The following is a 72,089-nucleotide window of genomic DNA, read 5'->3' as shown; positions in this document are numbered from 1 at the left end:
GAGGAACGGAGGTGTGAAGCGGTGCACACGACGATCCTTTGACGAGGCAGTTTCCAGCGTTCCGGTCAACAGGCAGGATCATCAGGCGCCCACCGGGGGCCGTGTAAAACTTGCTCCCATCCACAGCGTGAGTTTTTGGAGGTTTTCGAAGTTTTCTGTGTGGTTGTGTGCTGGTGCAACCATCATTCGCTGTTTGCTTGAGATTTGTTCGGTGAATTCGCATTTTCCACCGTTCGTTTTGAGCTTTGTTCGGTGAAGTGAGGTTTTCTGCTGTTTACGCGTGATTTGTTCGGTGAAGTTTGAGTTCTTTCGCCCGTTTGGTTGTCCGTGGGGAAGCGGTGGTTTCTGGTGAAGTTGTGGTTTTCTTTGAAGGTTTACGGTGTTCTTGAGTTTTCTTGCGCAGTTTCGCACAGTTTTTTCCGATTGATCGCTGAATCGATCGTGGTTGAAGTGTCGTTCGCTGCACTCTGTGATTCGCTGAGTTTCATGAGAAAAATGAGAAGCAATCGCTCAAGTCCAGTTGCGCCCGTCGCTGCTGAAGGCACCGCTGCCATGACCATGGCATAGATGGCAGAGATGATGCGTTCGTTGCAGGCAACTGTGGAAGCCTCATGCATAGAGCAGGCGAGAATGCATGAGGACCTGGTCGTCTCTCGCGCCAGGAATGAGGAGCTCAGCAAGGTGACTGAGGAGCTGCGTCAAGCTCTTCAGGAGCAGCAAGGGCGTTCTTCTGCTGAAGAGGTGGCGCCGTCATCGCCACCTCGCGTTTTCCCTATGCCTTTTGTTCAGGCGATTACTGACACGCCTATTCCTACAAGCGTGGTCCCTGTCAAGGCTGTCTTTACCGGCGTGGAGGATCCAGAGGCTCATCTAACCACGTTCCATACACAGATGATGCTGTCGGGAGGGTCAGACGCCGTGTATTGCAAGATGTTTGTGAGCACGCTCCAGGGAACGGCGTTGGAGTGGTTTGTGAGCCTACCTAACGGTCACATAACCAATTTTCAGCAGTTCTCGAAGGTTTTCGTCGAGCAATACATCGTGAACAAGGCACCGCCCAGGGTGTCTTATGATCTGTTTGATATAAGGCAGTACCAGGGAGAGTCCCTCAGAGACTACCTGAATCGCTTTGGAGCGCAGATGGTCAGATCGCCGGCCAAAGACGAAGAAATGCTGGTCTATGCATTCAAGAAGGGCGTGCTGCCAGGACCATTCTGCGAGGCCTTGATCAGGGCTCACCCTGCAACGTTTGCTGAGGTCAGGCGACTTGCGGTGGCTCACATCGCCGACGAAAGTGAGGTCGCTGAGAAGAGAGGGAGCGTGGCTCCCGCCAGGCCACGCGCCCAGACCAGAATCCAGCCGCAAAGGGTGCTGGAAACAGTGGCGGCGGCCAGGAAGGACCAGAGGACTCGCCATCCTTACGATAGGAGGAACAAGGGGAGGAACCAGGGACGCCAGCAACCAGCACGCCGGGAATACAATCGTCCGCCTAAGCACAAGTTTGTTATGGGATTGGCGGACCTGATCGCCATTCCCAATATATCTGCCAGGTTGAAAGCGCCCGAGAAGGTGGGCGACAAGGTGCTGGGACCAAAGCCAGACGCCTGGTGTGAGTTTCACCAGGGCTTTGGCCACACTTTGGACTCGTGTTTGTCCTTAGGGTATCAGCTCGATGATCTGGTTAAGAGCGGGTTCCTAAATGACTATCTGCTGGACAGAAGAACGGGGGGAGCGTCGAGTTCCCAGCCAGCAGGTGGAGAAGCCCAGCAACACGAGATGCCTATCCACGGGGAAATCCACACCATTGCAGGAGGCTTCTCAGGTGGTGGATGCACCGCATCGCAGAGGAAGAAGTACGCGCGGTCGGTGATGACAGTGGATATGTTTGAAGATCACTCGCCGGAGGTGGACATTACGTTCACCAAGCAGGATCTTCGGGACGTTGTGCCCCATGACAACGATCCCATAGTCATTTCGTTGATTACGGCGGGAAGGAAGGTCCACAGAGTTCTGGTGGACCAGGGAAGCTCGGCAGACGTGATGTTCTGGCCGACTTTCACGCAGCTGGAATTGCCCCTTGACCAGCTAAGGCCCTATGGAGGGTGCCTGTATGGGTTCGCTGGTGACCAGGTGGAGGTCAGAGGGTATATTGAGTTGAGAACCACGTTTACAGATGAGGCTGGTTCGAGGACGGAGAAAATCAAGTACCTTATCGTAAACGCTCCTTCAGCATACAACATCCTGTTGGGAAGGCCCACGCTTAATAGGATAGGCGCTATACCGTCGACCCGGCACATGAAGGTAAAGTTGCCGTCTATGGAAGGGGTGGTGATCACGATCAAGTCTGATCAGAAAGAAGCCAAAAAGTGCTATGAGAATAGCCTGAAAAACAAGAGATCAGTGAGCTATGTAACAACCACCCCACCTCCTGGTGTGAAGCCCAGATCGACGGTAACAGAGGAGACCGCCGGAAGGGACGTGGAGATGCTGGACGCTGAGCTGAAGGAGGGAAACGCTGGTCTGGAGGAGGAAGAGGCGCGAAATCACCCTGAGGAAGCGAGAGAGCAGGGAATCGCCAGGGCGGTGATCGCCCGAGAATCCAGGCCAAAACCCGTCGAGCAGTGGCTCGAGAAAGAGATCGGGGGAAAAATCTTCAAGCTGGGAAGATCTCTGGAGGTCGAGCTCCAGGACCAGATCGCCAAGGTGATTGAGCGGCATCTGGACGCGTTTGCATGGTCCGCTTCGAACATGCCCGGAATTGATCCCGACTTCCTGTGCCATCATCTGGCGATGGACAGCTTGGTGAGACCAGTGCGACAAAGAAGAAGAAAGTTCAACGAAGAAAGGAGGCAGGCGATTAGAGATGAGACGCAGAAACTCCTTGCTGCAGGTCACATCAGGGAAGTCCAGTACCCTGAGTGGCTGGCGAATGTCGTGCTGGTGAAGAAGAGTAACGGGAAATGGCGCATGTGCGTCGATTTCACCGACCTGAACAAAGCTTGCCCAAAGGATTCGTATCCTTTACCAAGCATAGACGCCCTGGTGGATAGTGCTGCGGGGTGTAAGCTGTTGAGCTCCCTGGATGCCTTCTTGGGGTACAATCAGATTAAGATGCATCCCATGGACGAAGAGAAAACAGCCTTCATGACGGAGAGGTCGTGCTATTGCTACAAGGTGATGCCGTTTGGGCTGAAGAACGCGGGGGCCACGTACCAGAGGCTGATGGATCGAGTACTGGCACCGATGCTGGGAAGGAACGTGCAAGCGTACGTCGATGACATGGTCGTGACCTCGCCGGAAAAGAGCAAGCACGTTGCTGACTTGGAGGAATTGTTCACGATGATCGCCAAGTTCAGATTGAAGCTGAATCCAGAGAAATGTATTTTCGGCGTGGAGGCTGGAAAGTTTTTGGGTTTTCTCTTAACTGAAAGAGGCATAGAGGCCAACCCTGATAAGTGTGCCGCCATCCTGGCGATGAGGAGCCCAGCTACGGTGAAGGAGGTTCAACATCTAACAGGTCGGATGGCAGCCCTGTCCCGCTTCGTGTCCGCTAGCGGGGAGAAGGGCCATCCCTATTTTCAGTGCCTGAGGCGCAACAATAAGTTTGTTTGGACGAAAGAGTGCGAGGAAGCTTTCGTCAAGCTGAAGGAGTATCTGGCGAGCCCGCCGGTTCTGTGCAAACCGATGGTGGGAACCCCTCTCAGGTTGTATTTTGCTGTAACTGAGAGGGCGGTGAGTGCGGTGCTCGCCCAGGATCAAGGTCAGGCTCAGAAGCCTATTTATTTTGTGAGCAAGGTGTTGCAGGGCCCCGAAACGAGATATCAGGCCCTGGAGAAGGCTGCGCTGGCTGTGGTATTTTCGGCGAGGAGATTGCGCCACTACTTCCATAGCTTCACAATACTGGTGATGACTGACCTGCCCATCCAGAAGGTCTTGAAGAAGCCTGACGTTGCAGGAAGGATGGTGAAGTGGGCAGTGGAATTGTCAGAGTTTGATATCAAATATGAGCCCCGAGGCCCGATTAAGGGGCAAATTTTTGCAGATTTCATGGTCGAGCTCTCGTCTGAGGCAGCGCGAGTTGAAGGGGACGATTTCCGTTGGGTACTTTTGGTGGATGGATCGTCAAACCACCAGCAGGGCAGCGGTGCTGGAGTCATATTGGAAGGACCCAACGACGTGCTGATCGAACAATCTCTGAGGTTTGCCTTCAAAGCCAGTAACAATCAAGCAGAGTATGAGGCGCTGATTGCCGGAATTTTGCTGGCCAAGGAGATGGGAGCTAGGGTGCTGATGGCTAAGAGCGACTCGCTGCTAGTCACTGGGCAAGTAACAGGCGAGTTCCAGGCTAAAGATCCACAAATGGCGGCCTATCTGGAATATGTGCAGGAATTGAAGAGTTCTTTTGCCTCCTTTGAAGTAGTGCATGTGCCCAGAGAGCAGAATGCCCGAGCTGACTTGCTAGCCAAGCTCGCCAGTTCAGGCAAGGGGGGTAGGCAGAGGACGGTGATTCAAGAAACTCTGAAGACGCGAAGTCGCCAGATGTAGACCCAGGCGACCAAACAGTCGGAGATCGCCAGAGCAAGCACATCGCCGAAGATGAAGGAGAAGCAGATTATGAAGGCGGCCGGCGAGACCACAGGGAAGGTGTATGAAGGCTCCTAACTCGCCAGTTCCAGTAGAGATCGCACTCCTAAGTTAGCTATGCACTGGGCAGTACCATGCATAAGTAACTTAGCCAAAATGAGAGTAGAAGCGGCGCCAAGTCAGGGAGCCTCCAGATGATGGCACGTGTACAGTTGGATGCGAGCCACGTGTCCAAGTCTGTAACTGCCAGGAGAGAGAAAGCCACCAGGTATATAAGAGTTCTTAACAAACTTTCTGAGGTACGCACGTTCAGTTCATACACTTTACGCTTGCGAGTTAGAGCTGACTGTGAGAGAGGATTTGCACGGTTCTAGTTCTCTTAGTTTTTGGTGATACCGTCACTGACTTGAGCGTTGGAGTGTGATCGGCCGCAGCGGCGCCGCGTTGTTTCTTTGCAGGTTCTTGAGATAGATCCCGAAGAGGAACGGAGGTGAGAAGCGGTGCGCACGTCGATCCTTTGACGAGGCAATTTCCAGCGTTCCGGTCAACAGGCAGGATCAAAGGCTGAAGCTGTGAAGAGAAGGATTGAACGAAGATACAACTCGAGGGTGATGCCAAGGCAGTTTAGAGAAGGCGATCTGGTGATGAGGAAATCCCACCAGTACGAGATGGAGAATAAACTATCGCCTAAGTGGACGGGACCGTTCAGAATAACCGAGGCGCTCGGGAACGGCGCCTACCGCTTAGAGACATTGGAAGGAGGGGCGATTCCTCGCACTTGGAACGCCACGCACCTGAAGTTGTATTACAGTTAAGAAGCTTTGTAAGTAAAGACAAACACAAAGTTACATTACAATGTCTTTGTTAAAACAGTTTGTAGGGGGCACTCTTTTTTCCCTAAGGAGGGTTTTTAATGAGGCTACCCAATAAAGAGGAGTTTTCGAAGTTCGAAGGTGTTTTAGATTGCATGATTGTTGTTTTCAGAAAGTTTTGAAGAAAGACCTTATCACTTATACGTGATTTAAGGCAAGTAAAGATATATTACATGCTTTCTAAATAAAGTTTTAAAGTCCTCATCGTTTTTCGGCGATTGGAGGCACCAGTTAAAGTTTTAAAGTCCTCATCGTTTTTCGGCGATTGGAGGCACCAGTTGAAGTTTTAAAGTCCTCATCGTTTTTCGGCGATTGGAGGCACCAGATAAAAGACCTCAACGCCCTCGCGCGTTCTGAGGCGAGATATAGACCTCCTCGCCGTCGAGCGAGCGCAGGCGAGGAAGAGTAAAAGCCCTCGGTGTTTCTGGGGGCGAGAAGATGTAACCCCTAGGGCAATGTAGAGGCACCAGTAAAAAGTCCTCAGTGTTTCTGGGGGCGAGAAGATGTAACCCCTGGGGCAATGTAGAGGCACCAGTAAAAAGTCCTCAGTGTTTCTGGGGGCGAGAAGATGTAACCCCTGGGGCAATGTAGAGGCACCAGTAAAAAGTCCTCCGTGTTTCTGGGGGCGAGAAGATGTAACCCCTGGGGCAATGTAGAGGCAAGTTAAAGACCTTCTCGCCGATGAGCGAGTTCAGGCGAGTTAAAGACCTTCTCGCCGATGAGCGAGTTCAGGCGAGTTCAAAGACCTTCTCGCCTATGTGCGAGCTTAGGCAAGATAAAATCCTTCTCGTCTCGAACGAGTTCAGGTATGGTGTAGAGGGTGGAAGAAGTTTGGAAGGTGGCTAAGGTAGGTTCGAAGAGAACGCCTAGTCACCCGGTCTTTCGTTCTGAAGTTCAGGGAGGTAAAGAAGGATCCGAAAGACGTTTCTACCCCCAGATAAAGGAACGATGGCCAAAGCATGAGGCTAGAGAGAAGCTGATATCGCCAAGAGTCTTTGGCGAGCAGGAAAAGTTCAAACAGTGGCGAGAAGGTTAAAAGACCCGTTTGATGAAGCAGGTCGAGTGGAGCAGTGTTTAAGCCAGTAGCTGAGTTACAGTTCGTTGCATGAAGGATATTTTTACGATAAGGTTAATTGCCTTAAGATTACAAGTTGATTAAAGTGATTGTTGCTTAAGGTTGAAGTGGTTCGAAGCAGTTAAGTCAAAAGTCGTGTTTACAAAACCGTTAAGTTAAATCCGTTGAAGTTAAACACGCAAAGAAGGTTAAAGCAGTTAAAGAAGCCATGAGAGGGAATACCCAGACTTTGTCATTAAGATAAGTATCAGTCAAAGGTACATATACATGAGTTTATTACAAAATGGTATACAAGGGAAAGCACGAAGGTAGCAGATGAAGAAGAGTTGATTAGTCTTCAGCAGGAACGACTTTTCCATCCACTACCTCATTATCCAGAGACACCATGCTGAGATCCAAATCAGGGAACAAGCAGGCGAACTGTTCCCGCGCAGCTTCGAATCCAGCAGCCAGAATTTGAGCGGAGTTCAGCTTGAGTTCTTCAATTTGCTTCTGAAGTTCCTCAATCCGCTTCTTGAGATCTTCAGTTTGTTCTTTCAGCTCTTTATTCTGCTGCTCCAGCTCTTCGATTTGCTTCTTGAGTTGTTCATTGGTCTCTTGAGCCTGGAGAAGGTCTTCAGCAACCTTCTTGGATTCTGCTTGCGCTTGGCCCAGCTCGGCAGCGAGCTTCCCTTTTTCCTTGTTGGTTTCGGTGAGCTCAGCCATGGCGTCATCCCTCGCCTTTTCCACTTGCCCAAGGAGTTTCTCTCGGTCGGCTGACCTTTGCTCCAATTTCTGCACCTTAGCGGCGTCAGTTTTTATGAGAGCCTCCAGATCAGCCACCCGGACGCGATAAGGCACGATCTTGCTCTCCAGTTCGACCTTTTCTTAAGCAAGTTGATGCACCTTATGGCGGAGATCAGTGGCCTCCTTGCGCGCCAATCTAAGCTCGGTGCTCATTGCGTCCTCCACTCGGGAGTGTTCAATTTCCGCGAGCGTCAGGTTGAAGGACAACTTCTCCACCTCGACCCTCATGGTGCTGTTTTCAGTTTTGAGGTTGAAGAGGTCGTCCTGGAGTTTCCTGGTGGAGCCCTCCACGGCTCTGGTTATGACGACGGGGATGTCATCTGCTATTGTCTTCAGCTTAGCAGATAGAGGCTCCCACATCCTTGTAACCTCGAGAGGAAGGTTTGCTGCTTGTAGAGGCACTGTGGGAGCCTGTTGTTGGTTCTCGTCGCCACCTTCCTTAGCAGGTTCTTCAGTAGGCGCTTGTTGGCGTGGTGACGGAATCGGGGATTCAGTGATCAGAATCGGAGAGGTATGAGCAACCTCATCCCCGATTGGAGCAACCTCCGCAGCTGAAACATTTGAAGGGGGACCCCCTCCAGCTGATACATATGGTGTGGAGGCACTCGGGGGGTCCTCCATGAAGTTTGGCTCTTGGGCCTCCACTGCAGGTGGCGCAGTGGCCAGTGGGATCGCTTGGACTGGTGAAACAGGAGCTTGTGGGGGTGGCGATGATGGAGGAGGAGCAGGCGTCGATGGAGGTGTTGAGGTTGGAAGAGGGGGTGGAGCAGGTGGTGAAGAAGGTGCCACCCTCTTCCTCTTTGTGACCAGGCCGTCTTCGGTGACCTCGTCGTCCTCTTCCTCATCCTCGTGGATCACTTGAGGAGCTTTCCTCTTAGCCCTCTTGAGGACAAGTTTCTTCCGCTGGGCGGCGGGTTGGACGTTGGAGGGTGCTGGGCCCTTAGATGGCGATCGGCCCTGAGTGGCGGCGATCTCCACCATAGAATTTGGCACTGTTTGAGAGCCCGTCGCCAGCCCGTGGGTTCGGGAGAGCGCCCTCAATTCAGCGAGCATACCCTTGCCCAACATGTTATCTGCATGGAACGAAAATGCATGGGTTAACTCAGGGAGAAAATAAGTGCATAAGGCAGTATGCAGCAAAACAGGTGATCGGTGTAGGAAAAATAAAACCAAAGTCTTGCGCATAACGCACAAGACGCCCAGAAACAGTCAAATAGAAGCAGTATTAAAACAACAGTTTAAATGTTCTAACCTATTCGAATTTCGAGTTGGTCCTCGTAGAATTCGAAGCAGATCAGGGTGGTGGTAAGGAAAGTGATGTTGGCATCCGCGACCCTTTTCCAGAAAAGGCAGAGGTCTCGGTCCAACGCTCCCATGCTGTCAGGACTTCTGGGTCTCCTGAAGCAGCTTTTGGACTCTTTCTTCCCCTTGTCCACCCAGTACAAGGGGAAGCCGTCGAGTAGGGAGGCGTCCTTGTCGTTAGGGCGCACTTGGACGAACTTCCCTTTCCAGTCCTTATAGGATTGCTGGAAGATGGAGAAGATTGACCTCCCAGCAATCGCATTCAAGCTAACCCACAGGCGGTCTCCTGGGTGCTTGGCTTCAAAGAGGAATAGAAACACCTCTACGGATGCGGGCAGCCCCAGGTGGTCGCACATCACTTGGAATGCTCGTACGAACGCCCAGCTGTTGGGGTGAAGCTGGGCGGCGGCAATGTTGAGCTCGGTGAGGAGCTCCCTTTCGAAACGGGTGAAAGGGAACTTCAGTTTCACCTTATTGAATAGTGTTGTGTAGACGAAGCAGAAGGGCCCGTCGGCACTCACCTTGTCATCAGCACAAACGGGCAGATCGGGGGAGCAAGGTAGCACTATCATTTTCTCATCGTGCTCCTTATGAAACGTTTGGTTGGGCTCATCCCCCTTTGTTAGCCGCAAAACTGCTCCAGCAGTGTTCACACAAGATGTCTCCCTCAGAAGGGTCGAGTTGGCCCAGGGATACAGGGTTTTGAAGTCTGGCGAGGGAACGGGGGCTCCTCCGGCGATAGGTGGAGTCGCCTGGGCCAGGTTAGGGCGGGAAGACGCAGGCCTCTCAGCCTGGGAAGATGAAGCGCCACAGACTCGTGGTGGGTCGTGTGCTTGTGAAGAAGGGTTTCGTGATGAAGGAGGAGGATTCAGGGTGATCTTTGTGCGAGTCATTGTTGCAGCTGCAAAGGAAGAAGAAAAGGAAAAATGATCAGGGGTTACAGAGGCTGACTCGATCATGGAAGGAAGGTGAAAAACGAACGAACGTAGGTTCGTTGCGATGATTGACGAAGCCCTAAGTTACGTAGAAGGAGAAATGGAAAAAGCAACCCACAGCGTATGCACCAGGCAGTTACAGGATGATGCGAATCGGTTAAAATGCAAAGAAAACCAGCAGAAGAAGGAAAGTAGGTACCTTTCGATGATCAGGAAGACGATGAAGGTTGATGATGGTTCAGGATGTTGAAGAGCGCTGAGAGAGAGTTTTTGCAGGAGAAGGTGAGAGCGTTTGAGAACACGAAGAAGAGTGATGGAACAGTAGAGTGAAAATGGGTTTAAGAGTTTTTTCGAAAATGGGTTTGGGAAGCGCACACGTAAACTGAAGGTAACCGTTGATGAAGCCACGTGTCGTGTGATGGACGAGGGGTTTGGTGGAGCGTCAGAGCAGCAGAAAGTACAACCGCTTGGAATTCTGCGTTAGTGCCACGTAGACCGATGTTGACGTGACTCTTTCAGTCTTTTCGCTGGACAAGTCTTCGCTTAAGACTGGGGGGCTTGTGTACCGCCCTGGTAGTCGGAAGTAATGACGTGGCGTCAAGCTACAGTATAGGCGTGTTGACAAGGCGCTAAGTTGGCAGAAAGGAAGGAAGTCGGGGGGCTCGTGAAGTCGCCTGTTATTAAGTTGGCGTGTTCCGATCTCCAGCATACCAGAATCGGCGATCACCGGGTTAAAGATGAAGTCGCCAGATGTAGACTCAGGCGACCTGAGATTGGAGATCGCCAGGGAAAGCACATCGCCAGAGATGAAGGTGGTGCAGATTATGAAGGCGGCCGGCGAGACCACAGGGAAGGTGTATGAAGGCACCCTAACTCGCCAGTTCCAGTAGAGATCGCACTCCCAAGTTAGCTATGTACTGGGCAGTACCATGCATAGGTAACTTAGCCAAAAAAGAGAGTCAGAAGCAGCGCCCAAGTCAAGGAGGCTCCAGATGATGGCACGTGTACAGTTGGATGCGAGCCACGTGTCCAAGTCTGTAACTGCCAGGAGAGAGAAAGTAACCAGGTATATAAGAGTTCTTAACGAACTTTCTAAGGTACGCACGTTCAGATTATACTCTTTACGCTTGCGAGTTTTAGAGCACACTGTGAGAGAGGATTTGCACGGTTCTTGTTCTCTTAGTATTTGGTGATTCGGTTACTGACTTGGGCGTTGGAGTGCGATCGGCCGCAGCGGCGCCGCTCTGTTTCTTTGCAGGTTCTTGAGGTGGATCTCGAAGAGGAACGGAGGTGTGAAGCGGTGCACACGACGATCCTTTGACGAGGCAGTTTCCAGCGTTCCGGTCAACAGGCAGGATCAATTAATATTTTAATTATTTATAATTTTTCTAATTTTAAAAATTATTTTAACATTTTATATTTTAATTATATTTTTATTAATTTTTTTTAATATTTTAATTATAAATATTAATATTTTATAGTGAGTATAAAGTAGAGCTATGTTAAAATATCACCACTCCGCTGGAGTCCTTTCACTTTGAACATAGACAATGCTCCAAAGCCCATCCAATGCTGTGCAAACATACAAATTTTATTTAGAAGGGGTCATGGTCTTAGAGACTCTATACAATATCATGAATCATCTATCACAATAACTTAAAGATGTTAAGTACATGTACGTGAATGGTTCTGAGTCTAACATGGATTTCAAAAGCCCACAATTTAAACAGATGGTGTGGCTATAGAATATTCAGTTGCACTGCTGGAGAAACCATTGCAACTATGGGAGATTTTCCCTTTTTGGTCCATGTACCATACATTAAATTAAGATGGAAATCCAATAATGAAAAAGTTAGAAATAATTTGATTATTACCAATAAGCTTATCATAGAGTATAGTACACATTATTTCTCCAGAATTAAAGTTCACAAAAGCCAAAGTATCATACAATGGCATCCTATATTGTAAATCTGGGCATCTTCAGATTTGGCACGGTGAATGCAACAGTTGGCCCAGAGTATGGGTGACTCTATTTCATCGTTAGATTCGGACTACGCAGGAAATAATAACATCGTTAGATTTTAATTTCAAACTAATTTCCATATTTAATCTAAATATCTAAAACAATTTATCATAATAATGTCATGATATTGTTAGTGTGAGGTAATATTAGCGTGGGAATGTACAGAACGATAAAAATCCATACAGCAAGCTATATATATTTTTAGCTGGTCTTCGAAAGTTACCACAGGTGCAATCAGCAGAACTAAGCCTTGTTCTCTACTTAAGTCAGACAGTTCTAGTGCAAGTAATATAGAATATATCCAAATTTACTGTCCTTGGTTGGTAATTCCAAACAAAATATTATTCCCAAATCCATCAGCTCATCTTCCTGGAACACCACTTCCCAGTTTCCCACCCACGATCCACCACATCATAGGTAATCAAGGTAAAACGAAATTCCATCAATGCTGGAAAATGAGGGCAAAGGGAGAAAATTGTACACGAATCAATAAAGGTGTACAATGAATCCGAAGGGAATTAAGACCTAACCTAACCCTAATGCAAAATTAAAGAGGGATTTAGGGAAGAACCTGAAAGAGCTACGAAACGCTAGATGGAATTGGCGATTACGTTATGACGACTATATGGATGGTCGAAAGTTGATTTATGTAAAGCTCCAACACAACAATTGCAAGGATTTCTTTTTTTCATTATCTGTTGGAGTCATGGAGAGATATAAGTACATGGTCACCCTTCATCCTCTTTTCTTAGTTGTTTTTTATCATTAATCATAAAAATTACTTCTTATTATGATTTTTAGACCTACATTTTTTTTATATCCTATAAATTTTAATTTTATAAAAGATGGGATAAAATTAATTTGATTTGATTTGTTAAAAATTATATATATAGTTCTCATTTTTAAAAAAAATCTATTCACATTATTTTTTGAAAATGTTTTTAGTTGGTTTTCACCAAGAGGGTGTGGTCTACTTGGAGAAGACTCTGATGTTAAAGTGAATAGGAACACAAAGATGGTGATAAGTGTGCGCAATAGTCTTAGAAGTAAGAGTATAAAATATGATTTTTGTGGAGGTATTTTCCGTGGGGTATGGGGGAGTTTATTGGAGCTTTCTCTGACGTTCAAACTGCTTTGGTTGCTGAATTTTATGAAGATATATATGCTTTGGAGGAAACTCAAAAGTTGGAACTTACTAATGTCTGGCTGGAATGTGACTTTGCCTTGGTTTTTGCTGCGTTTACTGTTAGGACAAATGTTCCTTGGATGCTTCGTAATCGATGTAATACTTGTCTTAATTACTGTGAAAAAATCAGGTTTAGGGTTACTCATATTTTTCGTGAAGGGAATGCGTGTGCTAATAAATTGGTTAATTTATGATTTATTCATAGAGAATCCTTTCATTGGTATAATAGGCTTCCATCTAGTCTATTCTTAGAATTCTTTATTAATAGGTATAGTCTACCTATGTATCGTTTTTGTTAACCTATGGGTTTGTTGAAGATGGGAAGCTTTGATGTGCCAAATCCAAGTGAAGCCTGAAGCTGGGTGATGTTTTAGGTTTAGGTTTTGGTTTGGGGTTTAAAATCTTTGTAAGATCAGTTTTGAATCTCAGACAAAGCTCATTTCAATCAGTTTTAAAGATTAAAGTGTTTTTCCATGCAAAGGGAAAAAAACAATTAAAATGTCAAGATAATCGGTTGTTTGTAACTTAGATTTTCCTTGCAAAGTAAGGCTACTCTTGCTGGTAATACTGGGAACCATATCACTTTCAACCTTGGCTTGTATACAAGGGGAAGCGTTTCCTTCCGATCTTGGTCCTGCAATACAAAGGTAGGGGTGAACTTAACTGGTGAGCCATTTTGTTCGACCCTGGAGTTACTACGCAAAATGAAGGTTCCTTTAAGGAGCCATACTTCTCCCATCTTGGTGTTTCTAACTCGAGTGAACGACTCTTAGCGACCTCATCCTTGTTGTAAGAAGTCAAGGGACAGGTCTGAATAACTAACCGCGACCTTGCTATAAAAAGTCAAGGGGCAAGCCTTCAACGTTTGAACCATACTGTTCTCAGTCTTGGTAAACTTGCGCAAGGGGGAGGTTCATCATTGAACCATACTATTCCCGTCCTTGGCGTATTACTTCAAGGGAGAGGTTCATTAAGTGGGGAACCATATTATTCTTCGCCTTGGTGAACTTAAACAAGAGAGGCTTATTGGGGAAACCAAACTACCTCTACTCTCCGTATATCACTTCAAGGGAGAGGTTCATTAACTGCAATGCACACACATTTCTTAACTGAATAACTGGAATTTTATTCGGGTGACCTCGTTAAAAAACCCTTATGAGGGAAAAAGAGTGCCCCCTTAAAACGTGTACAATGCAAAATATTTTTAACTAAAATAAAACTTCAGATTGGTCGCGTTCCAAGTACGAGGGATCGCGCCACACTCTAACGTTTCGAGCATGTGTTCTCCATTCCCAAGGGCCTCCATTACTCTGAAAGGGCCAGTCCACTTGGGAGATAGCTTGTTTTCGAACTGGTACGGGTGGGCCTTCCGCATTACCAGGTCGGCGACCTGGAATTGTCGAGGTCTCAGCTTGGAGCTGTACTTGTACTCCACCCTCCTTTTCAAGGGTTCAACCTTAATCCTTGCTTCCTCCCTTACTTCGTCTAGTAGATCCAGGTTCACCTTTCTCTCTTCATTGGATTCTTCGACCACAAAGTTCTGGAAACGCAACGAGCTCTCCTGAATTTCTACTGGAATCATGGCGTCTGAACCATACACCAAACTGAAGGGCGTTTCCTTGGTTGTGGATTGGGTAGTAGTGTGGTAGGCCCACACAATTCTAGGAACTTCTTCCGCCCAGGTCCCTTTGGCTTTGTCTAGCCTTCTCTTTAGACCCTTGAGCAGAACTCGGTTGCCCGACTCGACCTGTCCGTTCGTCTAGGGGTGTTCTACTGACGCGAACACCTGTTTCACTCCTAGCTCTGTACATAACTTGCCCAATTGCTGGCTTGCAAACTGGGTACCGTTGTCAAATACCAACCTCTTCAGGATTCCAAAGCGGCACACTATGTTCTTCCACACGAAGTGCTGGACCATATGGGTTGTGATCTGTGCCACGGGCTCACCCTCGATCCACTTCGTGAAATATTCTATGGCAACCACGAGGTACTTCATCTGTCGTACTACCAAAGGGAAAGGCCCCAGAATATCGATCCCTAGGTATGAAATGGCCATGGGCTATAGATCGACCTCAACTCCTCTGGAGGTGCCTTGTGCCAATCAGCATGTTGTTGGCACTGTTTGCACCGCTGGGCGTACCTCATAGTTGGCCAGTGTACCGTCCCATCCCCGGGCGTAACCAAAGTCAAAGTCAAAGTCAACGATAAAGTCAAAGTCAATATATAATGGGACCACTCGAGGAGTCCAAGGAAGGAAATCAACAGACTGACCGCTTGAGGCGTCGCCAAGATGAGGTGTCGCCAAGATAAGGCGTTGCCAAGACGAGGCGTCGCCAAGATAAGGCGTCGCCAAGATGAGGCGTCGCCAAGATGAGGCGTCGCCAAGATAAGGCGTTGCCAAGATGAGGCGTCGCCAGGTTAAGACGTAGCCCAGAACAGTAACAAAGAGAAGAGAAAGGTGGCTCCAAAGCCATAGTTCTAGTATCAGTAGGGAGTATCCTGACTCGTGAAGTACCACGCTACCTCAGGGAGACCCCTGGGGTAGATACGGCCCAGGAGAGGGCCAAACCCAAGGGTGAACCAGGGGCGTGGTGCGAGAGTAAAGTAGGTGCGCTCCCAGGGGGACTGGATAGAGGCTGGGGCGCATGAGTTGGCACCCAGAAAGTCACCCCACGCGCCAGATGCACTTCGAGGAAAGAGGACTCACACAATGGAATAACCCTATGTTGGGTTACGGTACTGTGAGGCTCTCTGCGTAGAATAACGTTCAAGTCAGAAGAACACGTGGCAATAAGCACTAGAATATCAATATTTTCCTGAAAGTTTGCTAAGGTACGCGTTAATTTAGTTTACGTATCAAATGTTTCAAGGCACATTTTTATACACTTTCATGCGCTTTAACGCGCTTTAAAAGGGATCCGAGTTTTGACCTAATTCTCACAGTTTACACAGAGCCAAAAACCCTAGTTGTTTCACGGCGCACCCACTGTGCACACATGCAATTAGGGCACACAGTATTAGCCACTCAATATTATTCGACATCCTTCAGAGCATCCCTTCACGGTGTTCCGATACGGAGGTGTGTCACCTTTTGATGTTTCTCGCTAGCTGACTTGATCGTCAGAGTGCAAACGGCCGCGAGGGTGCCCCTTTGTTCACTTCTTTTTAGGTACTCACAGACAGAGCAGAACGAAGGTGCCCTAGCTCGCGAGGACAAGCCACGCATAAAGACGACCCTGGTCAACCTGCGGGAACAACCAGTAATGCCCTGAAGAGAAGAGTGGAGCGTCAGTACAACTCTAAGGTGAAGCTGCGACAATTCCAGGTTGGTAATCTGGTCATGAGGAAGGCTCATCCTTACAAATTGGAAAACAAGTTGTCTCCCAAATGGACTGGGCCGTTCAGAGTAATCAAAGCCAAGGGGAATTGTTCATATAAGTTAGAGACTCTAGAAGGAGACCCCATCCCACGTAGTTGGAATGCGACGAATTTAAAGTTTTATTTCAGTTACAATATTGTAAAGGGGACACTCTTTTTCCCTCCCGGGGGTTTTTTAATGAGGTCACCCAAATAAAAAAAAGAGAATTTTAAGATATTTCTGCTTTAGTTTTTCCCTCTCACTCGAATGTAAGATCAAAGATTAAAGAAACAAAGACAAAGACTCAAGGAGTCGCCAAGATGAGACGTCGCCAAGATGAGGTGTCACCAAGATGAGGTGTTGCCCAGATGAGGCGTCGCCAAGATGAGGCGTCGCCCAGATGAGGTGTCGCCAGAATGAAGCGTCGGCAAGATAAGGCGTTGCTAGGACAAGGCGCCGCTAGAAGTAGGCATCGCCAGATAAAGGAGCGGAGGTCAAATTCAGAGCAAGATAACAGGTATGTTCAGTATAAGTTAAAAATCCGGGTGCCTAGTCCTTGAGCAGGGGTTAAGGGATTCCTTCGGGACGCCCCCTCCTCAGGTATGAATAGCTAGCCCCGGTATCAAATGTTAGACATAAGTTAAGTTACCCTGGTGTTTTAGACACTCCATGGACGATACGGTGTTGTTGTATAGGCCTCTCCATGGGCGTGGGCACCAAAGCGCGATTTTTGTCCCAAGCGTCAAGATACGCTGAGGATACCCATAGCAGGTCCCTCCTCGAGCATGGACGCCCAGTACAGGTGGGATAAGTCCTCCACGCCCTCGAGTGACGTCGAGGCCACAGAAGAACCGATAAGCCCTCCTCGCCCTTGAGCGATGTCGAGGCCTGAAAGGAGATGAGACCCTTTTCATCTTAAGCGATGATAAGGCCAGCGATGCCTTTGGTAGTAAGCGCCTTGGGGCTCAAGACAAGTAAGTGAAGAGCAAGGAGAGGATGAAGCATGAAGACACGAGCTACCAAAGATAAGAAAAATACGCGAAGTTAAATCCTCCTTTCCCTTTGGGTAATGATGAGGCAGGCGACGCCTTCGTGAGAGAGATTCCTCACGGATACAAAGGCCTAGCAAGTTTCTAAGCGTAAAGACCAAGACAAGGGTGTGCCTCCAGACTTAGGAAGAAAGAGCAAGAGAGAAAGTCGCGTGCTACCTAAAGAGTTAAAAGCGGAAGCGGATAAAGTACAAAAGGAGTTGAAAGCGAATAACATTTAGACAGAAGCCAGTGTCAGAATTACAAATAAATTCAATTATATGTACAAAATTACAGGGAGAAGGTTCAAGACGTGCATCAGTAAGCGGAGTTCACTCCCCAAGGTCAAGGGGCACGACCTTCCCATCAACGATATGGTTGAAAGGGTTGCAGTTGGAGGTGTTAATCCCCGGGTTTTCATAGGCGGCTTGAGCTAGGGTCTCCTTGAATCCCTCTGCACAGGTGTCGGCCATATTGTCAATGAGCTTCTTTTTGGCCTCCTCCAGCTTCGGAAGCTTTCACCGCCGTTTCAAGATCGGCGATTTTAGATTGAAGAGACGCCACCTGACTGAGGAGCTCAGTGTTAGCTTGCCCTGCATCGTGTAGTCATTTGCAGTTTTCCTCATTGCATTCTTGGGCCCTCTTCAAAGAGGCCTTGTAAACCTCCTCTTAGCACGCCCAGCCACGGGACAGGCTCTCCTTCTCCTCTTTCAGGGTAGCCACTTCCTGTTGGAGAGTTTGGAGGGCATGTGCCCCGTTAGCATTGGACTTTGCTTGGGTGCGCCATTCAAGGGCGACAGCCAAGAAGGCCCCCAGGTAGTAGGGCATGCCCTCTGTCCGTTTCACTCTAGAGGGCTCACTCGGCGATAGCCTCTCGTTGAAACCCCTCATCAGCTGCTTGATGGGAGGGGGAATCTCCATGAGCTCTGGAGTGGGCGTTGGGGCGGCAGGTGTTGGTGTTGGTGCTGGTGGAGGCGCAGACTCTACCACCCTCTCCTCCTGGACTATTTGTGGTGTGGGAGATGTGGCGCTGGGAGGGTTGTTCAGTAAAGACCCCCCATGAGGAAGGTAAGGGGAGCGTGAGTAGACGATACGGTTGGTCCTCCTCCTCTAGTAGGCAGGCCTCACATCTGAGTCTTCATCCTCGGAAGAAATAGTGAGCACCCTTTTGCCTTTGTCAAGGGGGTTGTGGGAGGAGTGTTAGCTACAGTTGTTGAACCAAGTGGTGTTCAATGTTTTGAAGAATCCAAATCCTTTGAAGGATGTTGAAGCCTCTGCTTTGCTGTGTGTTGCTGTGCTGGTTTAAGCTTTGTTCTGGGGTAGTTTAATGTTGTAATCCACCCTTAGATTAAATCTCAAGCAATTAGCATCTCAATCTTTATCAAAGTAAAATGTTTTTCAAACTAAGTTGGAAAGGCTGGTTTAGGCTTCAATCCATAGAACAAGCAAGATAGGTTTTCAAAAAGTTTTCTAAGAAAATCATAAAAACAATCGATTGTTAAAACGAAACAACCGGTTGTTACATGCTTTTATTGTATGAAGAAAGGCTACTCTGTTAGATTCTGTAAAATTAGAAAATATTGTGTTCCTAAAGGTCTTATGAAATTGATTCCTAAGGGATGTGATGTTTCTAATAGCAAAGAAAATCCAAAAGGACCCAAATTTGTAAGGGGACCAAATCTTGCAACTTGAATTTGTTTATGCAGGAAAAATGAAGAGAAAAAGAAGAACTGAGCCATCTGATCAAGCTGTTGAAGAAAAAGGCAGTCATTGAAGCTGTATCAATGCTATGAAAAAGGTCAAAACAGTGAAAAGAAGTTTTCTTGATCAACAAGCAATTGACTCATTGAAAAAACAACACAAGGATAAGACCTTCCTTTATTTGTTCTCAATTTCTGTTTCAAAGTTCTTTCTTATGATTAATTTTCTTTTAATTAATGTCATGTGCTTTAATCTGTTTCTGTTTATGGTGAAAACTTTCAAAATCAAGTTTTTAACTGCTGCAGAAAAACAACCGATTGTTTCTTCGAAACAACCGATTGTTTTGAGTCTGACAGCATTGTGAAAAAATTGATTTAATTGCTTTTTGAAATTCTATCCGTTGCAGATCAATTTCAAAGGGAGAATCTTGGTCAAAGGATCTGTGTTGAAAGCTGAGCATGATCAGAAAGAAGTTACAACAGTCATAAAGGAATATATTCCAAAATCTTGGAAATTCAAAAGCCTTAATGACTAGTCAAAGATCACATGTGAAGACCATGTGATTTTCAGCTTTTTCTGACATTTTCAGTGCAGAACAGAGTCAAGTCCTCTCTCTGAAAAATCAGGTACCCATTGAATGAAATTAAATTCAAATTGATTCTCTTTCTGCTATAAAATCAGGTGCAGATTTCTTCCATCAAGAACAACCAATTGCAACATCTCTTGCAATATCTCTTGCCCCATCTCTTGCAAAAATTCTGTGAAGTGAGTTTTCGTCTCTGCTATCATGGAATCAGCCCCTCCCACCTCTAAAAGAGTCAAAACCAGAGCTGTAAGGTCTGGAGGAAGGCTTGAAAGCTGGTTTTCTAGTGACACCAATCTCATTGAGAAGTATAGGTATGAAACAAGTGTCAAGAAGATAAACAACCCCAAGGTTGTGTGCTTTGATTGGCTGAAAAGTCAAAAGCTTGACAAAGTGAGGAGGCTTCTCAAGGACCAATCACTCAGAAAATTTTTAGAGCTAAAAGGGAACATCTATCCAGATTTGGTGAGGGTATTCTACACCAACTTGAAGTTCGAAGGGAACAACCTAGTCTCTCATGTGAAAGGTGTGGAGATGGAGATAACTTATGAGGTTTGGGCTGCTGTTGCTGGGCTTAAGTTCTCTGGTCTGAGAATCAACAAGGGAAACCTTGGTGTGGTGGAAGATTTCAACAAAATCCAGTTCTACAAAAGTTGCTTGAAGAACAATCAATCTCAAGTTAACACATGCTCGGTTGGAGGTTTGAAGCTTGATGAGAGATTGCTTGCTCTCATTGTAACTTGGATTCTAACTCCAAGGGGGAGTAATCACTCTGTGTTGACTGAAGAAGATCTGGTTTACATCTTCTGCATCACCAAGAAAGTGAAGATCAATTGGATTCACATAATCAAAGAACATATGCAAAAAGCCATGAGGTTAGGCGATTACCATTATCCCTATGCTGTTTTAATATCTAAGTTTCTACTCTATTTTGAAGTTAATCTTGAAGATGAAACTTCTGATCTGGTCAAGTCAACTCAAGAGTTGAACAGTGGATCACTCAGCAAGATGGGCTTTACAAAAGTAGGTGGAAAGTGGATAAGTAAGGATGGTGATCATGTTGCCTCATCAAGTGGTGCTGCTCATCTCGAACAAGATGAACCTGCTGATATGGATGTTCAACATGAAGATCCAGCTGGAGTTTTTCAAGATGCAGGGCCTAGTGCTGCTGATGGATATCAAAGAAAAAGAATGTCAACCATGTCATCTTTTGAAAGACAAATGATGGATAGGCTAGATAGCTTTGCTGAAAATCAAAGAAGTCTTCATGATCTGTGTGTTAGTAACTTTCAGAGGATTGATACAAGGTTTGACAACATGGATACAAGGTTTATGACTCTGGACGAACAAATTGAAGCTGTCCAGAATCAAATATTTGATCTTCAGTTTGCTGATGAAGAAGAATGAAGGAAAAACAACCGATTGGTCAACAAAACAATCGATTGTTTTTTGGGCTGTTCTTTTCTGGTTTTAAAATTTCTTTCCTTCTGCTGTTGCTGGTTTATTCTGATGTAATGGAAACAATATCTTGTTTTACTTCTTATCTTTGTCTATTTGTGAAGACAAATAGGGGGAGATTTATGCTGTGTTTGTGTTTCCAATTTGTTTAAATATTTCTGTTTTTCATATTGTTAAAAACAGTTTGAGTAACATGTATTTTGTTTCTGATATTAACTGTTTTAAGCTTTAAATGTTTATCTGTATGCTAACAGAATATCAGAAGTTCAATATATTACTCAAAGTTCTATTTCAGGAACTGCTTCAGATTTAATCAGGTACAACACAAGCATCAGGGATTTGTCTTCATCAAATAGGGGGAGATTGTTGAACCAAGTGGTGTTCAATGTTTTGAAGAATCCAAATCCTTTGAAAGATGTTGAAGCCTCTGCTTTGCTGTGTGTTGTTGTGTTGGTTTATGCTTTGTTCTGGGGTAGTTTAATGTTGTAATCCACCCTTAGATTAAATCTCAAGCAATTAGCATCTCAATCTTTATCAAAGTAAAATGTTTTCCAAACTAAGTTGAAACAACCGATTGTTTTGTCGAAACAACCGATTGGCTATACTTAGGTGTTTTGAGAAAGTTTGAAAACTGTTTTTGAATGGTGAAAAGTTAAGTAACAAAACAACCGATTGATTCGAGGAAACAATCGATTGTTTGTTTTGAAACCATAACAGAAAAACTGTTTTCTTTGACTGAGCTTTAAATGCTTTAACTGAATACGCTCCAGTCATTAAATGCTTTGACCAATCTATTTTAAATGCAATTAAGAGTTTGTTAAGATTTGATAACAAAATATATTCTTGAATATATTATGAAAAACTGTTTTTAAGGATTAAGAATCTTGAGACAAAGTTTTTAACAAAGAGTTTTTCAAAAAGTTATGAGATTGCTTAGGAGTTGAGAGATTGATCAAAGGTGCTGGAATAGGATTCTCCTTGTATTGATTTCAGATATTCATCTGTAACAAGTGTAATCTTTGTAACTGTTGAACAATTTCGTTTGTGTGTTTTGCTGAGATTGGCTGTCTGTTCTTGAGGTGTTCAAGATCAGCAATCTTAGTGTTGACCAAGGAGAGTGTGTTTCTTGAGGTTTTCAAGGTCATTCTCTTGGTTATTGTGTAAGTGATCAAGGTGTGGTTGCTTAGTGGATATCCTCAAGGTTTCTGAGAAGACTGGATGTAGCTCTGGTTTGGAGTGAACCAGTATAAACAACTGTGTACAATCTCTCTATCCCTAACTCTTTATTTTCAGTTTGTTTGTTGTTTGCTGGTATAAACAACCGATTGTTTCGAAGAAACAACTGATTGTTTTTTCTAGTATTACAGTTTTTGCTTGTTGTTTTGGCTAACTGAATTGCTGAATCAATTGGTTTCTGAAATAAATTCATTATAGCTTTGAAAATTTTGTGAAAACCCCTTTAAACAATTCACCCCCTCTAGTTTAAAGCCATCTTTTCTAACAACAGCCAGTGGGACTGCAGCAATGGAGGGGGTGAATTAGGTGTTTGGGCTATAGGAGAAGAGTTGGACGTTTGGAGTGGGGAAGGTGCTTAGAGCATGAGGGGGGAGTTTGGTGTTTGGAGGGAGTAGGGGTGTTTCGGCAGTGTGGGGTGGTGGCGGTAGGTTGGACTCGGTAGTAGGGGTGTTGGAGGCACCAGCCTTTGTGGGTGTTGCATTAAGGCGAGCCTTCAAGGACTTGGCTAGTTCAACTCGCCTTGAGGAATCCATCAGTGATGCTGCATCAGACAAACCGAAGAACAAGGGTCAGAACCAATACCAAGTCAAGCATGAAGCATCAGATACACAGGGTTAAACAAAGCATTCAGCAACAAAGGCAAGCATGCTAAAAAGCAAGTATGAGAAGGCGAACAAAAGTGTAGGTTTACCTACCAAAATATGCAGAAAGGGCGTTTACATCAAATTCGCGAGCTATAAGTGTCGAGGTGTGGAAAATGATCTTCAGGCCAGCTAAGGCCACACACACCTCCCTATCAGCGGAGGATAGCTCGTCCAAAGACTTGGGCTTGGTCAGGTTGGGCTTCTCCGTCCAGTACAGAGGAAAGCCATCCAAGGCTGTGGGGTCGTGTTTGGCGCAACACACCCTGAAGAATTTACCTTTCCAGCCCTTGTAAGAGTTCTGGAAGAGGGTAAGGAGAATTCTGCTAGCGACTCCGGAAAAGGTCACCCAGGTACCCACACAGAATTTGGAAAGCCCTGACGAATGCCGAGCTATTGGGGTGTAGCTGGGTGGGGGCTATGTTGATCTCCGTGAGCAGCTCCCTCTCGAAGGTCGTGAAGGGGAGGCGAAGAACGACGCGCTTAAATACCGTTTGATAGAAGAAGAAGAAGAAGGGTTTTTCCCCATTGGACCTGTCGTCCACGCAAACTGGCTCCCCAGGGGTGCCATGACGGACAGAGATGTGAGAATCGTGGGTTCTGCAAAAGGTGTTGAAATTATACAATCGCAGGTCACCCTGATGGTCCTTTATGTCTTCAACAGTAGTTAAGGTGGTGCATTCATCTAAGAGTTCGTCGGAAGCCCATGAATAAAGGGCCTTATAGTGGACCTTTGGGGGAAGAGGATTGGGCGTTGATTTTGTATGCACCATGATGTGATGAAAAAGCTGAAGAATGAAGAAAGGAAAAAAGGGTTTAGCAAATAGGGTTAAGGCAAAAAGGGGAAGAGAAAAACCCTAAGGAAACCTCTACCCATGCGAGAAGTTCAGAAAGAAGAAAATAGAGAAGCCAGGAAGTAGAACACAAATGCGAGAAAGATAAACAGCCCCAGACAGGTATGAGGATAATACACTAAAGAGAAAGAGGCATAGGAACAGAAAAACCATACCTTCTGAAGGAGGGAGTGCAAAGGTACGAGCTTTTGTGAAGGAGAATAACGTGAGAATCGCAAGAGCTTCAGAGAAGATGAACAGTGGAGAGAATACGTAAGGTGATGGAACAGTACCTTGAGCGCGCATTTTCAAAGGGTTATAACGTTAACTTGAGAAGCGCTAACAATCCTCGTCCCTGGTCGTAGGATCGAGCCACGTGTCGAAAGATTAACGCATGACTTAAAGCGTCACATCTTTAGCGCAGAGAATGTCACGTCAGCGGTCCGGAGAATGTCACGTCAGCCGCTCAGAGAATGACACATCATCAGAACGCCACGTGGACAATAGGGCGAGGCCATAGTCTTTTCGCTGAGAACAAGTATCAGCTTAAGACTGGGGGGCTTGTGTACCGTCCCGTCCCCGAGCGTTGACCAAAGTCAAATTCAAGGTCAACGATAAAGTCAAAGTCAACATATAGTGGGACCACTCCAGGAGTCCAAGGAAGGAAGTCAACAGACTGACCGCTTGAGGCGTCGCCAAGACAGGGCGTCGCCAAGATGAGGCGTCGCCAACATAAGGCGTCGCAAAGATGAGGCGTCGCCAAGATAAGGCGTCGCCAAGATGAGGCGTCACCAAGATAAGGCGTCGCCAAGATGAGGCATCGCCAGGTTGAAGCATCCCCAGGTTAAGACGTAGCCCAGAACAGTAACAAAGAGAAGAGAAAGGTGGCTCCAAAGCCATAGTTCTAGTATTAGTAGGGAGTATCCTGACTCGTGAAGTACCACGCCACCTCAAGGAGACCCCTGGGGTAGATACGACCTAGGAGAGGGCCAAACCCAGGGGTGAACCAGGGGCATGGTGCGAGAGTAAAGTAGGTACGCTCCCAGGGGGACTGACTAGAGGCTGGGGCGCATGGGTTGGCACCCAGAAAGTCACCCCACGCGCCAGATGCACTTTGAGGAAAGAGGACTCGTGCAATGGAATAACCCTAAGTTGGGTTACAACGTTGTGAGGCTCTCTGCGTATAATAACTGATCCGATCGGTCATCGGTGGTCGACGACGTCAGCAACAGAGAGGTCAGGGGGATGATCGCCAAGAGCGGTGATCGGTGGTCAGTAACCAAGTTACCACCGACAGATCAGGCGGCAGAGAGGTCGGGGGACAGATCACCCAGAATGGTGATCGGTGGTCAGTAGCCAAGTGGCCACCAGCAGACCAGTTCCCAGACTCGCGCCTGGAGGCAGAGCGCGAGAAGCGAATAAACACTGATCAGTCATCGGGTGTATTGTCATCGGGGTCTCGTGTTACACGCAGTTAAACTGGGACTGAGGTTCCCAGCGAGAGCGTTACGCATGGATCTCGCATGAGCACACCTCAGGGAAACATGCGCGAGAGTGGCCTGAGGGAACTAGTAAACCAGTCAGTGATTGGTGATTCCCTCAACCCACTACGTGCGTGGCATTGTGAAGGGTAAGTCGCCTACGCAGAGAGCAACGTTTGGTGAGTGTGCCTAGACCAGCCACACCCGACGTTCTCCTAAGAGTATGCGATTTACCCAGATAAGAGAAATATCTTAAGCTACTCCGCAAGGGCGTAACTTAGGCACACAAAGAGAAGCGCTAGAGCCCTTCCAGTAAGTGACACGTGTGTGGTTAGATGTGAGTTGCAGGCCTCCACGTGTCACCATCTGAGAGGGGTGCAGTCCAGACAAAGTGCACTCCGTACCATTAAGGGTACAGACAGGCGCAGCCCCGCGCAGAGACGCGCGGACACGCACAGACACCCACACCCTCTGATTCTGCAGGTACATTGTCTCTGAAAAGCATAACAGGTTTCTGACACATGCCAGAAAAGCATAACAGAATTCTGTTATGCCCAGAAACAGAGACAGAGAGATAAAAGGAGGAATCAGGGAGAGAAGGGGGGAGGAAAAAAACAGAGAGCAAGAGTTTTTCACACACACTACGAGTTTTCTAGTCTTTGGTGGTTCTGTGGACTAACTTGATCGTTGGAGTGCAAACGGCCGCTAGAGGCGCCGTCTGTGTGTTTTGCAGGCCACGTTTGGAGAAGCAAGAGAAGGTTCTGAGGGTGATTCTGCAGAAGACGCAGTCGCGTAGACAGGGCAGAGAGTGCTACGAAGCGATTCCTCCACGTTCGAGTTGCCGGCAGGATCAATAACAATCAAGTCAGAAGAAGACGTGGCAATAAGCATTGGAATATCAATATTTTCCTGAAAGTTCGTTAAGGTACGCGTTAATTTAGTTTACGTATCAAATGTTTCAAGGCACATTTTTATACACTTTCAATGCGCTTTAACGCGGTTTAAATGCGGGAGGTGTATAAAAAGGGGCCTTGGGACATTTGAAAGGGATCCGAGTTTTGACCTCATTTTCACAGTTTACACAGAGCCAAAAACCCTAGTTGTTTCACGGTGCACCCACTGTGCGCACATGCAATTAGGGCACACAGTATTAGCCACTCAGTATTATTCGACCACCTTCAGAGCATCCCTTTCACGGTGTTTTGATACGGAGGTGTTTCACCTTTTGATGTTTCTCGCTAGCTGACTTGATCGTCGGAGTGCAAACGGTCGCGAGGGCGCCCTTTGTTCACTTGTGATCCGATCGGTCATCGGTAGTCGATGACGTCAGCACCAGAGAACCACGTGGACCACTCGCAGGGTGACACGTGGACTAAGTGGCAGAGAGGTAGGGGGACGATCGCCAAGAGAGGTGATCGGTGGTCAGTAACCAAGTTACCACCGACAGATCAGGCGGCAGAGAGGTCGACAGATAGATCACCCAGAACGGTGATCGGTGGTCAGTAGCCAAGTTACCACCAGTAGACCAGTTCCCAGACTCGCGCCTGGAGGCAGAGCGCGAGTAGCGAATAAACACTGATCAGTCATCGGGTGTATTGTCATCGGGGTCTCGTATTACACGCAGTTAAACTGGGACTGAGGTTCCCAGCGAGAGCGTTACGCATGGACCTCGCATGAGCACACCTCAAGCAATCATGCACGAGAGTGGCCTGAGGGAACTAGTAAGCCAGTCGATGATTGGTGATTCCCTCAACCCATTACGTGCGTGTCATCCAGAAGGGTAAGTCGTCTACACAGAGAGTAACGTTCGGTGAGTGTGCCTAGACCAGCCACACCCGACGCCCACTCCTAAGAGTATGCAATTTACCCAGATAAGGGAAGCATCCTAAGTTACTCCGCAAGGGCGTAGCTTGGGCAGACAAAGAGAGGCGCTAGAGCCCTTCCAGTAAGTGACACGTGTGTGGTTAGATGTGAGTTGCAGGCCCCCACGTGTCACCATCTGAGAGGGGTGCGGTCCAGACAAAAGAGCACTCCGTACCGCTAAAGGTACAGACAGGCGCAGCCAAGCGCAGACATGCGCAGACTCTCACGCTCCCCATTGCTGATTCTGAAGGTACACTTTCTCTGAAAAGCATGACAGGGTTCTGACACATGCCAGAAAAGCATAACAGAATTCTGTTGTGCCCAGAAGAAGGAAAAGAGAGATAAAAGGCAGAATCAGAGGGAGAGTGAGGGAGGGAGATAGACGAAAAACAGAGTGCAAGTTTTACACACACACATTTTACTAAGTTTCCAGTTTCTGGTGGTTCTGTTGAACTAACTTGATCGTCGGAGTGCAAACGGCCGCTAGAGGCGCCGTCTGTGTATTTTGCAGGTCACATCTTGAAGCCATCTGAGAGAGAGAGAGTTCAGAAGGTGATTCTTCAGGAGACGCAGTCGCGAAGACAGGGCGGAAAGTGTTACGAAGCGATTCACCCACGTTCAAGTTGCCGGCAGGATCAACTTCTTTTCAGGTACTCACAGACGGAGCAGAACGAAGGTGCCCTAGCTCGCTAGGACAAGCCACGCATAAAGACGACCCTGGTCAACCGGCGGGAACAACCAGTAATACCCTGCACGAATGACCTTCAATGAGAGAGATCGGCCGCCGATGTGGCTACCACATATCCCTTCATGTAATTCTGCCATGATGCGCGTGCATTGCTCACCGTCTACACATACCGGGATAGGATGGGTGAATCCATGCCTGAACAACTTCCCATCGATCAGGGTGTACTTGCTCGAATTTTTCTTGATTTTTCGAGCTTCTGCGAATTCTAACGGGAGTACTTCATCAGCCAAGTAGCGTTGGTAAGGCGTCATCCAAGTTTCTCCTGATTCAACTTGGTAAATTTACGACGATATCTCCCCAGCAACCGGGTGCTTGCTTATTCTGGGCGTTTTCACCATCTCTTGTGTTAACGACCGATGAATCCTCCTCATCCCTTCCAATGTGCTAACCTGTTGGACTTCAGACACGTTGTCCGTGGTAGTTTGAGGTGTCTTAAGGGTCTCCTGAATCACTGTCCTCTTACTGCCCCCTGCTCGAACTGGCGAGCTTTGCAAGCAAGTCGGCTCGGGCATTCTGTTCTATGAGTACGTGGACTAACTCGAACACCTCGAACGACTCCTTCAGGACCCGGACGTATTCTAGGTAAGCGACCATCTGAAGGTCTTTAGCTTGGTACTCCCCCGTGACTTGACCTATGACTAACAAAGAGTCACTATTTGCCAACAACCCCTTTGCTCCCATCTCCTTGCCCAACAACATTCCAGCGATCAAAGCCTCCTATTCTGCTTGGTTGTTACTGGCCTTGAAAGCAAACCGTAGGGCCTGTTCAATCAGCAACCCATGTGGTCCTTCCAAGATGACACCAGCCCCACTACCTTGTTGGGTTGAAGAACCATCTACAGAAAGCACCCATCTGAAACCAGCTTCTTCTTGGTGTGTGGTTGCCGAGGAGAGCTCTACTACAAAGTCAGCGTAAATCTAGCCCTTAATGGGGCCTTTAGGCTCATACTGTACGTCAAACTCAGACAGCTCTACTACCTATTGCACCATTCTACCTGCCACATCTTGCTTTTGTAAGACCTTGCGGATTGGGAGGTCTGTCATCACTATCACGGTGAAGCTCTGGAAGTAGTGGTGAAGTCTTCGCACTGAGAATACTACTGCCAGAGTTGCCTTTTCTAAGGCCTGGTATCTCACTTCTGGCCCTTGCAACACCTTGCTGACGAAGTAGATCAGCCTCTGCACCTGGTCTTGTTCCTGCAATAGGACTAAACTGATCACCTTCTCTGTGACTGCGAAGTATAGGCGGAGTGGCGTACCTGACTCTGGCTTGCACAACACTGGTGGACTGGCCAAGTACTCCTTCAGCTTTACAAACGCCTCTTCGCACTCCCGGGTCCACACAAACCTGTTGTTTCTCTTTAGGCACTAGAAGTAAGGGTGCCCCTTGTCTCCCCCTGCCGATACGAATCTGGACAGAGCGGCCATGCGCCCTGTCAACTGTTGCACCTCTTTCACCGAGTTCGGGATCCTCATGGCTATTATCGCGACACACTTCTCAGGATTTTCCTCTATCCCACGTTCAGTGAGTAGGAAACCTAAGAACTTGCATGCCTCAACCCCGAACACACACTTCTCTGGGTTCAGCTTCAACTTGTACTTCGCTATCGTGGTGAACAACTCTTCCAAGTCGGCTACATGTTGCTCCTTCTGCTAGGAGGTGACCACCATGTCATCCTCGTATGCTTGGATATTCCGCCCTAACATGGCGCTAGTACCCTGTCCATCAACTACTGGTAGGTGGCACCTGCGTTCTTTAGCCCAAAGGGCATTACCTTGTAGCAAAAACAAGAAAACTCTGTCATAAACGCTGTCTTGCTCTCGTCCCTGGGGTGTATCATGATCTGGTTGTAACCAGAGAAGGCATCTAGGAAGCTGAGGAGTCTGCATCCAGAGGCGCTGTCCACCAAGGCATCAATACTGGGCAGCGGGTAGGAATCCTTCGGACAGGCCTTGTTGAGGTTCGTGAAGTCAACGCACATCCTCCACTTCCCGCTAGCCTTCTTTACTAATACCACATTAGCTAGCCATTCGGGGTACTGAATCTCCCTAATGTGGCCAACCTTCAACAACTTCTCTGTCTCTTCGCGTATGACCTGACGCCTTTCTTCATTGAACTTTTGCCTTCTCTGGCGAACAGGTCGGACCTGGGGGTCCATGGTGAGACGGTGACACAGGAAGTCAAGGTCTATGTCGGGCATGTCAATAGCAGACCACGCGAAAGCGTCAAGGTGGCGCGCTATGACCTCAGCAACCTGATCCTGCGACTCTTGGCTCAAAGATCGACAAAGTTTGAACATCTTCCCACCGATCTCTCTTTCTACTACGTCTCTGACGGGTTTGGGTCGTTTCTCCCGGGCGATCTCTGCATGGGTGATCCCTTCTTCCCTTGGAGGCTGGGTCGTAACAGCGAACACCCTCTCTTTGTCTTGAGGCTATTTTCGGGCCCAGAGACGTGGTTGGTAATGCCGTATCCATGATCGCCTGTGAGAACAGCATGGGACGTGCCCTGAGTGGTGCAGGTGGAGCACGTTCGTCCGCCGCGCGCTCCCCTACTTGTTGCAAATCCCTGTGCATTTCTTCATTGGCTCTGCGCAGTTCCGCATTGTCCGCTCGAGACACGGCAATTTCAACCCTAGACGCCGCCACCTCTGCATGGAGGGCACGCATTGTCTCCAAAATTTGTTGTGTGGTTACGTAGTCCCCTCCAGGGGGTGCAACTCTCGTGGGTCCAGCAGTTCCTTGCCTCGTACTCCTCATATCTCTGGTGAAGACTCCTAACGTGATTGCGAGTGGGAGCCTTTTTTAACGGGCCCCATGGTGGGCGCCAAAATGTTCCTGTCGGTTGACTCGTTTTGTCGGTTGACTCCAACGGTAACCTTTGGCCCTTCTATCTCCGCTTGAGAATCGTGCTTCCTTGATCAAGAAACTTCTCACCTGCAAAGACAAAGGGGCGCCCTAGCGGCCGTTTGCACTCTGACGCTCAAGTCAGTAATAGGCCAAAAAAACACCAAGAGTGTATATTAGCTTCAGTCTTAGAAACTGTGTACCTTGCTGGGGTTCTTGGCACCCTTTATATAGGATGAAACTAGGGTTTACCTTTGTGTTGTTACCCTTATCTAGGCTTCCTTGGAGAATGTCCCTGCGCCGCTATTTAGGTAATCTTAGCGTATCTAGCACATAGAACCTAGTGCAACGAATAATAGAGTGGCCGCTTGGGTACCAAGTTGTGCACTTAATCTCTAGCGCCATGTGCTTTGTGGGTGCCCTGATCATTCACGTGCCATGCTTGCAGCTTCCCTAGAAACCCTAACCCTAATGGGCCTTAACGCCTCCCAGGATTATTCATACGTGTTGCGCCTTCAGGCACTATACACACCATGTGCATGGATCCCTCGTGACTTAGGCTTCCCACACATCTCATGTCTTAACTGTTAACTTAGCATAACCCTAGGGCCCACCGTACGTGGCCCTCTACAACATTCATACCACCGATGTTCGATCTTCTCCCGCTACTGGCGAGGTTCGATATCGATCTCCAACATCGGGGCTTAGGATACCAATATCTAAAGACTAACCAATCCCCTGGTAGGTGCGTCTGAGGCCCACCTCATGTGGCCCCCTTCCATTACCAAGCATCGGTGAGCGATGTCTTTGGTCAGTCTTTGAGTCGATGACCGAGGACTAGTCGGGACAGGTTTAGAATCTTTGTAAGATCAGTTTTGAATCTTAAACAAAGCTCATTTCAATCAGTTTTAAAGATTAAAGTGTTTTTCCATGCAAAGGAAAAAACAACCAATTAAAATGTCGAGATAATCGGTTGTTTGTAACTTAGCTGGAAAAGAAGGTTTTAAAGTTGTTTTATAACTGACAAAAGCATTCAATCGGTTAATTCGTGGTTTTAACCGATTACATGTATGTGCTTGTATCAGTTTTTTGAAGATCTGTTTTAACTGATTTGGTTGTTTAGATTTGCTTTAACGTTAGCATTTCAAGGTTTATAAATATGTTTTTGATTCAAACATTTAAAAGATTGATGAAACAGAAACTTTTAATACTCTGAGCAGAGATTGATTTGATATATTACAAAACTGTTTGTGAAAAGGTTTCAACCAAGTTTTAGCAAGATTGCCTTGTGCTTTATTATCTTTCAAAGAACTGATCAAAAGGGTGCTGGTGTATTATGTTTTACCAGGTGTTTTCTAATCCTGTTCAAGTTCTTGTAATTATTCATATAACATTCTGTATATCTGTGTAAAATCCTGTAAAGTCAGTCGAATTCTGGCTTGAGGTGGTTGTTGTGTGCAAGAAGGGTGAGTAGGCTTTGTGGGATTCAAAGTCACCTCTTTGTGTGTGGTGGTGTTTGTGTAATCTGTGATTGATTGCATAGTGAAAACTCAGTGGTTTGACTAAGGACTTGATGTAGCTCTATGATAGAGTGACCCAGTATAATCTCTGTGTGTAATTCTCTTTATCCCTTCTCTCTATATCTGTTTGTATTTTCCGCTGTCATAAACAACCGGTTAAACCGCTATTTTAACAGATTAAATTTCTGCTTTTGATTGGTATTTTGATTATCTTTTTGAATTGTGTTCCCGCTGGTATACCTGGGTTGTCTTTATGAGTGGCTTGTCCCTGCGAGCTAGGGCACCTTCGTTTTGCTCCGTTTGTGAGTAATTGCCTTGTGTTGCCCTAATTGCCTTGTGCTCACTGTGAGTGCGCCGCAAAGACAACTAGGGTTTGCTCTGCGTATCTGTGTGTATTAGGTTAAAATTCTGATCCCTTTCAAGTGTTCCTAGGTCTCTTTTTATACACCTCGAATATTTTTAAACACGTTAAAGCGCATTGAAAGCGTATAAAAATATTCCTTGGAACGTTCGAATCATAACTGAAATAGCGCGTACCTTGGCAAACTTTTACTAAAACCTTTTATGGGCACATGTGCATCACCACGTGCCCTTCTGACTTGATCGTTGTTCTGCGCAGGGGGTCCCACAGCGTCGCAAATCAACTTGGGGTTATTCCATCGTGTGAGCCCTCTTTCTTGCGAAGTGCTTCTGGCGCGTGGGTCGACTCTTTGGGCGCCAACTCATGCGCCCCAATCACTATTTACTTGCCCTGGGGGTGTATCTACCCTTCTCTCGTACCATGCACGTGGTTCTCCCCTGGTCATGGCCCTCTCATGGGTCATATCTGTACCAGGGTCTCTCAGCAGTGGCGTGGATACTTCACGAGTCAGGATACCCCCTACTGGTGCTGGAACTTATGGCCTTGGAGCCACCTTTCTCTTTTCTTTGCTACTGTTCTGAACTGTCGAGGCCCAAAGCCCTGGCGACGCCTTAAGCGACCAACCTGTTGACTTTTTTGCTTGGGCCCCTTGAGGGGTCCCATCATGTGTCGACTTCGACCTTTGGTCAATGCCCGGGAACGGGACGGTACACTAGCCCCCCTAGTCTTGAGCTGACACTTGTCGCAGCAAAAAGACTAAAGCCTTGCCCTATCATCCACGTGGCCTTCTGATGGCGTGACATTTCTCTGCTCAATTTGATTTGACACTTTCTGAGCATTTGATGCGATATTCTCTTCGTCGCCAGCGCGTTGTACCTTCGAGGACTCTGACGACGTGACACTCTCTGAGCGAGAAAAGTGACGCCTTGGGTCGTCCCCCGATCTCCTGACACGTGGCTCAATCGCACGGTGCCCATTTAGCGTCCTTGGCACTTCAGTTGTAAAGCTTGAGTCTTTGAAATCCCGCGCTTCAACTCATTGTTTCCATTTTTTCGCATCTTTTCCGTACTGTTCATCTTCTTTCCAAAGAGGTCTCCCTGCATTCTTTCCTCGTCGACTCTTTCCCTCTACTATACTGCTGAACCCTTCTTTCTTCTTCGATCGTTAGTTTCCTCATTGGTGGTACGTGCCAAAATGACTGCCAACCCTCCTTCCTCCAGAGTTAATCATAGGGACCTTTACGCTTGGGCTCCGGACGAACTACTTGACGAGTGCTCGAGTCTAGTTTCCACCAAAGCCTGGAGGGACCATGTAGGGGACCCGAGCACCTACGATCACCGCGCCTTCACGAAAAGGCACGACGATGATATCGCAGTGCTTCCTTGCACCCTAGGGGAGCCGGTGTGCGGGGATGAACGGGCCAACAACGGGGTCCCCTTTTTCTATTTCTATTAGGTGGTCTTCAAGTGCGTCGGCGTGCGCCTGCCTTTCTCCAGGTTTGAGAGGGAACTACTAACGGAGATCAATATTGCCCCAGCCCAGCTGTACCCTAACAGCTGGGCCTTTGTCAAAGCTTTCGACATACTGTTTGGTTTCTTCGGGTGTGCACCTTCTGTTGACATCTTCCTTCATTTCTTCGAAGTGCAGAGGCAAAGGAATAACCTCTGGGTGACTCTCAGTAACGTTCCCGGGAGGGTCCTCTTAACCCTATTCCAGCACTCCTTCATGGGGTGGAAAGGCAAGTTCTTCAAGGTTTGCTGCTCCGACCTCGTACCCTCCGCCCTTGACGGCTTCCCTCTGTATTGGGTGAAGGAGGCAAGAGCCCTGAAGTCCAAGTGTCTTAAGGGGCTGCCTTCGAACGATCGACAGGCTTGCCGGATCTTGGCTAGTGCGTGGGGCTTTGACGCCGCCGCATTGATAAGCCTAGAGTATAACACTGAGGCTCTGGAAAAATATATAAGTATGAGAGCTTCCCTCTACAACCTTCTATTCTCTGCTTTTGCTAGATTCTTGCATGATTTATCTTGTCTCTTTGTGTAGTACCTTAGTTTGTGCTCGTCCTTTACCATGTTTGTCCCTTTGGCGCAGGTTCGAAAATGGACAGGCAACGAAGGTCGCTGCTGGCTCAAGCGTTGAGGTCCGAAGATGGGGCCTTAGCATCGCCCCGCTCAAACTCCAGAGGCCCCTGAAGAGTAGCCTGATTTTGTGTTTCACATGAACGTTGGATGTGTATATGATTGTCTTTTGCTCAATTTGCAACTATCATGAACCTTATCTGTAATTATAACTCTTGATTTATGCTTAAACCCTACCCGCTTTATCTTTGCATGCTTGCGTCTGCTTCTGCTTTCTTTGCCACGCCACGTGCGTTACCTTTAATACTCCCCTTCATAGACTTTAACTCTTTAGGTAGCACGCGCTCTTCTATCCTACTCTCCGTTCTTCTCTTCTGAGTTATGGTGCATACCCTTCTCCTGATCTTTTCACTTAGAGCTTTGTTTGGCCTTCGTATCTGTGAGGCCCTGCTCACATGCTTGAACCTCCTCGCCTGAACCCCCAACAGCTTCAATTGAGTTTACGGGAAAATCCGGCGATGTGCTTCCTGCGGCGATACCAGACAACCGATTACGTATGCTGCAAAACGCCACTTCCACAAACGGCGACAACCGATTACGTATGGTGCAAAACGCGACTTCCACAAACGGCGACCATGCACACTTCTTGACCACCCGCCTTTCTCTTGTCCACGTCATCACACCCGATGACCTGATCGGTACATAAGCTGCGATTTGTCCAGCAAAAAGACTAAGAAGTTGAAACTTCGGCGACCTACATGGCTTTGCGCGCTAACGCCCACGCTATTTACTGATTTGACACTTCACCAACCCCCTCCCGTTAACTGACACGTGGACTTATCAACGGCTATCATTCACTGTCGTTTGCACTTCTTGTAACGTTCGAAACTCTTAAAATTCTCGCGCCACTTCACTGTTCCATTATCTTCTTCTTCATTCTCAAACTTTCAAAGCACCTTAGCGAACGCTTCATCTCCCTCAAACACCTTTTCTCTCGAAGCATCTTCGATCATCAAAAGGTAACATTTTTACTTCCCCCACTGATACTTGCTGCATTTTGATCGGTTTGCATCATCCATTAACTGTCTTGATCCGATCGGTCATCGGTCGCAGATGACGTCAGCAGTAGAGAACCACGTGGGCCACTCACAGGGTGACACGTGGACCAGGTGACAAAGAGACAAGGGAGACGATCGCCAAGAGAGGTGATCGGGAGGTCCGTAACCCTAAACCACCGACAGATCAGGCGGCATAGAGGTCAGTGGACAGATCATCCAGAACGGTGATCGGTGGTCAGTACCCAAGAGACCACCAGCAGACCAGTTCTCAGACTAACGCCTGGGAGCAGAACGCGAGAGGCAGACAGAGCACTGATCAGTCTTCGGTGCATAGTCATCGGGGTCTCGTGTTACACGCAGTTAAACTGGGACTGAGGTTCCCAGCGAGAGCGTTACGCATGGACCTCGCATGAGCACATCCCAGGGAATCATGCACGAGAGTGGCCTGAGGGAACTAGTAAACCAGTCAGTGACTGGTGATTCCCTCAACCCATTACGTGCGTGACACTGTGAAGGGTAAGATGTATACGCAGAGAGCAAAGATCGGTGAGTGTGCCTAGACCAGCCACACCTGACGTTCTCCTGAGAGTACACACTTACACAGTTGAGAGAGATATCCTTCGTTACTCCGCAAGGGCATAACTTAGGCACACAAAGAGAAGCGCCAGAGCCCCTCCAGTAAGCGACGCGTGTGTGGTTAGATGTGAGTTGAAGGCCTCCACGTGTCGCCATCTGAGAGGAGCGCGGTCCAGACAAAAGTGCACTCCGTACCATCAAAGGTACAGACAGGCGCAGCCAAGCGCAGAGACGCGCAGAAATGCACAGACTCTCACGCTCCCCACTGCTGATTCTGAAGGTACACTTTCTCTGAAAAGCATAACAGGGTTCTGACACATGCCAGAAAAGCATAACAGAATTCTGTTATGCCCAGAAGCAGGGAAGGAGACATAAAAGAGAGAATCAGGGTGAGAGTGAGGGATACGAAAAACAGGGAGCAAGAGTTTTTCACACACACTACTAGTTTTATAGTCTTTGGTGGTTCTGTGGACTAACTTGATCATCGGAGTGCAAACGGCCGCTAGAGGCGCCGTCTGTGTGTTTTGCAGGCCACGTTTGGAGAAGCAAGAGAAGGTTCTGAGGGTGATTCTGCAGAAGACGCAGTCGCGTAGACAGGGCAGAGAGTGCTACGAAGCGATTCCTCCACGTTCGAGTTGCCGGCAGGATCATTTGGCGCCCACCGTGGGGCTCGAGTGAATCGTTGTCCCGTATATACCACAGTTTTAAAGCTTACCAGAGTTTTATCAGTTTCCTTGATAGAGAAAGATGCCTAGAAACAGACAACCATCACCTGCGCCATCCGCTGACGAAGGAGCTGTGACGATGGCGCAGGTCCTGGAAATGGTGCGCACGCTGCAGGATAACGCCGCAGCGTCAAAGGTTGAACAAGAGAGGATGCAGACGGAGTTAGCTGCGTCGCAAAGCAGGAACGACGAGCTGAATCGCGTCAATGAGGAGTTGAGAAGGACGCTGCAGGCGCAGAGGGAACACATGGTTGACGAAAGGGTGTCTAGGCAGCCCTCACCTCCAAGAGCGTTCCCCATGCCATTCTCTCCTGAGATCATGGGAACCATGGTGCCTCCCAACCTGGTGGGGGTGAAGGCATCGTTCAAGGGGGTAGAAGACCGGGAGGCGCATCTGACGGCGTTCGACACCCAGATGATGTTGTCTGGGGGTTCAGACGCTGTCTACTGCAAAATTTTTATGAGTACGCTCAGCGGAATCGCCATGGAGTGGTTCGTGAGCCTACCAGAAGGACATATCACGTCTTTCTCTCAGTTCTCGAAGCTCTTCACTGAACAATACATCGTCAACAAGGCACCTGCAGTGGTGTCCTACGATCTGTTCGACGTGCGCCAATACCAGGGGGAGTCGCTGAAGGACTACCTCAACCGCTTTGGGGCACAAGTGGTTAGATTGCCCAGCAAAGATGAAGATATGCTGGTGCACGCGTTTAAGAAGGGAGTGCTGCCTGGCCCCTTCAGCGAATCTCTCATCAGGAGCCATCCCAACACCTTTGCAGAGATCCGACGACGTGCGGTGGCGCACATAGTGGCAGAAACAGAGGTTTCTGAGAAGAGAGGAAATGCTGCACCACCAAGACCGCGTGGAGGGCAAGGAAAGCCACAGTAAGCAAGGGTGCATGAGGCCAAGGAGGGGAAGAAGGTGCGGGAAAAACCTCGTCCCTATGCACCAGGCAAAGACCAGAGCAGGGGGCGTGCAAGGGAGAATAACGCACCCCCGAGATACAACTTCATGGTGGGATTGGCGGATCTCATCGCCCTTCCTGCTATAGCCGCAAGACTACGAGTACCAGAGAAGACAGATAAGGTACTTGGAAGGAAGAAGAATGAATGGTGTGAGTTTCATCAGGCCTTTGGCCATACACTTCATTCCTGTTTGGCGCTGGGACACCAACTGGCAGAGTTGGTGAAGTCTGGTTTTCTAGCAGATTACCTGCGTGAGCCGCAGGGTGATCGCGCGTCAGGATCTCAGACTGGAGAACAGCAGCATGAAGTCCCTGTGCATGGGGAAGTGCAGACGATCGCGGGAGGCTTCTCTGGTGGGGGATGCACAGCTTCACAGAGAAGGAGATACGCTCGTTCGGTGATGGCGGTAGATGCGGGGTAAATGAGAGTCATTACCCTGAAGTGGACATCATCTTCAATAAAGCTGATCTACGGGACGTTGTCCCGCACGACAACGACCCTGTGGTCATTTCTCTCATCACTGCGGGAAGGCGAGTGCACCGAGTACTCGTAGAACAAGGAAGTTCGGCAGACGTCATGTTCTGGTCAACATTCAACAAGTTACAGTTGTCCCCTGACCAGCTAAGACCGTATACTGGTTGTCTCTACGGTTTTGCAGGAGATCAGGTAGAGGTGCGGGGATACATCGAGCTGAGGACAACGTTCACTGACGGAACGACAGCCCGCACTGAAAAGATAAAGTACCTGGTGGTGAACGCCCCTTCTGCGTACAATGTCTTGTTGGGGAGGCCAACACTCAATAGACTGGGCGCAATACCATCGACGAGGCATATGAAGTTGAAGCTGCCGTCGATGGAGGAGACCGTGATAACCATCAAGTCGGATCAGGCTGAGGCAAGACGCTGTTATGAGAACAGCTTGAAGCAAAAGAGAAGTGTGTGCCACGTCACCACAAAACCACCACCAGGCGTGCGCGAAGAGCGATCGGTGGTCAGGGAGACACAGGGCGCTCAGATGATGGAGGATGCTGCGGTGGGGGGCTCCCAGGTAGCCCAAGTCGAAGAAGAAGAGGAAGGCGCGATCACTCCTCGCGAGTCAGGGATCGCGAGGGCGGTCATCGCCAGTGAGAGAAGGCCCCACCCAGTTGAAGGATGGGTCGAAGCGGACGTCGGGGGAAGAAAGTTCAAGTTAGGGGGATCCCTCGTTGAAGAAGAGAGAAGGCTGATCATGGGTGTGATTGAGAAGCACATGAATGCCTTTGCATGGTCAGCATCCGACATGCCAGGAATCGACCCCGATTTCCTCTGCCATCGTCTGTCGATGGACCCTATGGTTCGACCTGTGCGACAGAGGCGAAGGAAATTCAACGAGGAGAAGAGGAAGGTGATCCACGACGAAGCGCAGAAGCTCCTTGCCGCAGGGCACATCAGAGAAATCCAGTACCCCGAGTGGCTAGCGAATGTGGTACTGGTTCAAAAGGCAAGCGGCAAGTGGAGAATGTGCGTGGACTTCACTGACCTCAACAAGGCGTGCCCCAAGGATTCTTACCCCTTACCCAGTATAGATGCTCTAGTTGATAGCGCCTCGGGGGGAAAGCTACTCAACTTCTTGGACGCTTTCTCGGGGTATAACCAGATCAGGATGCACCCAATGGATGAATGCAAGACTGTGTTTATGACGGAACGGTCGTGCTGCTATTGCTACAAGGTCATGCCATTCGGGTTAAAGAATGCGGGGGCTACCTACCAGCGGCTCATGGACAGGGTGCTCTCGCCCATGCTGGGAAGGAACGTACACGCCTATGTAGATGATATGGTGGTTACGTCCGAAGAGAAGAAGCATCATGCAGCTGATCTGGAAGAGCTATTCACCACCATTGCCAAGTACAGGCTGAAGCTCAACCCTGAGAAATGCATTTTCGGTGTGGAGGCTGGGAAGTTCTTGGGCTTCCTCTTGACAGAGCGGGGAATCGAAGCTAACCCAGAGAAGTGTGCGGCGATCGTGGCAATGAGGAGCCCAACGACGGTGAAGGAGGTGCAGCAGCTCACCGGTCGCTTGGCAGCTCTGTCCCGGTTTATGTCCGCTGGAGGGGAGAAAGGTCACCCGTACTTCCAGTGTCTCAAACGCAACAGCAGATTTCTCTGGACACAGGAGTGCGAGGAGGCCTTCATCAAGTTAAAGGGGTATCTGGCGAGCCCACCAGTCTTGCGAAAACCCCAGGTAGGCATCCCTCTTCGTCTATATTTTGCTGTGACGGAGAGAGCAGTCAGCTCAGTCCTGGTGCAAGAGCAGGACCAGGCCCAAAGGCCTGTTTACTTCGTGAGTAAAGTGCTGCAAGGCCCTGAAACAAGGTACCAAGCCCTCGAGAAGGCTGCTCTGGCGGTGGTGTTTTCAGCCAGAAGACTCAGGCATTACTTCCACAGCTTCACAGTGGTGGTGATGACTGATCTGCCTATCCAGAACGTATTGAAGAAACCTGATGTAGCAGGCAGGATGGTCAAATGGGCGGTAGAATTGTCAGAATTTGATATTCAGTACGAGCCCCGAGGACCGATCAAGGGGCAGGTGTTCGCGGACTTTGTAGTCGAGCTGTCATCGATCGCGACACTTGCAGAAGGGCTAGATTTCCGATGGGTGTTATCGGTGGATGGCTCCTCTAATCAGCAGGGAAGCGGCGCTGGAGTCATCCTGGAAGGACCAAACGGGGTACTGATCGAGCAGTCCCTCCGCTTTGCCTTCAAAGCTAGCAACAATCAGGCGGAGTATGAAGCCCTGATCGCAGGAATGTTGCTAGCAAGAGAAATGGGAGCAAGAAATCTGCTGGCCAAGAGCGACTCTTTACTGGTCACCGGGCAGGTTACGGGGGAGTTCCAAGCAAAGGATCCCCAGATGGCAGCCTACTTGGAGTATGTGCAACTCCTGAAGACGTCCTTCGCCGAGTTTGAGTTAGTGCACGTGCCAAGAGAGCAAAATGCCAGAGCAGACCTGCTTGCCAAGCTGGCTAGCTCAGGCAAAGGGGGAAAGCAGAGGACCGTCATTCAGGAGACCCTGAAGGTGCCGCGCGCGTTCGTATCAGACAACCAGGTGGTTCATGTATACAAGTCAATGGAGCGTCTAACGATCGGTCATCGGTCGTTGACCCAAGAAACGCTGAGAGCACCGAGGGTGAGATCGCGACCGTCAAAGACCGATGAGTCGATGGAGGTCCATGCGGAGAAGGAACCCGACACCTGGATGACGCCATACCAGCTATACTTAGAAGATGGTGTACTCCCGCTCGATCTGGCAGAGGCAAAAAGAATAAAGAAGGGTTCAAGTAAGTTTACTCTTATAGATGGAAGCCTATTTAGATTTGGATTTTCTCACCCTGTGCTGATCTGTGTGCACGGCGAGCAATGCACCAGACTCATGTCTGAGCTGCACGAGGGGGTGTGCGGAAGCCACGTAGGTGGTCGCGCTTTGGCAAGTAGAGTACTCCGCGCGGGGTACTACTGGCCAAGGCTGAAGGAAGATTGCATAAGGTTTGCTCAGCGATGCAAACAGTGTCAACTGCATGCAGACTGGCACAAGGCACCCCCTGAGGAGTTGAGGTCCATCCATAGCCCGTGGCCATTCCATACATGGGGGATTGACATCCTAGGACCCTTTCCCCTGGCGACAAGGCAGATGAAGTTCCTCATCGTGGCCATCGAGTACTTCACCAAGTGGGTGGAGGCAGAGCCAGTCGCGCACATCACCGCACAGAAAGTCGAGCACTTCGTCTGGAAGAACATCGTCTGCCGTTTCGGAATACCCAAGAGGCTGGTCTCCGACAATGGCACCCAGTTCATGAGTCATCAGCTAAGGAAGATGTGTGAAGAGCTAAAGATACAGCAGGTTTTTGCTTCAGTGGAACACCCACAAACCAATGGGCAGGTGGAGTCAGCAAATCGAGTACTGCTCAGGGGGCTGAAGCGAAGACTAGACAAGGCCAAAGGAGGCTGGGCAGAGGAGGTCCCCAGAATTGTATGGTCTTATCATACCACCCCACAGTCCAGCACCCATGAGACACCCTTCAGCCTTGTCTATGGGACAGACGCCATGATTCCTGTGGAGATACAGGAGAGTTCCCCCAGATTCTTGAACTTCGTTGCTGAAGAGTCCAATGAAGAGCGTAAGGTGAATCTGGACCTGCTAGACGAAGTGCGAGAAGAGGCCAGAGTCAGTGCTGAAGCCGTGAAGAGAAGAGTAGAGCGGAGGCACAACTCTAAAGTGAGGCCCAGGCGCTTTCAGGAAGGTGATCTGGTGATGAGAAAGGCGCATCAGAATGACATGCAGAACAAGTTGTCCCCAAAGTGGACAGGCCCGTACAGAGTGGTGGAAACATTGGAGAACGGAGCCTATCGCCTAGAGACTTTGGAGGGAGGAGCAATCCCCAGAACGTGGAACGCCACCCATTTAAAATTTTATTTCCGTTAAAGTTGTACAGTAATGGCGTTCTCGCGCTAAAAGTTACATGCTTTGTATGTGGTGGAAACAGTTGAACAGATGAGGGGGCACTCTTTTCCCTAAGGAGGGTTTTTAACGAGGCCACCCAATTAAAGAAAAAAAGAAAAAATTTCCAGCATATCAAGCGTGCTCAAGCATTAAAGTTAAAATCCTCCTTGCCCCAGGTGCAAGTGCAGGTGATTGGTTAGGCCTTACTTGCCCTAGGCGCAAGTACTGGCACCGATCTAAGTCTTCCTCACCCCAGGTGTGAGCGCAAGTAGTTAAGGGCTTGAAAAGCCAGAGGTGCTAGTAAGACCTAGAGAGGGGAAGGAAAGATTTTGACAAGGTCCTTACCCACTTGGCATACACCAATATTGGCCCAGTAAGGCTCTTAGTCCGAAACCCTTCTCACCCCAGGAGTGAGGCAGGGAATGAGCGACTCAACCCGCCAAAGGGTGATGACCTTGGGGAAAGTAAGAGGGGTTAGCGAGAAACAATTTTCTTTCCCCAAGACGAGGCATCACCTTGAGCGATCGATGTCAAAGTCCTCTATGCACTTAGCGCTAGAGCGACAGAGAAGCTAAGTAAAGACTAAAGAACGATCACTGATGAGTCGTCAGTGATTGGCTAGTGGTGCAAAGCAGCGCACGAGGACTGTTAAACACCAAGCTAAGGGAACAGCTAGTCGTGACTAAGTAGAGGCCCAGAATAAGGGAGGCAGACCGCGCTGGGCCTAAGCTGGTTGACACTTGGTCGTGTGCAAAGTGAAAGACAAAGCTTGAGATCGCGCTGAACTTAAGCTAGCTAACAGTTAGTCGCGCGCATAAAGAAAAGCGAAGCAAAGGGGCAAGAGAAGAAACTTATGCAAGAAAAGAAGCATTGAGATATTATATTCACAGTCAAGTCTTATACAATTTTGAAGTTCAAAGAAAAATTGTGCAGAAGTGAAAATTTGCAAGAAGGAGAAAGGTTTAAGGGGAAGGAGGGAGGAGCTTTCCGTCCACCACTTCATGATAGATGCTGAACTGCGAGAGGTCCAGGTCTGGGAGAACGCATCTGACTTGCTCGAGTGCTAGCTCGAATCCATCAGTGAGGGCATCAGCACCCACGTTCATCAAGTCAGCCTTCTCTGCCTCCAGTTTTTGCTTTGAGGCCTCCGCAGCATCCCTCTCAGTGGTCACGGCAGCAAGGGAGGAGGCAGCTTCAGACAGTTTGCCCACCACCTCCTCAAGTTTCTTCTCCCCAGCAGCAGCTGCTTCTTTGGTGGACTCGAGCTCCCCCACTAGCTGAGTGTTCAGTTGGCGCAGGGAGGAAGTCTCGGCCCTAAGCTCCACCACCGCGCAGTCCAAAGAGCTCACCGTCTGCCCCATCAAGATCTCCGTCTTGATGGTCTCTTGGACCTGCGCTATGTATTCCCTCCTAGCCTTCTCCACCATGCCTCGCATCAGTTCAACGGACCCTTGAGCAGCTTCGAAGTCACTTCGCAGTGACTCCATGTCGTGCTCAAGCTCCTTCACCCTCTTCTCCAGGGCTATTTGCTTGCGATGCTGGGTGGAGAACTCCAGAGAGAGCACTACCTGCCTTGCCAGGTGCATGTCCACCTCATCACCATTCCACTCGACGAGCTCCCGGTTGCTTATGAGCTGTCGAACCAGGGTGATGACCCTGCTGAAATTCTCGTGGGTGGCCCCAGAAGCGCTTGGGCGCGAGCTAGACCCACCACATTCAGCGGTGGCGGTAGGGATTGGCAGCAGTGGTGGTGGTGCACCCCCAGTTTGGGCAGAAGCGCCCCCAGCAGGATGAGCGGATGGACCAGGTGATTGGCCTGCTGGGGGGGAAGATGGCAGTTTGGTAGTTGGAGGCAACTGCTGGCCTGGAGAAGGAAGGTTGGTGGGCTATGAGGCAGTTTGAGCGCAGGGAGGAGGGGAAGACCCTTCCTCTACTTCCACCACCTCAATCTCTCCAGGCTGGAGAGATGAGGCCCCCTCAACTGCTGCTCTCTTCCTCTGGCGGTGTACAAGAGGAGAGGCTGAGCTTTCCTCTTCAGTTGAAGCAGCAGCAGCAGATGAAGTGGAAGCCTTCACCAGCCTTTTCCTTTTCTTCCCTTGCTCGGGGCCTTCAGCTGGCGCGACCGAGAGTGGAGGGGCTGCAATGGGCTCAGTTGTAGAAGAAGAGGAGCCAGTGCCCTTGGCTCCCCTACGTTTGGCAAGCTCCAGTAAAGCTAGCCTCCTGTCCTTCCCCGACATTGAGTCTGCATAGATGAAAAAAGGAAGAGTTAGATGACCAAGGTATGCAAGTAAGTTAAAAAACACATAAAAGCATGCATGAAAAGGTGCAGGTATCCTAAGAGGGGAAAGAAGAGCTACCTATATACTTTTTTAAGGCCACCAGGAGCAGCCCGCATAGCTCACGCTCATAGGGGGCCATAGCTTCGAGGTCCCTGGATTTCTTGAATTCAACTCCAGGAACCCAGTAGAGGGGGTACCCCTCGAGCAGATTTGGACTTTGAGGGGGAGCAGATATCATGTAGAATCTGCCCTTCCAATCTTTGAAGGATTGCTGGTACAGGCCCAGGAGCACCCGTCCAGCAACCCCGTTCAGGCTGACCCAGGACCTGTCCCCAGGGTTCTTCGCTTCGAAGAAGTAGAGGAACACGTCCACGGAGGCGTTGTGCCCGAAATAGCTGCAGAGGATATGAAATGCCCGAATGAAGGCCCAGGCATTTGGATGGAGTTGGCAAGGCGCGACGTTTAACTCCATCATCAGCTCCTTTTCGAAGAAAGTGAAAGGGAGGCGTAGCTTCAACCTCTTGAAAATAGCGGAGTAGACGAAGACGAAGGGCACCCCATTGGTGGCCCTGTCATCCGCGCAGATAGGCATTCCTCGAGGAGGAATGCGGATTTGGATGTTGAAGTCATTCTCCCTGTCGATGGAGCAGGAAGGCTCATCGGGGTTGCGACTTAGCAGGGACGTGAGATGACCCTTGGGCAGCAGGGTGGAGGTTTCAGCGAGCAATTCCAGGGGAGCCCATTCGTAGACTCTGGCATTGTCGTGGTAGGAGGTAGCCACAGGCGGTGGTGGAGCTGGCGCACTCGCGGAAGGCTGTGCACCAGAGGATGGGGCAATGATGCGCGCAGTTTGTTTCAAGCGAGCCATCGTGAGATAGCTGCAAATGGAGAAAAAACGAAAAAGTCAGAATGAATGGAAGAAGAGGGAATGATGAATGTTTCGGTGAAAACAGAGAGGGGAAAGGAGAAGGAGATGCCCAGGTGAAAAGAGAAAGAAGAAGAAGCAGAAGTCAGAGTGAGGGCATGAAAAAACCCTAGCGCGGGTTCGAGAGAGGGAAATAGAGAAGATGAATGCATGATAACCAGAGTGATAAATGCAATCGGTAAAGATGACCAAAAAGGGGCCAGGGAGAAGAAAAACCATACCTTTGGATGATCGCAAGAGATTGGGAAGCAGAGAATTTGAAGAAAGATGGGTGCGCAGAGGAGAAGTTCGCAGAGAGTATGGGAGTCGAATGAAGAAGATGAAGGAACAGTGAAAGGGCGCGCCAATTTGAATAAGAGAAGCGCTAGCGACACACCACGCTGGCCGTCGATGGGGCCACGTGTCGCGAGATTAAGGAAGGAAGTCCAAACGTTAAAAAGTAGCACGTGAGGTGGCACGTGATGCGGTCCCACTTGCCACGTGGACCAAAGGCACGACCACTTAGTCTCTTCGCCGAGAATGAGTTCACGACTCGAGACTGGGGGACTTGTGATCCGATCGGTCATCGGTCGCAGATGACGTCAGCAGTAGAGAACCACGTGGGCCACTCACAGGGTGACACGTGGACCAGGTGACAAAGAGACAAGGGAGACGATCGCCAAGAGAGGTGATCGGGGGGTCCGTAACCCTAAACCACCGACAGATCAGGCGGCATAGAGGTCAGTGGACAGATCATCCAGAACGGTGATCGGTGGTCAGTACCCAAGAGACCACCAGCAGACCAGTTCTCAGACTAACGCCTGGGAGCAGAACGCGAGAGGCAGACAGAGCACTAATCAGTCTTCGGTGCATAGTCATCGGGGTCTCGTGTTACACGCAGTTAAACTGGGACTGAGGTTCCCAGCGAGAGCGTTACGCATGGACCTCGCATGAGCACATCCCAGGGAATCATGCACGAGAGTGGCCTGAGGGAACTAGTAAACCAGTCAGTGACTGGTGATTCCCTCAACCCATTACGTGCGTGACACTGTGAAGGGTAAGATGTATACGCAGAGAGCAACGATCGGTGAGTGTGCCTAGACCAGCCACACCTGACGTTCTCCTGAGAGTACACACTTACACAGTTGAGAGAGATATCCTTCGTTACTCCGCAAGGGCATAACTTAGGCACACAAAGAGAAGCGCCAGAGCCCCTCCAGTAAGCGACGCGTGTGTGGTTAGATGTGAGTTGAAGGCCTCCACGTGTCGCCATCTGAGAGGAGCGCGGTCCAGACAAAAGTGCACTCCGTACCATCAAAGGTACAGACAGGCGCAGCCAAGCGCAGAGACGCGCAGACATGCATAGACTCTCACGTTCCCCACTGCTGATTCTGAAGGTACGCTTTCTCTGAAAAGCATAACAGGGTTCTGACACATGCCAGAAAAGCATAACAGAATTCTGTTATGCCCAGAAGCAGGGAAAGAGACATAAAAGAGAGAATCAGGGTGAGAGTGAGGGATACAAAAAACAGGGAGCAAGAGTTTTTCACACACACTACTAGTTTTCTAGTCTTTGGTGGTTCTGTGGACTAACTTGATCGTCGGAGTGCAAACGGCCGCTAGAGGCGCCGTCTGTGTGTTTTGCAGGCCACGTTTGGAGAAGCAAGAGAAGGTTCTGAGGGTGATTCTGCAGAAGACGCAGTCGTGTAGACAGGGCAGAGAGTGCTACGAAGCGATTCCTCCACGTTCGAGTTGCCGGCAGGATCATGTCTGGAGCATACGTTGTGGGCTGTTTGTTCTCTGTTTTGCTTTTTCTGCGTTTAGGTTTTTTTCTTCTCTGCGAGCCCCCCTTGTTCATGTTTTTTTTTCGTTTTTCAATCGAGTCATTCTGTTTATCAACCTTCCACTCTTCCCTTTTTCATCTTCTTTTCTTCTTCTTTGCAGTTCTCCTGATGGCTCGTACAAGAATCACACCAAACCCGCTGCCTCTTCTCGAAACCCACCTCCAAAAACACGCAGACTCCCTTCATCAGGAAACCCCTCCTCATCTCGTAACCCACCTAGGGATCCCAGCATCCCTTCAAGCCGGGCTAAGAGACCTGCACCTTCTCGACCCAACCAGCCGCGACCAAAGCCGCCATAAACTAGTGCCACTGTACGCCCCACCCTTGACTACAAACTACTATACCCTTGGGCTCCTCCAGCCTTGCTGAGTGAGACCTCCTCTATTAACACTGAAGCAGATGTCCTTCGTTTGAAGGGAGGAGACAAGACCCACCTTTCCTTTAGTAAGGAACATGATGACAAGGTGGCCGTTCGCCCTTGCCTTCCTGGAGAACCTATCTGCACTGACAATGAAGGGAACGACGGCCACCCCTTTTGCTTCGTCTACACAACTGTATTCAAAAAGGTCAAGCTCAGATTCCCCTTTACTCGCTATGAGAGGGAGCTGCTGACTGAGCTTGACATTGCCCCCGCCCAGCTGCACCCCAACAGTTGGGTGTTCGTCAGGGCATACCAAATCATCTGCTTACACCTAGGCCACCCAGCCTCTGTAGATGTATTCCTGTTTCTGTTCGAGGCCAAGAACCCAGGGGATCGTCTGTGGGTGAGCCTTAATGGTATTGCTAGGTGATCCATCCTCTCAATCCTCCAGCAATCCTACAAAGACTGGAAGGGCAAGTTTGTCCGTGTGTGCTGCAACGATCGGGACCCTACCCTTCTTAATGGATTCCCCTTGTACTGGGTTAACAAGGGGAAGAAGGAGTCCAAGGACAATTTTCGGAAGGCTAGGAGTCCAGAGAAAATGGGGGAGCTTGACAAAGACTTGTGCAACTTCTGGAAAGAAGTTGCCTCCTCCAACATCACTTTGGCCACCTTCTCAATCATCAAGTTCGAATTCGCTGAAAGTCAACTAGACTTTCACAGAGGTTTGCCCTCCCTTCTTCTCCGAATTTCTCTTTCTGTGTTAAGTCCACTTTACTCTTTATCAAATTTGTTTGCGTTACATTGATCTGCACTCGTTCTTGGTTGTTTGATTCATGCACCAGCATTCCCATTGCTTGCTTTCCTATGCATTATTAATTGCTTGGACTGGATTGATTGGCAAACAGTGATCTCTTTGTGCAGATACGATGTTGGGGAAGGAGCACATGGCTAGGCTACGCTCTATAGTCAAACTTCACAAACTCGCGGCAGTCTCTCAAACCGTCCCGAATTCAGTTGCAGAAGCTGCTGCCGCCCTGGGCGAGTCCCCTCCAGTGGGCTCACCTTTCCCTGCCACTCTTCCTGCCCCTGAGAGGAAAAAGCTACCACCAAAAAGGGCCAAGAGGAAGAATCCTACAGTGCTATCGGACGAAGAAGAGGACGAGAGCACTGAGGATGGGCTTGTTTGCAAAAGGAAAAGAGCAACCACAACTGAGCCGCCAGCAGTTGAAAACACAAGCCCAGACTATGCAGAGAACCCCCCCAGCGCCTCCACACCCTTTGAGAGCGCTGGGGATGCTCTCCCATCAAACACCTCGGCTGCTGAGGGCGCTCAAGAGCAAGTTGTGGGCGCTCAATCATCCCCCCAACCTGCAGTGGAGCCAACCATCTCACCACCGCACCCTGATGCTCCCCTCGCCATCCAAGCTTATGAGGGTGGTGGTGAGAACCAACCCTCAACAACTCCTCCAATCCCGACTCTCCCAACCCTCGTTGAGGAAGTCTTGAAGGCCCACGCCGCTCATCTTAGCGCCATAACTGCTGAGTGCATGGAGAAACGTCTTCACAAGATGATGGACGAGGCTCTAAGGGACTCCTTGAGCCAATACGAGTTCGACAACCGCTTTCAACGGGAGGAAGCTAGCACTGCGAGGGCCTAAGTCCAAAAACTTAAGTGTGATATGACGATGAGGGGACTGGAGTTTTCACGGTTGGAGAACGCCCTGAGGGACGAGCTGCGGAGCGAACGTAAAAGCAGCGCTGAGCTACGCCAAAAGCTTAATGCCAAACTCTTAAAGGCCGTAAACTCGAGAGCAGGCTCGTGCCTCAGAGGGAAAAGATAGCTGACTTGGAGGGGGCCCTCAAGGCTAACCAGGCCCACATGATTAAGCTCGAGGCCAAGTCAATAGAGAGGGAGGACCTTCTAGGCAAAGTTGAAGCTGACAGAGACCAAAAAGCTAAGGAGCTGGGGAGAAAGATAAGGAGCTAAGCGAGTTTGCAGCGAAGCTTGCCCAGGCGCTTGAGGAGAACGAAAAGATAAAGAAACAAATCGAAGAACTCAACCTCAGCGCTGCAAACGTTCTGACTTCAGGGTTTGGCGCGGCCTTGGAGCATTTCGCTTGCGCTTACCCCGACTTGGACCTCTCTCAGTTCTCGATTTGCCACGAAGTGGTAGATGGCAAAATTGTACCTTCAGATTAACATTTCCATTTGCCACTTTGTTTTGAAACATTCTAAAAAATTTATATATTCATCTTTTATTTATGCATAATGGATCTGATCCTGCCGGCAACTTGAACGTGGGTGAATCGCTTCGTAACACTTTCTGCCCTGTCTTCGCGACTGCGTCTCCTGAAGAATCACCTTCTGAACTCTCTCTCTCTCAGATGGCTTCAAGATGTGACCTGCAAAATACACAGACGGCGCCTCTAGCGGCCGTTTGCACTCCGACGATCAAGTTAGTTCAACAGAACCACCAGAAACTGGAAACTTAGTAAAATGTGTGTGTGTAAAACTTGCACTCTGTTTTTCGTCTATCTCCCTCCCTCACTCTACCTCTGATTCTGCCTTTTATCTCTCTTTTCCTTCTTCTGGGCACAACAGAATTCTGTTATGCTTTTCTGGCATGTGTCAGAACCCTGTCATGCTTTTCAGAGAAAGTGTACCTTCAGAATCAGCAATGGGGAGCGTGAGAGTCTGCGCATGTCTGCGCTTGGCTGCGCCTGTCTGTACCTTTAGCGGTACGGAGTGCTCTTTTGTCTGGACCGCACCCCTCTCAGATGGTGACACGTGGGGGCCTGCAACTCACATCTAACCACACACGTGTCACTTACTGGAAGGGCTCTAGCGCCTCTCTTTGTCTGCCCAAGCTACGCCCTTGCGGAGTAACTTAGGATGCTTCCCTTATCTGGGTAAATTGCATACTCTTAGGAGTGGGCGTCGGGTGTGGCTGGTCTAGGCAGACTCACCGAACGTTACTCTCTGTGTAGACGACTTACCCTTCTGGATGACACGCACGTAATGGGTTGAGGGAATCACCAATCACCGACTGGCTTACTAGTTCCCTCAGGCCACTCTCGTGCATGATTGCTTGAGGTGTGCTCATGCGAGGTCCATGCGTAACGCTCTCGCTGGGAACCTCAGTCCCAGTTTAACTGCGTGTAATACGAGACCCCGATGACAATACACCCGATGACTGATCAGTGTTTATTCGCTACTCGCGCTCTGCCTCCAGGCGCGAGTCTGGGAACTGGTCTACTGGTGGTAACTTGGCTACTGACCACCGATCACCGTTCTGGGTGATCTATCCGCCGACCTCTCTGCCGCCTGATCTGTCGGTGGTAACTTGGTTACTGACCACCGATCACCTCTCTTGGCGATCGTCCCCCTACCTCTCTGCCACTTAGTCCACGTGTCACCCTGCGAGTGGTCCACGTGGTTCTCTGGTGCTGACGTCATCGACTACCGATGACCGATCGGATCAGGATCTATTTGTAATGACTTTCTCTTTATCCGAGCTGCTTTAATACATATGCACATGGTTTCGCCTTTATCTGTTGTGTAATCATCTGATATAACTGACTAACTCTTGCCTTAAAGAAATCAACTTAGCACCAACTGGTGCTTAATTCTGTGAAAATCGACTTAACTTAACAAACTATTAGTTTGTAGCAATAATACTTAATGCAAGATCACTTACTAGGCAGTAGGCTTAGGTCAATCTTAATATTTGGAATATCATTCGCCTGAACTGCTAAGTTTTATGCACATTTCTACGTCATCGCCCGAAACTCTTCTAGCTTAGTTCTCACCGTGTACTTATTCTTTCGAGCCTCAACCAGAAAGGCATAGGCTTCCAAGGATGCTATTTTCTTCTTAACTGCCAAGGCGTCCTCTGCAGAGCTGCCTCATACCTTGAGCTATCAACTTTGCTCATTCCGGGAGGAGAGCTGCCTTCAACGGATCCCCCTCTACCTTCCTTGAGCCTTTAATCTGAGACAATTTGATCTTGACCATTGTTCCTTCATCTAGGGGTAGAGCTGCCTTTCGGGTCCCTCTCTAGTTAGTGAGGTCTAGGTAGTGAGGTGTCCTTTATGAACCTACCTCAGCCACCCTGTAACTTCTTCCACCCTTTGCCCCACACCTGAACTTGTTACCTTCGCAACGCCCACAAGCGTGGAGGCTTTAACTGGCCTTACTAGGTCAATATTGATGCTTCACTCAAGGGGAAAAGTGTTTTTACCAACCTTCCTTTCCCATACTTAAGATCATCAACACCCCTGACTCTTCAGCTTCACCTCGCCTAAACTCACTCGAAGGTGAGAAGGACCTTTCCTGATGCCTCAACTTGCCCGGGGGTTACATCTCCTCCTCCCCTGGATGCACTGAGGACTTTCAAACTTGCCTCAATTTGCTTACGCAAAGAGGTCTTGCAATCTGTTCTTGCCTGAACTCACTCGAGGGTGAGAAGGACTTTCTCTGGTGCCTCAACTTGCCCAGGGTTACATCTTCTCTTCCCCTGGGTGCACTGAGGACTTGCAATCTCGCCTCAATTTGCTTACGCAAAGAGGTCTTGCACTCTGTTCTCGCCTACACTCGCTCACGGCGAGGATGATGTGATTCCAATAGCACAATATGAATGATTCTTGACATTCTTAGGAATCAACTTGAGTTGGATATGAGATAGGCACTTTTTGATAGAATTGGATCAAGGTTCTATGTTCAAGAAATCACCAAGACTAGTACCAAAACCCAAACTCACATGGAAGATCCATGTATTGTCAATTGAATCAAAACAACAACTAGAAATGAAGAAGAAGCAAAGATGAACAGCAAAAAGTAAATGACCGAAGCAAAAAGCAATAGAAGCTAGAAAACCGAACTGAAAAAGCAAAGGAAACAAGCTAAGACATGAACATAAAAAGAGAAGGAAGGAAGGAGAAGAGAAAGCTCATGAAGATGGAAGGATTGGTTGGATGAACACGCCACTTAGAGGATGGGAACTCCAAGATGAGTGTGCTATGCCGCCACTTGAGGTAACCAAGAACTCTCAAGATAAGACTAAGTGAGGAAGGCACAGAGCTCTCCAATTGAGTAGAGTTTCTCTAATTCAAAATTCAAATCTCCAAAAATACAAAGGAAGCACCTTAATTTATAGGCTAAGAGGTGCTGAAATGTAAAGCTAAAACAAATGCAAATTCCCTCCAAATGACAAGAAAGTGGCGCCAACTATAGCATGAGGAAGGTGTGACTTCCTTTCTAGTTTGACACCACTCCTATTTACGTGCACACCTCACTACTAAACGCACACCCCCGCAAGCTTCCTACTATTTTCCTAAACTAAAGACCTAAAGATGCTTTTACAAAAGAGGTTTCTCATGTTTCCCTCTAAGCACCCTCTAACACAAAGAAATTATAAAAAGGGAAAACAAACGTCCATTAGCCCCTAAAGCCTTGAACATGCTCCTTGTAAGCCTTTGAGGTGGGCTATTAACTCCATGAGCGTCCTCCATTTGAGCCTCAACCTCTTCTTGCTCTTGATGATTGGCCTCCATGTCCACTTGAGCTTGATCTCCATCAGAGGACGTCCTTTCAATCTCTTCTCGCCTACGCTCGCTCACGGCGAGGAGGACCTTTTAATCTCTTCTTGCCTACACTCGCTCACGACGAGGAGGTCATTTGAATCTCTTCTCGCCTACGCTCGCTCACGGCGAGGAGGACTTTTTTAATCTCTTCTTGCCTAATGGCGATGAGAACTAAAAAACTTTATACTTTAAAACTTTGTACCGGATGCATGCGATCTGAATTCATCATTTCTTTAAATTACGCAAAGGCGATAAAACCTTTCTCCGAAAACTTAAAAGACTATGAGCATGCAAACATAATGAACTTGGAAACCTTGATAAACTTCGAAACTTCCTTTATTGGGTGGCCTCGTTAAAAACCCTCCTTAGGGAAAAAAGAATGTCCCTTTGAAAAACTGTTTTAACTGAAACTACTTTAAACTGTTTAAGCTAATCGCTACTTACAATGCTTTTAACTGTAATAAAACTTGAGATGGGTGGCGTTCCAAGTGCAAGGAATCGCCCCTCCTTCCAGCGTCTCCAGGCGGTAGGCGCCGTTCCCGAGTGCTTTGGTTATTCTAAACAGTCCTGTCCACTTGGGCGACAATTTGTTCTGCATCTCGTATTGGTGGGCCTTCCTCATCACCAGGTCGTCATCTCTGAATTGCCTTGGTCTCATTCTGGAGTTGTACTTGCGTTTAAATCTTCTCTTTACTGCTTCAGCCTTCACCCTTGCTTCCTCCCTGACCTCATCCAGCAAATCCAAGTTCATTCTCCTTTCTGCGTTCGAGTCTTCTGTCACGAAGTTCTGGAATCTCGGCGAGGTTTCCTGGATTTCAACTGGGATCATCGCATCACACCCATACACCAAGCTAAACGGGGTTTCATGGGTTCCTGATTGCTTAGTGCTATGATATGCCCACACTATACAGGGAACCTCTTCCGCCCAAGACCCCTTTGCCTTCTCCAACCTCCTCTTCAAGCCTCTCAACAACACCCGATTAGCTGACTCCACTTGCCCATTCGTTTATGGGTGCTCCACAGAAGCAAACACCTGTTGTGTTCCAATATCCTCGCACAGCTTCTTCAACAGGTGACTTGCAAACTCAGTCCCATTATCTGATACCAAACGCTTGAGCACACCAAAACGACACACAATATTCTTCCACACGAAACTCTGAATCTTGTGCGTGGTGATCTGGGCTACTGGTTCTGCTTCAATCCACTTCGTGAAGTACTCAATTGCCACAACCAAATACTTCATTTGCCTGATCGCCAACGAAAAAGGTCCCAGAATATCGATTCCCCACGTATGGAACGGCCAGGGGCTGTAGATTGACTTTAGCTCTTCTGGGGGGCCTTGTGCCAATCAGCGTGTTGCTGGCATTGCTTGCAACGCTGGGCGTATCTTTTGCAATCTTCCCTCATAGTTGGCCAATAATAACCTGCACGGAGAGTTCCTGTTGCTAGAGCTCGACCTCCGATGTGACTCCCACAAATCCCCTCATTGAGCTCATCCATAATTCTTATGCCCTTTTCTCCATGTACACATACTAACAGGGGGATGTGTAAACCCAAACCTGTACAACTCGCCATCGATTAGGGTGAACTTGCTGGAGTTCTTCTTTACATTTTTGGCCTCCTTTGGATCCACTGGGAGAACTCTATCTGCCATGTAGCGCTGGTATGGCGGTATCCATGTATCTGGTTCATGGATAGCGCAAACTTGCGTCATCTTTGTCTCTCCTACTGGATGCGCTCTAACTCTCGGCATCCTCAAAGTCTCTTGAGTTAAAGATCTATGACTCCTCGCCATCCCTTCCGTTGACTTGCAAACTTGAAGAACCTGGTGGTCTGCTACGAATGCTCGAGGTGTCTTCAGCAAGTCAGCTCGGGCATTCTCCTCCCTTGGCACGTGCACCACTTCGAACAAAACAAAGGACCTCCTTAACGCCTGCACATACTCCAGGTAAGCCGCCATCTGCGAATCCTTGGCCTGAAACTTGCCGGTCACCTGCCCAGTGATCAACAAAGAATCACTCTTGGCCATCAGCACCTTTGCCAACAAAATACCGGCGATCAACGCCTCATACTCCGCTTGATTATTGTTGGCTTTGAAGGCAAACCTCAGAGATTGTTCTATCAACACAACGTTGGGCCCTTCCAAAATAACTCCAGCCCCGCTACCCAACTGGTTGGACGACCCATCCACCGAGAGCACCCGGCGATAATCATCCCCGACGCTCTACACTGTTTCAGAAGATAGCTCGACCACAAAGTCAGCGAAGATTTGCCCCTTGATCAGTCCTCGGGGCTCATACCTGATGTCGAATTCTGACAACTCCACCGCCCATTTTACCATCCTCCCAGCTACATCCGGTTTCTTTAGAACCTGCTGGATGGGTAAGTCAGTCATTACCAACACTATAAAGCTTTGAAAGTAATGACGCAACCTTCTCGCCGAAAACACAACCGCCAGCGCTGCTTTCTCCAAGGCCTGATATCTCACTTCTGGGCCCTGCAACCCCTTGCTAACAAAATAGATAGGTTTCTGGACTTGATCTTGATCCTGGACGAGCACCACACTCAGCGCCTTCTCAGTTACGGCAAAATATAACTTGAGGGGCATTCCCACTTGAGGTTTGCACAGAACTGGCGGGCTCGCCAAGTACTCCTTAAGCTTCACGAAAGCCTCTTCGCACTCCCTCGTTCAGACAAACCTATTATTCCTCTTCAAGCACTGGAAGTACGAGTGGCCCCTCTCTCCACTAGCAGACACGAATCACGACACTGCGGCCATCCGACCTGTAAGTTGCTGCACCTCCTTAACAGTAGCAGGGCTCCTCATCGCCAAAATGGCAGCACACTTATCAGGATTTGCTTCAATTCCTCTTTCAGTCAAGAGAAACCCTAAAAACTTTCCCGCCTCCACGTCGAAAATGCACTTCTCGGGGTTTAGCTTCAGCTTGTACTTGGCTATCGTAACGAACAACTCTTCTAAATCAGCAACATGCTGACTTTTCTCCAGGGACGTCACGACCATATCATCAATATAAGCTTGCACGTTCCTCCCAAGCATAGGCGCAAACACCTTGTCCATTAACCTCTGGTACGTGGCTCCCGCATTCTTCAGCCTAAAGGGCATCACCTTGTAGCAATAGCACGACCTCTCCGTCATGAAGGCAGTCTTTTCTTCATCCATGGGGTGCATCTTAATTTGGTTGTACCCTGAGAAGGCGTCCAAGAAACTTAACAACTTGCACCCTGCTGCACTGTCCACCAGGGCATCTATATTTGGCAAAGGATAGGAATCCTTTGGACAGGCTTTGTTCAGATCTGTGAAGTCGACGCACATTCGCCATTTCCCATTGCTCTTCTTCACCAATACAACATTGGCGAGCCATTCTGGATACTGTATCTCCTTAATATGGCCTGCGGCGATGAGTTTCTGCGTTTCATCTCTGATCGCCTGTCTCCTTTCTTCGTTGAACTTCCTTCTTCTTTGTCGGACTGGCTTGATTTGAGGGTCCATTGCTAAACGATGACACAGGAAATCGGGGTCAATTCCCAACATATCTGAGGCAGACCACGCGAACGCGTCCAGATGTCTGTCTATCACCTTGGCGATCTGGTCCTGCGTCTCGCCATGTAGGGTCTTCCCCAGCTTAAATGTTTTTCCGCCGATCTTCTTCTCAAGCCAATCCTCAATCGGCCGAGGCCTCTTCTCGCTGGCGATCAGCGCTCTCGCAATACCTGACTCCCTGGCAATCGCCGGGCGGTTTTTCTCTTCCTCCACCCGAGCGACACTCTCGGACCTTGCCTCGACATCCTCCATGTCACATTGCCTTCGGCAGCCACCTCTAACGCTGCATCCACAACTCGCCCGTTTTCCTGCTCAGGCTCCACGCCAGGGGGCGGCGTTGTGGTTACATGGCATACCGATCTCTTGTTCTTGAGGTTGTTTTCGTAGCACTTCTTTGCCTCCTTTTTTATCAGAGCGGATGGTGATGACTACCCCCTCCATCGAAGGTATCTTGACCTTCATGTGCCTCGTGGAGGGCACAACTCCTATTCTGTTGAGTGTCGGCCTTCCCAACAGGATATTGTATGCCGAAGGAGCGTTCACGACAAGGTACCTGATCTTCTCTGTGCGCGAGGCCGCTCCATCTGTGAACGTCGTCCTTAACTCAATGTACCCCTTGACCTCCACTTGATCACCAACAAAACTGTATAAGCAGCCCCCATATGGCCACAGCTGGTCTGGATATAGCTATAACTTTTCGAAAGTCGGCCAAAACATCACATCTGCCGAGCTCCCCTGGTCGACCAACGCTTGATGAACCATCCTTCCCGCCGTAACAAACGAGATTACAATGGGATCGTTGTCGTGGGGCACAACATCCCTGAGGTCTTCTTTGGTGAACGTGATGTCCACATCGGGCGAGTGATCTTCAAAAGCTTCTACTGACATCACGGACCTTGCATACTTCTTGCGTTGTGACGCAGTACACCCACCACCCGAGAACCCACCAGCTATGGTGTGGATCTCGCCGTGAATGGGTACCTCGTGTTGCTGTCCCTCACTGCTCGCCGGTTGTGAACCTGACGATTGTCCTGTCTGCTTCTCCACCAAGTAGTCCTTCAAGAAGCCATTCTTTACGAGTTCATGCAACTGGTAGCCCAGCGCCAAACAGTTGTTAATATGGTGCCCGAATGCTTCGTGGAATTCGCACCATGATTCCTTTTGAGGTCCCAGCACCTTGTCAGATTTTACCGGTGGCCTCAACCTATCAGCTATGTTGGGCACAACAATGAGGTCTTTGAGTTCCACCACAAAGTTGTGCCTTAGCGGCCTATTTCCCTCTCTCCTTCCTTCTGCTCGACCCCTAGGCTGGGTCCTCCTTGTCTCATAGGTGCGCTTCCTGTCTGGGTTCTTTCTTTCTGTGGCAGCTTCGTGAACCCTAGCAGGTTGCGTGCGTATCTACGCTCTTGGTCGTGCGGGTGCAGCAGTCGTACACTTCTCGTATGCCTTGCCTTCAGAGGCGATGTGTTCCACTGCCCGACGCCTTACTTCAGCAAAAGTTTTGGGGCGGCTGCGATTAAGCGACTTGCTGAAAGACCCAGGACGTACCCCCTTCCTGAATGTGTACACAATCATGGGTTTATCTGTGGTACCCACCTTCACCACCTGCGCCCCAAAGCGGCTTATGTATTCCTTCAGGGTCTCACCTTGAAATTGCTTTACGTCGAAAAGGTCGTATGAAACTGGGGCTGGGTATCTCTTGGCTAGGTACTGCTCTCTGAATAGCCGTGAGAGCTGTGCAAAGGACGTGATATGACCTTCTAGGAGGCTAACAAACCAATCCATGGCCATCCCAGTTAACGTGCTCATAAAAAGCTTTCATCTTACGGCATCGAAACCGCCAACCAACATCATCTGTGTGTGGAACGCAGTGAGGTGCGCCTCGGGATCCTCCATCCCTGTGAAGGTTACCTTGGGCCCCGTGAACGTTTTGGGAATCGCTGCCTCTAGGATCGCCTGTGAGAATGGTGTGGTGAATTCTCTATGTGGGGAGGTAGTCTCAGGCTCGATTACATCGCGCCGACCACGACGTAACTCCTCGTTGGCACAGTCGAGCTCATCGTTTCTCGCCTGAGAAGCTGCGAGATCCGCCTGCATGCGTTCCTGCTCCGCTTTCGACGCTGCTATTGCTTCTTGCAGCCCTTGCATCATGCCCACGAGCTGTTGCATGGTCATCTCCTCATTCATAGCGCGAGTAGGCCTCGTGGTCATAGCTTTCTAGAAACCCTCTGAACTTATCTGGGTTTTGAGAACTGGAACTGAAAAACCTGTGTGGTGGAACTGATGTTTTATATCGGCCCCACGGTGGGCGCCAAATGTTCCCGCCAGTAGACCTGGGTTGTCTTTATGCGTGGCTTCTCCTTGCGAGCTAGGGCACCTTCGTTTTGCTCCGTTTGTGAGTACCTGAAAGAAGTAAACAAAGGGGCGCCCTTGCGGCCGTTTGCACTCCGACGATCAAGTCAGCTAGCGAGAAACATCAAAGGTGACACACCCTTGGGAGGTGGTCGAAAAACTGTACTGAACGATTAAAACTGTGTCACCAGAACTGTGTTGCCCTAATTGCCTTGTGCTCACTATGAGTGCGCCGCGAAGACAATTAGGGTTTGCTCTGCGTATCTGTGTGTATTAGGTTAAAATTCTGATCCCTTTCAAGTGTTCCTAGGTCTCTTTTTATACACCTCGAATATTTTTAAACGCGTTAAAGCGCATTGAAAGCGTATAAAAATATTCCTTGGAACGTTCGAATCTTAACTGAAATAGCGCGTACCTTGGCAAACTTTCACTAAAACCTTTTATGAGCACGTGTGCATCACCACGTGTTCTTTTGACTTGATCGTTGTTCTGCGCAGGGGGTCCCACAGCGTCGCAAACCAACTTGGGGTTATTCCATCGTGTGAGCCCTCTTTCTTGCGAAGTGCTTCTGGCGCGTGGGTCGACTCTTTGGGCGCCAACTCATGCGCCCCAATCACTAATTACTTGCCCTGGGGTGTATCTACCCTTCTCTCGTACCATGCACGTGGTTCTCCCCTGGTCATGGCCCTCTCATGGGTCATATCTGTACCAGGGTCTGCCAGCAGTGGCGTGGATACTTCACGAGTCAGGATACCCCCTACTGGTGCTGGAACTTATGGCCTTGGAGCCACCTTTCTCTTTTCTTTGCTACTGTTCTGAATTGTCGAGGCCCGAAGTCCTGGCGACGCCTTAAGCGGCCAACCTGTTGACTTTCTTCCTTGGGCCCCTTGAGGGGTCCCATCATGTGTCGACTTCGACCTTTGGTCAATGCCCGGGAACGGGACGGTACATATTGCTTTTTTGGGTTGTGATCCTGCCGGCAACTTGAACGTGGGTGAATCGCTTCGTAACACTTTCTGCCCTGTCTTCGCGACTGTGTCTCCTGAAGAACCACCTTCTGAACTCTCTCTCTCTCTTCTCAGATGGCTTCAAGACGTGACCTGCAAAATACACAGACGGCGCCTCTAGCGGCCGTTTGCACTCCGACGATCAAGTTAGTTCAACAGAACCACCAGAAACTGGAAACTTAGTAAGAATGTGTGTGTGAGAAAAACTTGCACTCTGTTTTTTTGTCTATCTCCTCACTCTCACTCTGATTCTGCCTTTTATCTCTCTTTCCCCACTTCTGGGCATAACAGAATTCTGTTATGCTTTTCTGGCATGTGTCAGAACCCTGTCATGCTTTTCAGAGAAAGCGTACCTTCAGAATCAGCAATGGACAGCGTGAGAGTCTGCGCATGTCTGCGCTTGGCTGCGCCTGTCTGTACCTTTAGCGGTACGGAGTGCTCTTTTGTCTGGACCGCACCCCTCTCAGATGATGACACGTGGGGGCCTGCAACTCGCATCTAACCACACACGTGTCACTTACTGGAAGGGCTCTAGCGCCTCTCTTTGTCTGCCTAAGTTACGCCCTTGCGGAGTAACTTAGGATGCTTCTCTTATCTGGGTAAATTGCATACTCTTAGGAGAACGTCGGGTGTGGCTGGTCTAGGCGCACTCACCAAACGTTACTCTCTGCGTAGGCGACTTGCCCTTCAGGATGACACGCACGTAATGGGTTGAGGGAATCACCAATCACCGACTGGCTTACTAGTTCCCTCAGGCCACTCTCGTGCATGATTCCTTGAGGTGTGCCCATGCGAGGTCCATGCGTGACGCTCTCGCTGGGAACCTTAGTCCCAGTTTAACTGCGTGTAACACGAGACCCCGATGACAATACACCCGATGACTGATCAGTGTTTATTCGCTACTCGCGCTCTGCCTCCAGGCGCGAGTCTGGGAACTGGTCTGCCGGTGGTCACTTGGCTACTGACCACCGATCACTATTCTGGGTGATCTATCCCCCGACCTCTCTGCCGCCTGATCTGTCGGTGGTAACTTGGTTACTGACCACCGATCACCTCTCTTGGCGATCGTCCCCCTACCTCTCTGCCACCTGGTCCACGTGTCACCCTGCGAGTGGTCCACGTGGTTCTCTGATGCTGACGTCATCGACTACCGATGACCGATCGGATCAGGTTGATTGAAAAAGTTTTATTCTAAGCCAAGTATTTGTGAAAACTGTTTGAAAACAATTCACCGCCCCTCTTGTTGTAGCCATCAAATCTAACAGGGTTTTGTGCTACGGCTGTGTTTTTGGTATGGAGCTCCGTAAGGTGCATTTGAAGGTGTTATCATCAGATGGAATAACCACCACCAAATCATCTGATACATGGAAGTTTCATGATGGGTGGATACTTTGGTTGTCTTTGTTGAGTGAAGAAGGGGGAGTAAAAGTTGGCCAGTATTCTATTTCTACGGGGATGTTGTGGTGTTGTTTGGTGTAATGCACCCATTTTGCAAATGCAGGTTAGGATGTTTTTTCTGTTATATCACAGTTTTTTGAAGAGCAGATGGTGTGCCTGACTTGAAGCTGCAGTTTTGTTGCTTTTTTTGTGAGGCATTCTCAGCTTTCAAGCTCGTGCCTAACTAGGAATAGGGAAACAAACCCTTTGTTATGTGTTCTCTTCAGTATCATACTATACTTTATTAATTCTGTTTTTGATTTGTAAGCATGAGGGAATGAGCGTTGGATCTTGTATAAGGGTTGGGATAACCCTGAAGTGTCCCATAAATTTAATTCATTTTTTGCTGATAAAAAAAATGGGTTTTGGTCTACTCCCCCCATATTTTTGTATTTTCTTTCTTTTTCTTTTTTTTAATAATATTTTTTTCATGTGATGGCAAATGATTGTTGTTACTTGAGGTGTCAGCGTGTCAGCCTAGCTGGGATGTCAAGTAGCATAGATGCCTAACATGAAAGATTTTTATAAAAAAAGAGTATAAAATATGATAAATTATTATCCGTTTTTTTTATAATTATCATTTATGATAATGAGAACTCGGTTATAGGATGCACATATATACCGTTTTATGTGACATCTCTATCTTTATGACGGGTAGGTAAAATATCATATCTCATTCTTATAATATCTCATATTTTTGATTAAAATATCATAAAACTTAAAGTTTATTTTACTTATACAAATAAACAATTTAAGTAGTAATTATATTTAATGATATTGTTCATAATCTAATGATTGACATTTCAATTTTTAAAAAAAGCTGACAAATCATTGAAAAACAGATTAAAAAGAGGTGACAAGTATTACTTTTTATTTTAAATTATCAATATTTACTGTTCCGGCCGGTTGACCTGGGACGTCTTTGTGCACAACCTCACCCGTCAGTTAGGGACTCCTTCCCACTGGTCACCTGTGGATTCCTGCACAGAAGGACAAAAGGGCGCCCTAGCGGCCGTTTGCACTCCGACGCTCAAGTTAGCTAGCAAGAAACACCAAAACTCTACCCCTCCGTATCGGAGCACCGTGAATGGCACTTTGAAGGTGGTCAAAAGAAACTGTGTATTGTGTATCTTTTTTCCCTCTGCCAAACAACCTCTCTCTCTCTGTAGTCCCTTGTGCGTAGTCTCAAGACTCGAGCAAGCAACTAGAGTGTACTCTGGGAAAATCTGCCAAAAGTCCCAACCCCGTTCCCAACATTCAAGGCGCTATTTAAGCTACTCCCGCATTCAAAGCGCCTTAAAGCGCATTTAATTATAAAACGTTCCGCGCATTTAAGACGTTTAAACCGCTTGGGAGCATTTATAGTCCCTTAAACGCTCGAAACGGAAACTGTATTAAATAACTTTAATTACCTTGTACCTGACAAAATGGCGTTTCTATTTTGACTTGGCTGCTGTACACGTGGAGGGCCTCACAGCGCCGTGACCCATCAGGGGGTATTTCCTCGTGTGAGTCCTCCTACCTGGGAGTGCACCTGCGCGAGGGCTGACTTTTCGGGTGCCAACTCATGCCCCCAAACCTCTAGTCACTCACTTTGAGAGCGTATCTACCTTCCTCTCGTACCCTGCACACTGGCTGCCCCCGGGCGTGACCCTTCTCATGAGTCGTAACTATCCCAAGGGCGTCTCTGGGACGGCATGGGCACTTCACGAGTCAGACTGCTCTACACTGGCGCTATTACTATGGCCTTAAAGCCACCTTTCTCTTCTCTTTATTGCTACCCCGGGTTATCGGGGTTTGAGGCCTTCCCACGGTGTCACTCCGTCCATGGTCTTTCCTACCCATGGGTATCGGGGAGCAACACTGTGATTGCCTTGCCTTTGTGACATTTGACCTTGGCGACGCCCTAGCTGGGCGACGCCTTGGCTTGGCGATGCCTTCACCTAGGCGACGCCTTACCTTGGTGACGCTTCCTCTCGGCGACGCCCCGCCTCGGCGATGCTTGCACTTGGCGTCTCCCCACCTAGGCGACGCCTTATGTTGACTTTGACCCCGACGATGACGGTACACAAGCCCCCCAGTCTTAAGCTGAAGACTTGTCTTCAGCGCAAAGACTAAGGTCTCGCCCACGCTATCCACGTGTCACCCTGGTGATGTGTCATTCTTTGCTGACGTGACACTTCTCGAACTATTGACGTGACATGCTCTGAACCATTGGGGTGCCCTTAATGGCTGATTGGACATCCTCTGAAACGGGGAAAGCAACCCCTTTTAGGGCCACGCTTAATCGCTCGCCACGTGGTTCATCACGCGGTCAGCCCCAAGAGTCTCTTGCGCTCCCAGTGAGCGCCTAATCCTGCGACACGTGGCATCATCGCACGGTCACCACCTGTTGCCCCTCGCGCTCCTCGTAATGTTTAAGTTACCCAAACTCCGCGTTCGAAACCACTGTTTCATCCACTTTCTCTGCCTTCTCGCACTGTTCATGTTCTCTGAATTTCTTCTCTCGCAATCTCTATTTTTTTGTGCTTCCGCTCACCACACCCTTCGACCCTCAAAGGTATGGTTTTTCCTACCCTTGTTGACTCCCTTTACTGCATGACTATGATGTATGGATGAACTGCCTGGGACTTTTTATGTTTCTGTATTTCTGTATTCCTTCGCTCCTCCGTTCTTCTCCGTTCTCTTCTCCCCCTTTCTGGGTTTCTTCGTGTGGGTGGCATTTTCTAGGGTTTTGTTCCCCTTTCTGCCTTGGCATCGCTTGTTAAAACCCTTTCCTTTCTTCTTTCTCCAGCTATTTATCCGCATCATGGTGCGCCTGAAACCAAGGTCCAGTTCTCCCCCCAAGACCGACTATAAGGCCCTCTATACATGGAATGCACCACCCTGACGACCTTTCAGGACTTGGAGAACCATCATGGTGACCCCTATTTGTACAATTTCAATGCCTTCTGCCGCACCCACGATGCCTACATTTTCGTTCGTCCCGGCAGGCCAGGGGAACCTGTTTGTGTGGATGACAGACCCAGGAGAGGGAACCCCTTCTTCTTCATGTATCAAACTGTATTTAAACGCGTTGGTGTCCGCCTTCCGTTCACACCCTTCGAGAGGGAACTCCTCACGGAGATCAATACGGCCCCTGCCCAGTTACATCCCAATAGCTGGGCCTTTGTTCGGGCCTTTCAGATTCTTTGTGGATATCTAGGCGTCCTCCCTTCTTTGGACGTCTTTCTACACTTCTTCGAGGTGAAGAAGCAAGGGAAAAGCTTCTGGGTGAGCTTTTCCGGGATCCCTGGCAGGATCCTCCTTTCCCTCTTCCAGAACTCGTATAAAGGCTGGAAGGGAAAATTCTTCAGGGTGTGCTGCGGCAAACATGACCCCACAGCCTTGGACAACTTCCCACTATACTGGACAGAGCATCCCAAGCTGCTCAAGGCCAAGGCCCTGGATGAGCTGTCCTCTGCTGATAGGGGGGTTTGCAAGGCCTTGGCTGGCCTGGGGATCGTTTTCGACACGTTGAAGCTCATAGCGTGCGAGTACAACGCACACACCCTGTCCACTTACTTTGGTAGGGAGGCTCCTCTCTTGTTGCCCTTTGTTATCTGTGTTTTACTGCATCATGCTTGCTCTGTTGGCCTCCTCCACCTGTTTTCCTCGGTGCTAAGTGCCTTATGTTTCGTTCATCTGCGTGCTTTGTGGATTTGTATAACCGCATTAGCCTTAACTTCTGTTATTTGGTTTGTCTGAATGTAGGATCGGTGATGGATGGTTCCAAGAGGATGGTCTTGGCGAAAGCACTGAAGGCTGCTCGTGCCACCAAGGCTGGCGCCTCCTCCGCCCCTGCTGCTGACCTAAACCTCTCACTAACCTTGCCCTTACCAACACCGACCACTACCGAAGCTCCTCTAGGCTCATCTTCACCACCCCCACGTAGCCCCCAACCACTTCAAACACCCAATTCTCCTCCACCCATCGCCGCGGTCCCATTGGCTGTGGCCTCCTCACCTGCTCCAGCTGCCCTTGACAAAGGAAAAAGGGTGTTGGAGATTCTCTCCGATGACGAAGACTCTGACGGTGGGCTAGTCTTCAAGAGGAGAAAGGCTGCTAGGGTTCCCATTCCATCAGCGGCATCACCCTATGGAGGGGATTCCTTCAGGGACAACCCCCCTAGTGCTACCTCTCTCCCTCCCACAATAGTCCAAGAGGAAAGAGGCGAAGGGGCCGAATCTGCTCCACCTCCACCACCGGCAGAGGTCTCTGCTGCTCCTGCCTCCGTCTCTGCCGCCCCCGATCTTGTTGCCATCCCTCCTCCAATCATGCATCTGATGAGGGGCTTCAACAGGGGATCAATGCCAGAAGGCTCCGACAGGAGGGAAGGAATGCCCTTGTACTTGGGAGCCTTCTTGGCCGTGGCCCTTGACTGGCGTGCCCAAGCTAGAAATGCTGCTTTGCACACACAAGCCCTCCAGGCCTTGGAAGCAAGGGTCGCCGCCTTGGAGGAGGAGAAGAAAGCTCTGGGACGCCAAAACGAGGCCTACCAAGCCTCTCTGAAGTTGGCGCAAGAGGCCAAGGAGGAGGCTGAAAGGCAGCTGGGCGAGGCGATGGAGTTTCAGGCCGACTTCTACGCTCGGGAAGTCACTCTCCAAGTTCAAATAACAGGCCTCCAGGACATGGCCGAAGCCTCCGAAGAGCTTCAGAAGGACTTGAAGGATCAATGCTGTGGGCAGGCTGAAAAACTGGAGCGGATGGAGGGGGAGATGGCTACCCAGGCCAAGACATTGGGCCTTCTCCAGGTTGACCATGACAAATTGCAGATCGAGGTCAGCCGGCTCCGAGTGGAGAAGGAGGCTCTGGAGAAACAGGTGGCTTCCGGGGACTCCACCATCGAGGAGTTGCAGAAGGCCAAGAAAGCTCTTATTGACGACATGGCTGGCACCTTCGAGGAGGGATTCAAAGAGGCTCTGGCCCAGGCCGTCTGCGAGAATCCGGGGATCGACGTTTCTAATTGCGATTCCACCCACCATGTCGTTGATGGACGCGTCGTGCCCCTTGAGTTGGATGATTGAAACGCTGACTCTCAACTGTCTCCTTTACCTTTGACGCTTTATTTTTGCTCTTGCCATCTTCTGTTGAACTTGTAAATCTTTCAGAGTATTTGCACTTTGTTGGGATAATAGGCTTTGTATAGCCATTTCATACTCGTTCTTCACTTTTATGTGCTCCAATTGCTTTGCCTGTACTTTTACACGTTTCACACGCTGTGTTGGGAGATCGCGTACGCCCGGCACCTTACTTCTAACGTGTGCCTCGAAACCTGCTCCACCTTCGTGTCTATGAGGCCTCTACCTCGTGAAGGCGCCGGCAGCTCCACCATTGCTGCAACGCAAAAGTTGAGACCTACTCTGGGTCTTAAACACTTGGGACAAGGTCACGCGTCGATGCCCATGCCCATGGAGAGGCCTGTCTAACAGCGCCGTATCGTCCATGGGGTGTCTCAAACACCAAGGCGATCTGTCCCATGGTTCTTGGTGCCTGGCGCCCACACCTAAGGAGAGGCCTGCTATAGCAGCGCCGTATCGCCCTCAGGGTGTCTAGAAATGCCAAGCACCGGGGAGGCTCGAAGCCCCCCCCCCAGGGGGTCATTCCCTCCATGGTCTTTCCTTCCCATGGGTATCGGGGAGGGACCTTACCGGTGGTTCACTCGTCTATCGGCGATCTCGTCTCCCTCCGCAGTATTTCCTACCTGTGGGTATCGGGGAGGCGACACCGTTGGTGACTAGCTTGACTTCTTCGATTTTGTCTCCCTCCACAGTCTTTCCTACCTGTGGGTATCAGGGAGACGACGCCGTTGATAACTTATACTGGCGACGCCGTCGGCATCTCATGCTAGTGACGCCATCAGCTTCTTATACTGGCGACGCCTGGGGGTAGTGGAAAGCTCAGGGTCTCGCCCGCGCCATCCACGTGGCATTTCCCATATGGGTGATGGGACATTCCTTCACTTAACTTCATCCTGACATTTTCTGAGCTTCTGGCAAGATGCTCCCATTGTTGGCGGCGTGTCGTACCCTTGGGCATTCTGTCGACGTGACGTTTTCTGAATAATAACCAGTGGTGCCAGGATCGTCCTCCCATCATCTGACACGTGGCTCGATCGCACGGTGCTCCCATTTGCGTTGCTTGGCGTTCTAACTGTAATATTTAGATCTTCAGAATCTTACACCTGCGTTTATCATCCCTGTGTTTCGCACCCTCCTTGCACCGCTGCGGAGAGAGTTCCTTCTGTGTTCCTTCTAGTTGGCGTTTTACCTCCCGTATTCTTAACGCGTTGTTCTTCTTTGAACTCCCAGCTCTTTGCTCACCCCTTGTAGCGACATGTCTTCCCATGTTCCTCCCCCTAGGGTTAGCCCCAAGGACCTGTATGCATGGGCCTCGCGCGAGCTCCTGCTTGCTTTCTACCAGGGCCATAAGGGAACACAAAGGGGATTCGTGTTCCTACGATCATCGTGCCTTCGCTAGGAGGCATGACGACGACATTGCCGTACTCCCTTGTACCCTGGGGGAGCCGGTGTGCGGGGACGAGCGAGCCAACGACGGGGTCAACTTCTTTTACTTCTATCAGGTGGTATTCAAGAGCATCGGCGTGCGCCTGCCCTTCTCCAGGTTCGAGAGGGAACTATTGACGGAGATTAATGCTGCTCCAGCCCAGTTGTATCCTAATAGCTGGGCTTTCGTCACGGCCTTTGAAATACTCTTTGGCTTTCTGTGGTGTGCACCCTCGGTTGATATCTTTCTTCACTTCTTTGAGGTGAAGAGGCAAAGGAACAACCTCAGGGTGACCTTCAGTAACGTTCCCGGCAGGGTTCTCCTGACCCCCTTCCAAAACTCCTTCATTGGGTGGAAGGATAGGTTTTTCAAAGTCTGTTGCTCTGATCTCGTGCCTTCCGCCCTAGATGGTTTTCCACTGTACTGGGTGAGGGAGACGAGAGCCCTAAAGTCCAAACCCTTCAAGAAACTAACCCCGAACGACCAGGTGGTTTGCCGGATCCTGGCTGAGGCGGGGGGTTTTGACTCCGCCACCTTGATCAGTTTGGAGTTTAACGCCGGAACCCTAGAGAAGTATATATGTACGAGTGACTGCCTTAGAAACTTTCGCTTTCGATCCTCTCTAAATCTTTGCATGTCTTGCCTCATGGTGTCTTTACCATGCTTGTTTCCCTTGGTCCAGGTTCGAAGATAAACCAGCAACAGAGGTCACAGCTTACCCGGGCCCTGAGGGCTGAGAGCGGAGCTTCGTCCTCCTCCCATCCCAACTCCGGAGGCCACTGAAGAGTGGTTTGTTTGTACTCTTTGTATGAGCACAGGGCATGTAATGTTTGCCCCATTTGTCTTACTCCCATTTATCTCGAACACTACTTGTAAATTTGACTCCACGGTACCATGCTTGGTTTCTGTAACGCCGCTTTATTTTTGCACGCGCTTGTCATATACTGTGCGTATTTTCTCCGTTATGTTTCTTGGCGACGCCTACGCTTGGGCGATGCCTTATCTTGGCGACGCCTTCTTTCTTGGCGACGCGCACGCCTGGCGGCGCCTTCTTTCTTGGCGACGCGTGTGTTTGGCGATGCCTGTCGCCACTTCGAACGGGAAAAAGATAAAGACTGAAACCGAGGCAAGGTTTTTCTCGAACTTCTTTTTCTTTTTATTTGGGTGACCTCGTTAAAAAACCCCCGAAAGGGAAAAAGAGTGTCCCCTTCAACAAGATTGTTACATGGCTACTTGCATAAGTCAACTAAAATAAAACTTCAAGTTGGCTGCATTCCTGCTGCGCGGAATGGGACCCCCTTCCAAAGTCTCTAGGTTGTACGAACCATTGCCCTTAGCCTCGGTAACTCTGAAGGGTCCAGTCCACTTGGGAGCTATATTGTCACTCTACTCTTCTCTTTACTGCTTCGGCCTTTATTCTGGCTTCCTCCCTGGCTTCGTCTAGTAGGTCCAGGTTCACCCGCCTTTCTTCGTTGGATACCTCAGCCACGAAATTTTGGAAGCGTGGCGAGCTTTCGTGTATCTCGACCGGGATCATTGCATCCGACCCATACACTAAGCTGAAAGCCGTCTCCATGGTGGAAGATTGGGGCGTGGTGTGGTATGTCCATACGATCCTTGACACTTCCTCCGCCCCCGCCCACGCTCCTTTGGCCTTTTCTAGCCTTCTCTTTAGCCCTCTCAGCAAAACTCTATTCGCTGACTCTACCTGCCCGTTAGTCTGGGGGTGTTCGACTGATGCGAACACTTGCTTGATGCCTACCTCTGCACACAGGTTTCTCAACTGCTGGCTGGCGAACTAGGTTCCATTGTCGGATACTAGCCGCCTAGGTACACCAAAGCGGCACACAATGTTCTTCCAAACAAAGTGTTGCACCTTGTGCGCAGTAATCTGGGCCACGGGTTCCGCCTCTATCCACTTGGTGAAGTATTCAATGGCAACAATCAAGTACTTCATCTGCCTTATCGCCAATGGGAATGGACCTAGGATGTCGATCCCTCACGTATGGAAAGGCCACGGGCTGTACATGGATCGCCGCTCTTCTGGCGGCGCCTTGTGCCAGTCAACGTGTTTTAGACATTGCTTGCAATGCTGGGCATGTCACACGCAATCCTCCTTTACTGTTGGCCAATAGAAACCTGCGCGTACCACCTTAGAGGCTAAGGACCTTCCCCCTACGTGACTCCCACAAATGCCTTCGTGGAGCTCCGCCATTATTCTGGTACACTCGTCGTCGCTTACGCACGTTAAGATAGGGTGGGTGAACCCGTGCCTGAACAATACTCCGTCCACCAGAGTGTATCTTGCGACATTCCTCTTAACCTTCTTACCCTCTTCAGGCTCCGCTGGGAGAGCCCCATCCGCCAGATACCGTCTGTATGGCGTCATCCAGGTGTCTCCCACGGCTAAAGCACATATCTGCGCGTGCCTTCCTCCTTCGAGCGTGTCCGCGTATGTGCTAATGTGGGGTGTCTTCACTGTATCTTGAGTCAAAGAACGATGACTCCTTGGCCTCCCTCTCGCTGTACAAATATGGAGGATGTCCACCCTGTTATCTTCCACGAATTTACGCGGAGCTTTGAGTGTCTCTTGGATTACTGTCCTCTGTCTACCCCCCTTGCCTGAGCTGGCCAGCTTGGCAAGCAGGTCAGCTCTGGCATTCTGCTCCCTTGGGACATGTACTAGCTCAAGAGCGTTAAATGCTCCCTTCAGCAGTTGGACGTATTTCAGATACGGCGCCATCTGCGGGTCTTTTGCTTGGAACTCGCCTCATACATGTCCCGTAATCAGCTGGGAATCGCTTTTCACCAAAAGGTTCTGCGCGCCCATCTCCTTAGCCAGGAGCATCCTTGCAACCAGAGCTTCATACTCAGCCTGATTATTACTTGGCTTAACGGCGAAGCGCAGAGCTTGCTCGATCAGCACGCCATTGGGTCCCTCCAAGACTATCCCCGCGCCACTTCCTTGCTGGTTGGAAGAGCCATCGACCGAGAGCAACCACTGCGAACCTGCCTCCACCTCTTGTTCACCCCCAGGCGAGAGTTCTTGATGAGAATCCAATAAAGGAGACTTTTATTAATGAGGGAAGAGGGCATTCACCCTCACATTTGAAGTTCTTCCTTCTAGTCTTCTCAAAATTAAAAGAAGACATAAAATAAAGAGAGGATCAAGCCTAAAGCCAAAGAAGTCTACAAGCTTTCAAGAATGGACTTCAATTAAGTATCTCTCTTTATAGTTTCTTTTAAATTGTAAATAATATAGAATAGTGTTTAGAAAGATGCTTAGAGGGAAACATTAGACACCTCTTTTGTTAAAACATCTCTAGGCTTTAGTTTAGAAAATTCTAGAAGCTTGGGGAGTGAGCTTAGTAAGGGGGCGTAAGCTTAGGAGCATTTTGGGTAGCTTAGGGAATAAGCTATGTAAATGACCAGCCCTTGCTCCTATAAAAGGAGGGCTTGGGTCCTTCATAATGCAGATTGGAATTTTATAGTAGAGAGACTATACTCAAATTTGGAGAGAAATTGTGAATCTTGAGTCTTCTTCTTCCTTTGCCTTATCTTGTGAGCTATGGTGAGCTTCAAGTGGCGGCACTCCATCACTTATCTTGGATCAAGGAACCAAGTGGCGTGAAGTGTTCTTCCAATTCTCAAAATCCAGCAAACTCCTTCTATAAGTGTTCTTCCTTCATGTTCTTTCAATTCCATTCGGTAGATTAACTTTGTTTGTTGTTTCTTTTCATTTCTACCGTTTGATTTTCTGTTTTCCAGCTTTGTTTCTAGTTTCCGTTCGGTGCAGTAGTTTATTATTTCAATTCTGTCCAGCTTGCAATTCTTGTTCTTTATTTCTTGTGTTTTGATTCCATTTGACAATATATGGACTTCCATATGAGTCTTGGTTGGTGCTAAGTCTTGGTG

This window comes from Phaseolus vulgaris, chromosome 10 (genome assembly GCF_051622355.1).
Source record: "Phaseolus vulgaris cultivar YP4 chromosome 10, ASM5162235v1, whole genome shotgun sequence".
Lineage (NCBI taxonomy): Eukaryota > Viridiplantae > Streptophyta > Magnoliopsida > Fabales > Fabaceae > Phaseolus > Phaseolus vulgaris.
This window is presented reverse-complemented; position numbering follows the sequence as displayed.